This window comes from Dendronephthya gigantea, unplaced genomic scaffold (genome assembly GCF_004324835.1).
Source record: "Dendronephthya gigantea isolate DGI-Jeju-01 unplaced genomic scaffold, DenGig_1.0 000022F, whole genome shotgun sequence".
Taxonomy (NCBI): domain Eukaryota; kingdom Metazoa; phylum Cnidaria; class Anthozoa; order Malacalcyonacea; family Nephtheidae; genus Dendronephthya; species Dendronephthya gigantea.
The window spans coordinates 2,508,631-2,580,719 of record NW_021163032.1 but is presented as its reverse complement, the minus strand read 5'-3'; the positions used below and the strand labels follow the sequence as shown (position 1 = coordinate 2,580,719).

Below are 72,089 nucleotides of genomic sequence, written 5' to 3'. Positions count from 1 at the left end.
CGTTTTTCATCTTAGAGGGTTTTCTGCTTCTAAATTAGGAACCCTTAAACATTGATTTTGTAAATAGAAATATTTTATAATTTTTCACATTAACACGTTGTCAATATTAGTGCTATAGATATTTGAATGAAAGTTGCGCAGTTGAAGAATATATATACTGTAGAAGCAGTGGCGTATCCAGCCTGACAAGTTAGTTATGCTATGTTAAAATTTTGATGTGTAAAATTGACTGTGAAAACAATGAATTTCTAAAGAAATGAATAATGATAACAACATAAATTTGCATAGCATGACTAAATCGTCAGGCTGTCTAGAAGAAGGCTCTAGCGTTGGTGTATGTGTGTAGTTTAAATTCTAATTTATCTCAATTATAAAGCGTATGCATGTTGAATATCAAAAGCTTCTAAGTATATTTAGATGCATTTAAGCGGCAAAAATTGTCAAACCGATCATATTTTAAATTGAAATAGAGTAATTCGTTGTTGGGTAAATGTAAGAATAACTATATATATACTTGACGGCAGAATCTTTAAATACAACATGCAGGGTGGATTGGCCTTCCCTTTTTAAAATACGTATAGCGAGTTGTTTGAGTTCAGATAAAAATTTTCTTTGTCTTCACCCGGGCCGAGAATCCATGCTAATACGATAAGAGCATAGAGAACATTGATTCAATTGTATAATCTTTCAAGGCTAAACGAGTTTTTTAAAGCTACAGATTCAACCTTATTTTAAAGTACATGCTAATGACACACAGTGTACTTATGGAATACAGTAAATATGTGCCCACCTATTTTTCATGAACAGTGCATAAGTTGCTATGTACGGATTTGCCGGCAGGAAGGATGTGTAGGAATGAAATATACACCCACCGTTTTAATTTTCAAAACCACAGGGGTTACGTGTAAGCGTAAACGCAGCAGACCGATCTCGTAATTAAGGCTATGTGCACACGAGCGTCGTTTTCGAGCGTTTTCAAAATAGTTTTTGTCCATTTTATTGTTTTGACGCCCTGTCCACACGTTCCAAGGAAAAATATGCTTTATCTTATAAGTTAGCTTCAACTTCTATTGTAAATTGACGGTGTTTCAAACCGTTTTGGCATGAAAACGAAAATGAAAACGCTCGAAAACGTTACCGTGTGCACATAGTCTAAGATAAATTTATAAAGGCACTTATTCTTCGCAAAAATGTTGTATCCTTTTGAAGGTATTATATTTATCATTTATAGACCTTCTGCTCGGGGAATTCGATGAAATATTACCCCCAAGCCTGGGGGTAAAATAGATATATCCCGAGGGCTTCTAAATTATATATTTAAATCAAAACAACTGTATATTATATCTTTCCCTCCATTTTCAAATTGTTGACAGCCTCGATCTAGTCGTGTGCGAGGCATCCACGCGTGGTGGAAAATTCGATGTAAAGGCCTTGATAAATTGACTGATCACGTGGTACAAATCAAGTTTTCTTATTGAATAATTTATAGTTGAGATATAATATTCTGACTTATTATTCAGTCTATTATAACTCCAGCGTGAGCAACGTGAAAATTTGCCTTGGTTTTCTTTTGTTTTTTTATTTTTTTTTGTCGTCGCAATTGTGTTTTGGCGCGAAATATACTAGTATTTGAAAGGTGTATGTGACCGTATTTATTACGTCACAGTTTTGTCTCCCAAGAGTTGTGGTGCACAGCTTTGGCTAATTTTCCAATGCGCGATTTGATTTCGCTCGTATTATATACGGCAATTCCTCCAATAGGAACAAATAAACCGTTCTTTTGATGCTGTTCGATTAAGTTTACATATGATTGGGTCATAATATATTTATTACATGTAGATTCTGGTCTTATTTAAATAATTTCGCTGCTATTTCGCCATTTAACAAGATGTGGTCGTGTATGGGCGCCTTGACACGCCGCAATATGCACATGCAGGATTGAAGATTTAATAACTATATAAGCGCGAATTTAAAAGGCAAAGTGTAAGACAAGTTCGTTAAGTTCGTTAACATTAAAGTTTTTATTACTTTAATACTATGATTTACATTCGCTTTTTTCGCTATTGAAAATAAGCAAATTTAGTCTTTGACTCTCCAAGTAAGCCGGTCATGAATTAATCATCCGTGTTAATAATGCATATGTGATCTAGATTATTTGGTTATGTACGTCGTCATAATATTTTTTACACTCATCAGTTCACCACAAAGTAACTACTTACTGGAGCAGTTTGATATAACACTATCAATCAAGAGTGAGCCCTTCAAAAGTGAGCTAGCCATCTTTGTGGTTTTCCTGCGTTATATAAACAAAAAAAGATAAATATATTACATCGATATATCAACATCCTATATAGCTGGCAAAATATAGGCCGTTTTCAAACACTTGAGACGCTAATGCATTTTCAATATTTTTTGTCTGGTTTTCGTCTTCAGTATAAAGACAGATAACCGACGGGATTATCCGACTGGACGAACTACCGTTGGTTATGCGTCTCTAAGTCGAAAAAACTGAACATTGATCGTCTGGACGTATTATGCGCCTGTTGACCGTTTTTAAACTGAAGACGATCATTGAAGACGCATTATGCGTCTCTAGTGTGAAAATGGCCTATATATATGTTATTTACCGGTTGCGAGGTCCGCGGTAAAAAAGTTTTTGAGACCAAAGAGAAATATTTTTTAATCCGAACTGACCAAAACGGTAAATGATGCATTTATTTTTTAACAGAAAGCGGCGTTCGGTCGCATTATCATTGTACTAAAATTCATTTCAATTTATGACTGAAAATGTTTATGTCAAACATTTATACACTTGCGGGTCATATCAGGGTGTTTACGCATTCGAACTTTATTACGTTGGTTATGGGTGTTTTCAATAGTTTTGGGGATTTTGATACACCCTATATTTACGCCATGCGTTCCCGATATATATATAGCCCTTCATTTATGCCATACTATTAAATCAGTTCAATGTGACATAAAATTGAATTTACCTGTTGTTAAATTACTAAAATTAGACTATATAGACTATCAGCTTTGACTCGCGCTGTTTTTATATCCTAAACAATTAACTACCAACCGTACGTTAACTAAAGTTAACCTTTTCAGTTAATCTTTTCAGTAAAGTTGGAGAACATTTTTGTTCGCAAATCAAATCATTACAGGCATGCTGCTAGAAATACTAAACTATATGCATGGAAATCTGGCATTGTGTGTCAATACATGCCATAAAATACCAACCTTGAGATGAACTACAGCAATATTCCTGAATCTGAAAAAAGTAATTCCGAAGAAGTTGAACCAAAGCAGTCGCTGACTGACAAACGCAATATTGAAAAAAGAGTTATATAAGGAGAGAAATCCGCTGCATTTTATTTGCGTAATAATATGTAAAATACTTGGGAAAACACTTCTAGCACTTTTTGGTTGGTTTATTATGTGGGTGTCAGAAGACACCAAAAATTAGTGGAACACGTTATCTCCGTTTAGTGGAGGCGGTTGAGTCTTCTCGCAGTTTTATAGAATTGTTTCAAAATTTTATCATGTTATAAGGAAATGCTACCCCTGATAAAACCAAAGTTTTGAAAAGTTTGAATTAATGAGTTTTTGAAAGGAAACACATTTGTTTTGACACAAAAACGTTTTCTGGGAGAGGCCAAAACAATTATTTTTAGCTTTGCTATAGAGTTTAAGATCAACAGACGTCTACCTCCTCCGCAGGCGCAAGGAATCTCATTGCCCGGAAAAGGGCCTGCGGAGGAGGTTAGAACAGACATGGTAGATATAGACATCTTATTGCTCAAGAATGGATTTACCATTGAATTCCCCTAGAATTCGCTATATAGAATATGAAAATTACGAAAATATCGAAAATATCGAAAATATCAGTGATTTCACAAGTGCAATTATATATATTATTTTCTTTGCCAATCAACTGATCTATTTTAGGGGAATTCAATTGTAAATCCATTCTTGAGCAATAAGATGTCTATATCTACCATGTCTATTCATGTTAACAAAGCTACAAATTTTGGTTGTAATTATAGGCAAAAGTGTAATGCTTTGATCGCGAAACAAATTGTTTTGGCCTCTCTTGAAACGGTTTGAGTGTCAAAACACATGTGTTTCCGTTGAAAAACTCATTAATACAAACTTTTCAAAACCTGTTTTTAAGTGCGTGGTTAATTGGAAGCTTGCAAATGGTTGTAACATATACTTATACGTTGGCGCCTGGCGGTAAAACACACGAGCAGATTTTTAGGGCATCAAATTCTATAAGACTATTTATTCGGTTGCTGTACATCGAGGCATTATATCTCTTTTGAATGCGACTTAAGGCGGATTTCCACTAACAGCGAAATCTTTCGCTAGCGAAATATTTGCATATTTTCTTTTGAATTGAGAACAGTCAAGTCGCCCTAATCTATATATGCTGTTAAATTCAAAAGAAAATATGTAAGTATTTCGCTAGCAAACGATTTCGCTGTAAGTGGAAATCCGCCTTTACTGGTGCGAGTGCCGCAGAAAAAACGCAAGTCATTGTAAAAGTCAGTCCTATATGCCTTTATCAAATTTTGTGATCTACATTACCAAGCTGTTTGTGATAAAAGATAAATGTAAAGACTGAGCGGATTTCAAAAGATTGAACGACGCGAGCTAAAACGAATCTAAAAGAAATGCTTGTTGTTACCCGATATTGAAGATACGTAGGTGCAGTAGCCAAGTTAGCCTTACAATATGGCCTGTTCTTTTGACCTATCAGTTGCATTAACTACGAAGTAAGCGGTTCTTTATAATAAAGCGATATGTAGTCACAGCATGGGGTGTAATCCTTTAGAAAACAATTCTATAGAACTGCGAAGTTATATTTAGCAACTATTGAATGAGGTTGAACATGATATTATTATTATGAAGAATTGAGGATATCATAATGACAAACTAAGGCTTGATAATTCTTCATATCACGCATGTGAAAGCCAAATTCAATAATTGTTTTATTATTTATTTAACAGATCGAACATGTACCAAGAAAAAATCGTATCAAACGTTATGACGTCACATGTTGGATATGACGATTTCACGCATAGCTATTAGCCAATCAGAGACTAGGAATTCTTTAAATAAATAAAAAACGTTGCCAGAGGTTGTAACCAGAGTTATTACACTTACCATAATTTCCATGGATCATTAAGATTGATGATCACCACCAACACAAACCTTGAAGTAATTTGTCCAATTATTTAGATCCTGTTGTTATTGTAACAAGTCTGATCTTTTTGCATGAAATTCAGTGGCAGTTGTGAAGCCCATAGGTATTATTTTGTATGCCCCTTGTCGAATCTTGTCAGCCTTTGCATCACTAATTTATTTTATTCTTGTCAAATTTCTCTTGGATGAGTAAGCAACAGCTTCAATTTTGTACAAACCAGCAGCCTCAATTAAGCTTCTAACTTCTAAAAAGCCAATGAAATAATGTATTCGTGATTCAAACCAAGAGCCAGATCAGACAACTTGCATCCCGCATAGTCACAGCAAAAAATTCAGCAAAGTTGTAAAAAAATGCCGATTTTTCGACACTTTCAGTGTCGTTTACGACAAGAAAAGTGGCTAGTAGTTTAGTAAAGGTATCTTAATTTACCTCTATGTAATTTTTTTGTGTTCTTTGCTGTGTAGTTCTAAAGTTTTTTTACTATTTTTCCCAAGGTACGCCGTCGCGTTGGCTTAGAAATAAAGTTGCCAATCTTATCAATATATAATACAGTAATTAGTACAGACAGTAAAAGCTGACCGGGCGCGTAAACAGTGTAGTCGAAGGCTGAGTACAAACAGATTTCGGGGCTACCTATGGTCACACTGCAGCAAAATCGTTATTTGTTAAGACAGTTGGTTAAGCTAACAGTATTTACCTGAAGTTCTTTCACAAAAAGCGGTGCGCCATAGGCACAATCATACACACCAATCGTATGTATACCAATCATAAATATATACCAATCATATATATATGAGTAGACTGCTCGATATACCGAAGTATAGAGCTTCCTCGACATCCTCTTCAACTTTCTGCTCTTGTCGATGCTCTTGCGCCATCAAATCCAATTCGATGTGTCTTTTATACCCTTTATACCGCATTCAGCTAAATTAACAGACTTTCAGTAATTTCAGTTCGCTTATTTAATAGTAGAAACCGCAACAAAACCTACGTATTTTAAATTTTCTTACACCTCTGTTGTCACACCATCGATATTTGTTGGCAATCAGTTCAAATTTGAGCGCGAAACCAGCCCGCGCCAGCCGTCAGCCTGCATGGCCTGACAATTTTACTGAGCTCTAAGAATGTGAAACTGGATAGCGCACGGTGTAGCTTATAGCAGTGAACTCTACATAATATTGGTGAATATTTTTCGCAAAATTGTTCATTCCACAACGTAGTCAGTTTACCTCATTATAATTTAGGCCTATTTCTTTTCTGTTTTGTATACCGTATATTTGTTAAAATAACTTATTTCTTAGGTCGCCGCTATCTTGAAAAATTTCGCTTAGATGATTATAGCGCAGTAATCCGAGGTAAAAATCCGAGATCGCTCGACTAAACAGAGGCCAGAATTTTCAATAGTCACCTTTGCAATTACACTAAAGAATATTAAACAGTTGCGAGAAGATATATATGTTATTTACCGGCGGCGAGATCCATTTAGAAAAATATTTTCCAGAGGTATCAAGTATTTGTATTATAATTGTAATTAATATTAGGTATTAAGTATTTGTATTATAATTGTAATTAATATTAGGTATTAAGTATTTGTATTATAATTATAATTAATATTAGTATTAAGTATTTGTATTATAATTGTAATTAATAGACTCGATTAACAGTGGCCGTAGCGAGAAAAACATAAACAATCAAACCCCTCATTCATTTAATTTACTAAAATTCATTTCAATTTATCGTGATAATCACTTGGTCCATATATTTAAAGTAAAAAAGTACACTTTCGCTCAAGCATAAAATATAGGATTCCGGACCGTGGTCAACCTCGTACCCAGGGTCTTTACTCTACTTGTGGGGAGAGTAAAGACCCTGGGTACGAGGTTGGACCGTGGTCAGATATCGTAAAATTCCGTCCGCCGCTGCAGCCAACGAGATTGCAGGAAAGGCTAAAACTTTTCCCGCTGCTGATTTCTAAAAAAATGGATTTTATGTTCGAACTTCAAAAACAATCATTTCATGAGTGATTTCAGGGGCGTAGTGTACAGGGGGGTGCTACCGAGGGCACATAAGCGTCGGTAAAAATTATAACTTTGCTCAACTTGCTTATAGCATTGTTTTTGACAAAGAACATAAATCAATATCTTCTTACAAGAGCAACCGTTTATAAATGTTCCGTTTATTATATCTATATGGAATCAAAGGCGAACAGGTAAATATGCCGCGAAAGATCATTGTAAAAGCGAATATTTTAAATTATACGTAAACAATAAAACAAAATGAATAAATTTTAGCGTTTTCGTTGTATTTTCAACGTTAATTTCGTTTTATATATACGAACCAAAGACGATTTAATTTGTATTTTCGAAACAGCGACAATGAAAATGGCGGGAAGTTTTTGAGTCGTTATGTCATTCCTAAGCGTAAATTACGGATAATATCCGCACCGTACCGGACCGGATGTAGATATTAGAAAGAATATACAATAATTTTTAACAAGGCATAATTATTTTTGGAGATATTGCTGCAAACAGATATAGACGATTTAATATTATCGTGGCCCGTTTACTTGGATCACTGGTTTAACTGATATTGTACAACGGAAATCTCCGGCATCTTGTGTTATTTATCTCTATCTTTGACACATATCAATGCCTATACTTTGAAACCGTTTCGAATTTAAGACCGTTTCAATTAAGGTTCCGTTGCATGTATTATTCGGACCGATCTAATCGCTTCACCTATAATGAGATTCAGAGAAACACAAGATCGATATCCTGGCGAACACTCAGAGCAATCCGATAGAAAGAAGTATGTTTAAAATATATCTTGTCCGAGCATACACAGCCCAGAAATTCAGTTCGGTATAATTATACGGTTATATAATTATATACCATTATAATAATACGGTTCTTACTTATAGATTACCATAACAAACGCCATATTGCGGTAAATACGCAGGCAGTTTAAAATTTCTAGCAGTTACAAAAATGCAAATGAGCTTGACGTTTAAGGAATACACTGTTTACACACATAGAAATTGATGGAATCAAAACCTCTTATTGTGGAAGCATGGATAATTAAATGAATTATGCATGGTGGAAGTCGAACGGAGGTTTTTTGCATCACACATGCAATACTCTTACGATGTGCTGTTTCAATACGATGTGCCGTGTCTGAATATGTAACGTTACCTGGGTTCGCTACGTTTCGGAATTAATCAAAACTAGAGTTTATGTTCAGAAATTTAGGCAATTTAGTTTTACATGACCATGTTCAGTAGTGTTATATTCTACATGAACATGTTATTGTTACGCATGAGCCTATGTCACAGATAAGTTCCTACTCTCACAGTCGCAGATTCTATGTTTTTTTTCTGTAAAGCCCATCTCTACTAACTTGTCAGATGCATAATTCAAGCTTGCCATACCATGAGCAAATATTGAAGCAACACTTTAGTAAACGTCACTTAGCTTTGTTCTATCTGTGATCAAAGTTTATCTTGCGTTAATTTTCAAACCATATAGGATGCGCTTTTCTGAAGTGCATGCAAAACTTAATTTCGTATCCTTGGCGATACGATATTGAACAGATGGTTTCCTGTGAGATATGTAGTTAATTGTAAATTCTCAGAGTTATTTCGAAGGAAAAGGTTATCCAAAACTACTCTTGGATTTAGGAATAAAAGCCTCTCGTCGAAGCACACCTATAGAATGGCGAATTCGACCGACTCAATGTTGAATATAACCGTCACTACTTTCTTTACAGTAAACGCAGTGCTATTGTGTGCCGTGAACTTTATCTTTATCGTTTTTGGAATTTTTTTAAACTCTGTTGTCATAATGAGCCTAGTGATGAATTCGCAACTGCAGAAGAAATTGTGTTACTTCATGATCCTCGTGCTCGCTTGTTTTGACCTCGCCGTTGTTATTGTCTTTCATCCATTGATAGCGGTCGAGGTTTTGCTACGATGGTCGGCCAAGACTGGCTATTATTCTGTCGAAGTGATAATGCTGGAACATTTGTTTTCGTTTGCGCTTATCGCGCTTTTAACGATGACTTTAGAACGATATCTCGCTTTGGTATATCCGTTCTTTCATCATAAGTTCGTGACGAAGTCAAAATTGATAGGGCTTCTCGCGGCAATGCAATTGCCGTTTGGATTACCCCATCTTGCTCGTGTAGCCGAAAATCCCGAAATGTACGTAGAATCGTGTATGCTCGGTCTTGCGGTAACTGTAATCCTTGCAATATTTTATCTCAACTACAAGATATTCGTCATAGTAAAAACATTGCGTCGTCGAGCAGCGTGAATTTTTCCTTGAAGAAGATATCTACATGTATACTAGCTGTTCTATGTCTGACCTTGTGCTACTTCCCAACTATTGTTATGTTAGGTTTTAAAATTTCGAATTCCAGTTTGATTGATAGTCATGAGGATAAACGCTTCTCTTGCGATACTTTGTGCGTCATCCGCCTTTGGGAAGACACTCTTCTCACAATAAATTCAACTTTGAATTGCCTGATATTTTTCTACAAACACAAAACATTACGCAGGCATGGAAAGGCCCTAGTGGGAAAACGGTTTTTGGGAGAACGGGTTTTCGCAAATCGGAACTATTCTAGAACTTCGTTTGCACTTGTTCAGTTGTAACCAAATTAAAAGTAAAACAGTCAATTAAGCAAGTTTCGGTGACAATTTGATTCATCATGGGACGAAACCGCGTTGAAACTGGACAGCGATATATTTATGGTAGTCGTTGACATAGAAAGCTTATTGAAATAACGAAAGCACGTACAACTAAAGACGGTTTTCCACTAGGCGTAATTTTCCGATCGAACAAAATTTTCGCTCGATTTTCCTTTCGAGTGTGACCGGTAAAGTAAACCGCTACGGTCGAATTCTGACAATTGAAAAGAATATCAGACGAAAAAGTTTCGTTCTATCGAAAAATTCCGCCTTGTGGAAAACCGCCCTAAAGTCTGGTTTCCATTTTCACCTATGAAAACTGATAATCCGGTTGAACATTTGTATTCATTTCTGTATTCAAAATGTAAACTGCACACACGTTGAAATAATCTATCACATCAGCCATCTTGACATGATCAGACAATCACAAATGGAGACCAGGAATAATAATTAGCAATAGAATATTTAGAGTCCCTAGGAGCGTTTAGACCACAAAAATCACAGTTCTGGCGTGTTATCTAAATACCCTATGAAAGTAAAGGCAGTCCAAAAAGCAGCACATCAAATATTGGGTCAATTATTCCAGTGGTAGTGCTATAACAACATTGCGTGTCCTGAGGCAAAAGGTGGCACTGGGTAATTGTACTTTACAATATGCTATCTTTTACGCATGCATAAATTATGCACTAAGTGTGAACACTTTATATTAATATCACGACTTAGCATCTATTCATCATTTTTGGTTTTCATTCGTTCGTTTCGACATCCGAGCACATTTGTCTTAAGGACTTGCAGCTGGGACTACTTTTGACATTCAATATTACAACGTATTTTATTGAAGAACCATTACAGGTAAAAAGCTTAAAAAATACACGGTTATGCCAATGAAATATAACGCCAATCCGCAAATGACCTCAAAATTTTTTCTATTAGCAGTCTAGCAGATGTTTTCTGAATTCTTGTCGGAATATCGCCAAATTTTCAAGCCTTCGATATGCCTCGAGAGTGTTCGAAGTTTAATAATGTTAGGTACATAAGAAAAAAATAGAGTGCCATCAAAATTTTCCATACATAGCGGCCATACTCTGATAAGTTCATTTTTAGGAAAGCTGCACTGAGCTTTAAGCCCGGTTTACACTTCACTTAATTGGTCGGCACGGCACAGCTAAACTAATTCGTATATACCCGTACCAATTTCATCAAAAATGGAAAGTCATTCATCTACACAATTTCTATTCCTATATTCATAAGTCTTAGCTATATATATAGACATCAAAAACCTTTTAACTAAACAATTAAAATTATACTAAAACTTGCGGTGACTATACTTATTATTACAGTCGTGCTAATAGAAGCGTTCTAAAAATGTTGATCAGTTCATTCCCTAACTTGAAGGAACACATCTGCTCAATTCCTCCACAATTTGAAAAGTTCCCTGAGAAGTTCCTAACTTCCTGCTTCATTGACCAATCAGATTGCTCAAAAATAAAATATAAAATTAGGTTGGTCAATGAAACAGGGAGTTAGGAACTTTTTAAGAACCTTTAAAATTGTTGAGGAATTGTTCAGATGTGTTCCTTGATGTTGGGAAATGAACTGGTCAACATCTTTCGGAACGCTTCTATTGGCACGACTGTAAAAGAACCAATAAATGGCCTGCATGTATTCAGTCTATAATTAAATACTTCGCTATTTGTACAGTAATAATATTTTTTACCTCAGGACAGTGCCGCCGGCCCTGTTGTTATGTTGTGGTTAGAACAATTGTGGTCATGACAACACAAAGTCAAAAATTATTCTTATTACCCAAAAATATCGACACTAAATGTTTGAGCGCCATTACATTGTCACTCTCGGTATACATTGGCTTTTCGCCAGCAAAAAACTTTTCATATTTTGAACAGTATTATAAAATAGTATATACATGTAGCGATAGCGTACATGTGGGTAGCCTTTGAGTCTGAAAGCCTTTGAAACCAATCACTGATCTGAGATGAAGTGGATGGAACGAACCTATTCACAAACTTGAGGACATCAGTTAACAATAAATCTATGCCAAAAGTAGTAATCTATCCTAACTGCATTCCTGCTAACATCAGCTCACGGGAGATAGAGTTACGGGAAATGCGAGCCCGTGAGCCGAGGCGCGCAGGACGAGAGGATCCCACGTTGGGTGGGGAGGTGGGAAGTACCGATTAGTGTGAATAACCGCAAACGAGTTGAACAAAAAAAAAGAAAGAAAAAAAATTTAACATTTCACACCTTTAGTTATCATTATATAAGCATGCATTCTCAACTCCGTTCCTGGATCCGTTTAACAACTGACCCTGATTTACTAAGATCTCTGTCTTATATACCTGATGTTACGCCTGACTGCACTTAGGATAGAATTCTATACTAAAAGTACAATTCACTGTTTTTTATTTAATTGACATGTCAAAGAAAAGCAGAATGCATGAAAGTAAAATAATAGTATTAGATTTGTAAGCTAGTCGTTGAGACTTCACAGCCTGCTTTGACAGTCTGTACAGACACAATAGCTTTCTAATATTCGGCAGGAGGTGTCTGTGAAGAATATATACCCGCAAAACAGCTATGTTGCTGAGAGTAAAATGTTTTAAAACAAGAGTCATAATTATAGCTGGTGAATATTGGTATATTCTGTTTTGTCCGACGGATTTCTTTTACAAACGCACATATATACAAAGAAGGCATCTGGCAGAAAGAAAAATTATAAGAATACCCCCCCCCCAATATATCCTAGTTTCGGCCCTGTATGTACATGCAAGCACCTCTACATTTTACACTATAATTCAGTTCAAGCAACCGTTGCCATGCATGCATGAATATTTATATTTTGACTGATGGCTTTCGACATCAATAAGTTAAATTTGTTTTTCAACCTCAACTTGTTTGAGATTTGTATACAAAAAAAATGTTACACACAGAGATGGCAACATGGTTTTATATATAGACTTGCTGTTCTGTTTTTGAACATGAAATTGACTTTACAACACACGCGTGGCTTTCTGCAGACGCCAAAAACATTATTGTAGCACATTTTTTTCGTCTTCGTGGCCGTATTCTCTGTATTCCTCTTCTAGCAAGCTAGAAAATTTTCTGTAATGAAATGAAGTGCTTAGCGCTCTGCACCAAAAATGAAAATCGCTGCCCGTTGAATGCAAGAAAGCAAGAAAATGAGGCCGTGATTTGCGAGCTGTCGAACAGCACGATGTATCAGTATCCAAATAATTTAACACGAGATGAGAGCATTACACACTGGTTTACTAAGGTAAGATATTTCTGATGATTACAAAGTAGTTTTCACGATATTTCGATGCTTCATGACTATACCTAAATAAATTTTAATAACCTACTATTAGTAGTATCAAATTAATATTTTCTAAAATGAACTAAAAGAGAGTGTTGTCTTATTCGTAAACAATTCAGTTTGAATGCTATATATGACCGTTAATATAGATATAGCATTACCATTTAGTCACGATGATCCCCGCATGCCACGTAAAAAGCAATCATATTTTGAACGTCAGGAAGTTGTCAAGTGTAAATCGAAACTTGTGCTTATTACATTCCAAAGATGTTTTCTCATACATATATTTTGAAAACTCTTCACTATTTTACATCTCAAAAAAGTAAAATTGCATTGAAAGTTGCAGAAAAAATTGAACGGGTGTTGCAGGAATATGAAATAAAAACGAAACATTGTTTTTGAATACCTAAAATTTCAAAGGTCGGATATACGAACACAATATACCCGGGTATATTCAACCCTATTGTTGGGTTTCTCGTATTGTTCTCATAGTGATTTGGGCCGGGATCAACCTCGATTGTCTGGACGATTATGCAGCACAGGAGTGAGCAAACGAGTCGAAATTTTGCACATATTTGGTACTAAGCCCATAGCCAACACAAACAGTGAATAATGAACTTAGTCTGATTTCTGTGTCTCGTTTTCGAGTTGACTCGCTGAGGAATTATGACGTCACGTGAAACCCAAGAATACGAAGGTTGAACATACCGCATTCCGGAATATTGACTTTCACTACTTTTTTGTGTTCGTCTGTGGTACACCTTTCAATAGACTCCTGAATATTCGACCTTATATACCGGAATATGGCATATATATATATATATATATATATATATATATATATATATATATATATATATATATATATATATATAGATATATAATATATATGTATATATAGATATATATATATTATATGTATTATATATATATAATATATATATTATAATTATATATATATATATATATATATATATTATATATATTACCTTTTAACTAAATCAATTAGAATTATACTAAAACCCCTGCCGCAACTTACTTGTTATTGAAAGGACCTATTTATACAAATGACGTGCATGTACTTCTATAATGATATACTTCGCTATATATAAATTATATAATAATAATATTTTTGACCTCAAGACAATGCCACCGACCCTGTTGTTATGTTGTGGTTATATTGTCATGATAATGGAAAATCAAACATATAATGTATATATGCATGTATATTACAAAACATTATACTTATTAGCTATCTAAAAATATCGACACTGTATGTTTGAGCACTGTTAATTGTTACGACAGGAATAGATTGGCCATTCGCATGCAAAAAACGTTTTAAAATGTGAAGAGTATTAAAAGGAGCTCAAGTTCAAATTATCATCAACATCCGTTTTTATAGTACTCATGCGTGTAGGCAACATTCTTATATTCATAAACCTAAACATTTCGTCTATTTATATTAAGCGATATGTTGGGTTTGTATAACTAACTGCTTACAACGACAGGCTTAAAATCTCCTCAACGTTTATGCAATTCCAGACAATACACAGGGAAAGCCAAAACAAGCGTCAAACGTAAATATATACATAGAAGCTATCTGGTAGAAAGAATAATTATAAGAATATACACCCCCCAATATATCCGGCGCATCTAGTTTGGCCTTGTATACAAGCACCTTCACAATTTACACTATGATACCGTCAGTCAAGCAAGTTGCGATCATGAATATTTATTTCGACGCTTTTAAGGCAACATTAATAATTTAAACTTGTTTTCGACTTGTTTGAGATTTGTATATAAAGCCCTCATTTCCATTTTTTTTGCCCGATGCGTTGCATGAAAAAACCCTGTTGCATATAGAGATGGCAACATGGGTTTATAGACTTGCTGTTCTGCTTTTGAACATGAAATTGACTTTACAACATGCGTCGCTTTCTGCAGACGTCAAAAACATTATTGTGGCACATTTTTTTCGCCTGCGTGGCCGGAGTCTCCGTGTTCCTCCTCTAGCAAGTTTGAAAATTTCGGGTAATGAAATGAAATGTTTAACACTCTGTGTCAAAAATGAAAATTGCTACTCGAAAGAACTAAAAAAGTGTTGCCGTAGAAAAAATAATGCTTGAACTGCTGAGGTTGTATGCAGTCGTTCAAGCGTTCAATTTTATACGGCGAACGTAAAACACATACGGCAAAGCTGAATTTGCTTCTTTTCTAAATGCATCAGAAATAGCCTATTGCTTCTTTACATTACTGCTGAACATCACAAGTTTTATGTAGAACAAGTTTTTGTAATTTATTGCCGCACACTTAAAAATAGTGGAGTTAAAACAAACTTTGTTACTTTAGTGGTTTGGCGTTTGCCGTAAACGCCAGACTAATTGGTCTCTGTTATTTGAATATTCATGTTTCTTTTGAAATTGATTGTTTTTCCGGTATTAGGCTGACTTGAACATGCATGTTGCATGTAAGTAACATCTTCCGCAGCATCTTCGTACGCTCTAAAATTCACCTTTTTTCGGTATAAACTAAATTGGAAATCCTAGTAACTTGTAATTTGTTCGTTCCAAACGTTTAATTTCATTGTCTTTCGAGCATGTTTACAACGGTTCAAAGAATCTCTATTCGGTGGATAGCCAGTATTATGAAAACTCACTCACACACACAATGAGTGCCATATGTAGAGTTTGGTTTTAGATCTCGCAGACTCGCAGTAACTTCTTCTAAAGATACATGCTATTTTGGATCAACTCACAGTTGATTTCGGGGGAATTTGTGAATTTCCAAGTGAAGTGGGTGCAATTGGCTGGCATGCCTAAAATTACTAAATTGTCTCGCTGATATTTTCGTCCAGATTCCATGTGTTCCTAGTCCATGTTTTAAGAGCTACGCCACTTGCGTTGCCAAAGATTCATTTCATTTTCATAAGCCGTTCGCATGTGTTTACAGTAAGTACTTATAGCACTTAAAGTAAGTATAGTAACCAAGTAAAGTAAAATAAATTCGCTTGCATGGTGAAAATCGGGCTTAGTTGAGTTTCCCGGAGTGAAAAATTTGACTATTTATATCCCATAATTTAAACTATACCCAGTACTTTTCGCATCCCCACTTAGAAAACATATTCTGGTTCTTGTTGCCTCCTAACCAAAAATAATGACTATACACCTTTGCACAAAATCATGTATTTGCGAATTGCGACGCCATTTGTAACCACGATTGGTGAACAGAGCAGTGTCAACCAATGGTGGAGAGTTGACCTACAGGTAATTCTAGAACTGCCACGAAGCATTTAATGGTCATACTAACGTCTTTGACGTATCCATCCTGAATCGGCAAGGCGGAAAAAGTAGTGTAAGTTATTAGTTGTTTCCGCCTTGAGGTTCAAAATGTTATAAATGTTGTCAACATGGGCGTAACTATAAGATATTGCACTTACAAAAGAAATCCGTAGGGCAGAAGTGGACATCTGAATATTCACCCCTCAATTATCATTCTAGTTACACACCTGGTTGTCAACGATTATTGTTGTGACATTGTAATTACTTTTGCCTGCTGCTGAAACATTTGCTGCTGTGTAAGCTTATCACGAGCATATGGCAATTTTTTTTAACCTTAACCTCCCTTTTTTAGACAGATACTATAACTTCGCCCTGCGTAAGCCAACAAAGCAGTCTAATACCTTTTACATAAATGGTATTCATTTATCATCACATTACGCCGTGGATGGCATCAGAACTGTTTCTTGTATTAATATTCCGGAGGCTATTGGGTGTGCACATCTACATAGCAGTGTCAACCAATGGTGGAGAGTTGACCTACAGGTAATTCTAGAACTGCCGCGAAGCATTTAATGGTCATACTAACGTCTTTGACGTATCCATCCTCAATCTAGATTTTCTTCATATATAGCTCATTTCTGGGCCACTAATGCCTGGCTGTCTCCTGTCCGTTTTGAGCCCATGCAAACCACTTAGGTCCAATAGCTTAGCCAGCGCGACAAACTGTCCCGCTATGCTAATATTTCAATATTTATTGACAGCGAAACAATAAATTTCTAAAGACATGAATAACTATAACTGCAAATTTGCATAACAGGACAAAATCGTAAGGCTGGCTACGTCACTGTTTATACCTCGATTAAAATAACTTATTACTGGCGCACTCTTCTATCCGTATGAATTTTTCGTTACAATATGTCGCAGATTATAATCCCCGTGGGAAGAGTCGGCTTTGCAAACAGACAAGATTATTATAACGGTTTACAGAATTTTGAAATCAAAATTGGTAACAGTTTGGAAAACGAGGGACGAAACAACCCGAAGTGTGGAGATCGACATTCAGTGCCACATAAACAGTATAAGATAATTTCTTGTTCACCTCCCTTGTCTGGTCGATATGTTGTCATTCAAGGTTTCCATTTTCATCCTTTGGTCATGATGGAAGTTGAAGTATTTGCAGCAGAAGTGGAAGTCAATTAAAGAGTTACAAGTTTACAATACATATCAGTGTGCATGGATATCAGCACTGACTGGACACATACAGTGTCAGCACTGCATGGATTAAAGAATTTGTTGCATGGAAAACGTCTCCAAATTAAGTTTTGTTGGGTTTTTAGCATGTTATTGTATAGATCCTGGTTTCTCTAAGATAATTTTGGTGTCTTTCACCCGACGATGCTGCTAGTTGCCGTTGGTGTCACTTCTACGAAGATAAAGAATGTAATCCTTTTTCATGAAAGGACATCTTCCCCCCCCCTGCCCTTGATGATAAAAGGCAAGGGGGCAGCTGCATCTGCTACCTTTTTGTTTTTGTATTGCCATGGCATTATAACCAGAAGATAACAACAAGATGAACAGTCTTCGCAGCGCGGTATTAATTATAATAGCGAGATAATTATTAACACATTAAGAGTTAATGCGATAAATATACTTATTATATTCGACAATTTGAAATAATAGAATAGATAAATATACTTAAGTTAGCGAATCTACAATAAATCAATATTAGCGAGAAAAACTCTAAAACCTAACAGCGTATATGCAATTCTCGATATTACAAACACCTTCACAATATGAGTCCTGTCAAACGGGTTGCTAATATTTATATTTCGATGTTCAACATTAATAATTTATTTTTGGTTACCTGCTGCCGTTTTAAAGGTTTTCAATTCCAGATTTATACATCACTTCAGTGCGTCGCATGTATAATTGTAAAGAAACGTTACCTACAAGGATGGCTGTCTGGGTTTATAGACTCGCTGTTTTACTCTCGAGCGTAACATTGACTTTGCAACACGCGTCGTTTTCTGCAGACGCTAAGAACATTAAAGTAGCACATTTTTTTCGTCTTCGTGACCATAGTCTCCGTGCTCCTCCTCTAGCAAGTTTGAAAATTTCGGGTAATGAAATGAAGTGTCTAACACTCAGTGTTAAAAACGAAAATTGCTACTCGTTGAATGCAAGAAAGCAAGAAAACGAAGACGTGATTTGCGAGCTGTTGAACAATACGATGTATCAGCATCCAAATAATTTAACACGAGATGAAAGCATTACACACTGGTTTACTAAGGTAGGATATTTTTGCCTCTATGTCAAAACAGCTGCAATATTCAGTAATGCGCTCAATACCCCATATAGGACATCTTGAGGGTCAATAAAATCACATTATTCAAACATGACACAGGTTCAGACTATAAAATTTCAACTTTATTTCAAAGTCATCTTGAGTCTAAAATTTACCGTCTCAACCTGTGACTGTATTATTAGTTTTTTCCTTTCCTCCTTAAATGGGCATGGTTTTTAGCAAGGTAAATGAATAATACTTTTTTCGTAAAAAACTTCAAAACTTTGTTGTCGTGTTTGATGATATGAAAATTTGTCCGTTTCTAGGGCAACCGCCAGATTGGCAGGTGGCGATCGATCTAGTTAAACGAGCTTCGTTATGTATAATAAAACACGAATATTTTGAACACAGCCATAGGCATAAGTGGAAAAGGCTAAAATAGCCTTCTAAGACCATGTTTCGAAGGAAAAAAGATGAATTCCGCTCCGTGCCTAAATATCTTCTGTTTATCTCCCGCATCAGGAGTCTCAACAGTGTGTAGAGAGCAGAATATCTTGGACCGGAATTCTTAGCGGCGTTCGCGAGCTGGACCTTTACCCTTTTAGCTTTCAAGGCAAGCGCGTAAAACGTGACGCTAGTTGATTTATGATCGAGTGAAGGAGTTCAGCCTGTCTTTACTTGGGAAAAACATACTCCCTTTCGAAACAGTGAAAGAGTTACTCTCGACACTCATCTTTCTTATGACGAACACTCTTCGTTTATGTCGAATGTTTGGGCTAATACAACCAGCAAAAACATAGACAAATTACAATCTGTTCAGAATTTTGCCTGTCGTATCGTAAGCGGAGCACGAAAGTATGATCATGACGTTACACCACTTTTAAAAGAGTTAAGATGGCTTCTTGTAGCAACCCATGCAATTGTATTATCGCAGCACCACTATGGGTTTCAAGTGCATGACGGGCTGTGTCCGAATTTATATTTCATCTCAATTTATAAAGCGTCAGGATGCATCCAACCGTAATACCAGGGACTCACAACAACTTAATATTCAAAACGGCAACAGGTCAACGGATTAGTTGATTCTTTTAAACGTTCGATGAAAACGAAGTTATTGAGTGAGTTTTTGAGCAATTAGGTTCATGCTTATATAATTAGCTTGTAATTGTATTGTTAATAGTACATATTATAGTTATTATATAATTAGTTATTAGGAACTTGCGTTTGAAAAGCCTCGATGGGGAAAGATAATTAAATGTCATCGTCACAATCATCATCATCATCAAGGTCAATTTGAGTAGGAATTTGTTCATGTTCAGGAGCGATTTAGTTTAACAAAGAAACACAAAGAATCCGCAAGGTTTTCTTACAAACAAAATCGTCTCTAAGCAGAGCGATTTTGGAACTCAAAGTTGCCTGATAATCAACTACCGTCCCGCATTGCGTGCTTGAAAGCCAAAAAGGGAAAGGTCTATTGGCGTTGAGCGATGCCTTTGTCAATTCTATTAGACTTGGAACTCGTGTACACCAATTTATAAATGTTTTGTCCTACAGTCCTGCGCCTGTAAGCTTTTTGAGTATGAGTTAACATTTTTCTGACAAAAAAATGGTGAATTCGCCCAATTTTGCCTCCGAAAATTGCATTAATATTTTGATCATGAGCTGATTTCTTCTCCTAATATTGCCTTCCAGGTTCCATGTGTTCCTAGTCCATGTTTTAAATCATACACCACTTGCATTGCCAAAGATTCAGTTCTTGTGCCATTCGCATGCGTTTACAGTAAGTATACTCCGTGTTTACATATACGGTTTCATTTTTTTAAATTTGCTTCGTTGTGCCTTCTATCAGCCACGTTCTAATTATAGATTACTAATTTTTATTGTAAAAATTTCGGATTATTTCTTGCTATTATGAACCAAATTAAGGTACAGTTGGAAAGCTAAATAACTGCTTTTATATGCTGCGTAAGGATTAATTCATTATATTCAATATATCCTGCGTAAAGAACAGTTAATTTTCATTTCTATTGCAATTGATATACGTAATGTCCTTTTCTAGAATGGGACTACAATTTCGCCTTACGTAAACCAACAGCACAGTCTAATGTCAGGTTTGCAGGTGGCGTACATCTTTCATCACACTACGCCGTTGATGGCATCAAAGCTGCTTCTTGTTTGGGTGATCCCGAGACTACTGGGTGTGCTCATTTGGACACTAGTCACAATCAATGGTGGCGAGTTGACCTGCAGGTAATAATGTTGTCTTATGAGCACGTTTTTCTCCACAATACCGTTCAAATCTCCACATCACCCTCTTTATGATTACGTCAAGGCCCCAGAGGCGTAGCTAGAACGATAATTGGGGGTATTTATTCATGTATTCAGTTCTGTCCGAGGGAGTGTTGTAAACTATTGAACTTATAAAAGAAATCCGTCGTGCAGATAACTGAATAAATGAATAAACAACCTCTCCAAGTTATCGTTCTAGCGACGCCACTGCATGTCCTAGACCATAAATATTGCACCGGTTTCGAAAAATGTCCATCTGCACCCCCTCCCAAATTAATTGAGCTGTAGTGATTATTCCTCATGTTTGACAAGCACATCTACTGATCTGCGTGATTCCTTATTCGACCGTTAGTTTGCCCACTAAATACATTAAAAATTGTTTTGACAGATTTTTTATACAAAACGTCCTTTGGCAATCGGTTAAACGTCCTCATGGAGGTGTTACAGTACTTTTAAAAACGATACGATACGATACGAGCGTTATTCATAGGCGTACCTCTTCGTTTGGGGGGACAAAAAATATCGCCCGAATTTTTGTCTTATACAATGTGCCCGGATTATAACTTTCACCAGATTTGTAACAATGGACTTGGCAAAGCGGTGGATGTGCTTTCAAGAAAGTGTAACAAAAATGGCGAAATAGGATACAAATAATTATGTGATATATATAAATAAAAATATATATAGATAAAAATTTTAGTTAGGTAACTCTTTTTCAGTTTGCTCGAATTTTTTGCTGAACATTGCTCGAATTTCTTGATTGTCGAAATTCTTTGGGCGGCAAGTGCCCCCCCCCCCTGCCCCTTGTCTTGTTGCATGTATATTATTTAAAGGATGCGCTCTTTAGGAACTATTTTGTCCATTTTCAGATGAAAATTCCCGTAGGTAGAGTTGGCATTGCAAACAGAAAAGATTGGACAAACGGTTTAAAGAATTTTGAAATCAAAATTGGTGACAGTTTGGAAAACGAAGGTCGAAACAACCCGAAGTGTGGAGATCGACATACAGTGCCACACAAAGAGTATAAGATCATTTCTTGTTCACCTCCCCTCTCTGGTCGATATGTTGTCATTCAAGGTTTCGATTCTTCAAATTTGGTCATAATAGAAGTTGAAGTATTTGCAGCGGAAGTTGAAGTCAATTAAAGGGCTACAATTTTACAATACATATAGTCAGTGTGCATGGATATCAGCACTGACTGGACACATACAGTGTCAGCACTGAATGGATTAAAGTATTTCGTGCATGGAAAACGTCTCTAAATTAACTTTTCTAAACTTAGAACCTTTAACGCACTTTCGTCTTCACTTTGGTTGGGTTTTAGCACGTTGTTGTATAGACTCTTTTTTCTCTAAGATAATTTTGGTGTCTTTGACATCTTTGCAAGGGGACAGCTGCATCTGCTACCTTTTTGTTTTGGTATTGCCATGGCAATGACGGCATTATAACCAGAAGATAACAACAAGCTTGCACGGTCTTTGCAATGCTGTATTAATTTTAATAGCGAAATAATTATTAACACATTAAGAGTTAATGCAATATATACTTATTTATTTCGACAATTTAAAATAATAAAATACATAAATATACTTAAGATAGCGAATCTACAATAAATCAATATTAGGCAGAAAAAAATTTTCAAAATGTTTAAAAGAACAGACCTTATAGCAATAGACAATAAAACCTTATAGCATATATATGCAATTCTCGATAAATTACAAACACCTTCACACTATGAGTCCTGTCAAACGGGTTGCTAATATTAATATTTCGATGATTCAACATTAATGTAGTACCTGTCAGTGTTTGAAAGGCTTTCAATTCCAGTTTTATCCATCACTTCAGTGCGTCGCATGTATGATTGTAAAAAGAAACGTTACCTATACAAGGATGGTTGTCTCGGTTTATAAACTCGCTGTTTTACTTTTGAGCGTAAAATTCACTTTACAACACGCGTCGCTTTCTGCAGACGCTAAGAGCATTATAGTAGCAAATTTTTACCGTCTTCGTGACCATAGTCTCCGTGTTCCTCCTCTAGCAAGTTTGAAAATTTCGGGTAATGAAATGAAGTGTTTAACACTCTGTGTTAAAAATGAAAATTGCTACTCGTTGAATGCAAGAAAGCAAGAAAACGAAGACGTGATTTGCGAGCTGTTGAACAATACGATGTATCAGTATCCAAATAATTTAACACAAGATGAAAACATTACACACTGGTTTACTAAGGTAGGATATTTTTGTCTTTATCAAAAAAGCTACGATATTCAGTAATGCGTTCAATACCTCAAGCAGGACAGAGAGTCAATAAAATTATGTAATTCAAGCAAGACACAGGTTGAGACTATAAACTTTCAACTTTATTTCAAAGTTACCTTCAGTCCGTCCCAACCTGTTACTGTATTATTAGAAGGAAAAAAGATGAATTGTGCTTAAACAACTTCTGTTTGCCTCGTATCCACAATGAGAAGGAAGCAGAATATCCTTCTCCGGAATGTTTAGTGGCGTTCGCATGCAAGTGTTTGTAAGCAATGGACCTTTACCCTTTTAGCTCTCAAGCGTGCAACGCGTGACGCTCGTTGATTGTCAAGGTCAATTTTAGTTGTAATTTCGCCATATTTAGGAGCGATTTAGTTTTACAAAGAAGCAAAAAGAATCGGCAAGGTTTTCTTACAAACAAAACCGCTTCAAAGCAGAGCGATATTGCAACTGAAAGTTGCTTGATAATCAACTACCGTAACGCTTTGGGCGCTTGAAAGCTAAAAGGGAAAGGTCTATTGGTGTCGAGCGATGCCTTTTTCGAATCTTTTCGACCTGGAACCCATGTACACCAATTTATAAATGTTTTGTCCTACAGTCCTGTGCCTATCAGCTTTTTGAGTATGAACATTTCTCTGACAAAAATCGGTAAATTCGCCCAATTTTGCCTCTCAAAAATTGCATTAATCCCCGAGCCGGTGCGAAGCACCGGGCAAGGGTACTAATTCCGCCCGGAGATTTTAATTACGCCCGGGAATGCAAATGCGAAATGAAAGTTGTCCGCCATTATGTCATGGACGTTGGGCGTTTTTGTAAGTTATGGGCATGCGTGAGTATAAGACGAGTTAAAACTGGTAACTAGCAAACGTTTACAAACGTGCGATTGGCTAAATTAAAATTTGGGTTCACGTCAGCATAACTGATATTTTGAATTTGAATTATAAAACTTTTTTAAATAATATTATTTCATTTGGATGATCTTAAAAATATACGAAAAATTGACTCGTAAAATTAATTAAAATATAATGTAAAAGATACCTTTGGATAGAAAAATTTTCATTCAAAGGGATGGTAAAAAATCTACGATTTTGAAGCATTTTTAAAGTGTTTTTGAACAGGTAAATGGGTAGATTTTGTATTTTAAAGCATACAAGTATTTTGTATGTTTAATATGTGGATTTATCAACAAATGTATGACACCTCTTTGAATTTATTCGTCAATTTCATTGAAATGATTTTGATTTGGAAAGTATTTATTTTTAAAGGTGAATTTGTTTAAAAAGTAATTGAAATTTCGCTAAAAATTGTAGTATTTAAAACTATTCGCAGCACAATTATGATTATAGTCGAATTTGATAGCTCGAGAGTCGACTTTATAATTGAACTTGATGGAAATATAAGTTTATTGCTTCAGGCGAGGGGATTTTGCATGCAATGTATTTCTAGTATTTTGATCATGTTCTGATCTCTTCTTCTAATATTGCCTTCCAGGTTCCATGTGTTCCTAGTCCATGTTTTAAATCATACACCATTTGCATTGCCAAATATTCAGTTCATGTGCCATTCGCATGTGTTTACAGTAAGTATTCCGTGTTTACATACGGTGTCATTTTTTAAAATTTGCTTCGTTTTGCTTCTATCCGGCAAGTTTGATTTATAGATAACTAATTTTCATTTTAAAAATATTCGATTATTTCTTGCTGTTCTGAAGTAAATTAAGGTACCATTTGAAAGCTAATGATGAATTCATTATATTTAATAATTATATCATGCGTAAAGAGGAGTTAATTTTAATTTCTATTGCAACTGATATACGTAATGTTCGTTTCTAGAACGGGACTACAATTTCGCCTTACGTAAACCAACAGCACAGTCTAATGTCAGGTTTGCAGGTGGCGTATCTCTTTCATCACACTACGCTGTTGATGGCATCAAAGCTGCTTCTTGTTTGGGTGACCCCGAGACTACTGGGTGTGTTCATCTGGACACTAATCACAATCAATGGTGGCGAGTTGACCTGCAGGTAATAATGTTGTCTTATGAGCACGCTCTTCTCCACAATACCGTTCAAATCTCCACATCACTCTTTTTATGATTACGTCATGGCCCCAGAGGCGTAGCTAGAACGATAATTGGGGGTATTTAATCATGTATTCAGTTCTGTCCGAGGGAGTGTTGTAAACTATTGAACTTATAAAAAAAAACCGTCGTGCATAACTGAATATATGAATAAACAACCTCTCTAAGTTATCGTTCTATCCACGCCACTGCATGTCTTAGACCATAAATGTCGCACCGGTTTCGAAAATGTCCCTCTACACCTCCTCCCAAATTAATTGAGCTATAATGATTATTCCTCGTATTTAACAAGCACATCTACTGATCTGCGCGATTCTTCTTTTTACCGTTAGTTTGTCCACTGTTCATGACATTGAAAATTTTTTTGAGAGAGGATTTATACAAAACGTCCTTTGGCAGTTGGTTAAACGTCCTCATGGAGATGTTTCAGTACTTTCAAAAAATTATACGATAAGATATGATACGAACTTTATTTCAAATCACAGATTTTTACTGAGGCAATTATCACCCAATTTTATCAAAATGAATACCCTATCGGCGATATAACTAAGTCATATATATGGAGACTTGCACATGACGATCGAGAATAATTACGTAGAAAGAATTATGTAGAATATATATATATGTTATTTACCAGCTGCGCAGTCTGGATAGAAAAATATTTTCCGGAGGTAGCTATCAAAAGGGGGTGGGTCTATGACTTTACAAACTTGGATTTTATAATATTAATTTTGTAAAACTTAGACAGGACCAAAAATAATTCGCATCTATATTTGTTAAAGGATGCGCCCTTTAGGAACTATTTTGTCCATTTTCAGATGAAAATTCCCGTAGGTAGAGTTGGCATTACAAACAGGAAAGATTGGAAAAACGGTTTAAAGAATTTTGAAATCAAAATTGGTGACAGTCTGGAAAATGAGGGTCGAAACAACCCAAAGTGTGGAGATCGACATTCAGTGCCACACAAAGAGTATAAGATAATTTCTTGTTCACCTCCCTTGTCTGGTCGATATGTTGTCATGCAAGGTTTCGATTCTCATCCTTTGGTCATGACGGAAGTTGAAGTATTTGCAGCAGAAGTGGAAGTCAATTAAAGTGTTACAATTTTACAATACATATAGTCAGTCTGCATGGATATCATCACTGACTGGACACATATAGTGTCAGCACTGAATGGATTAAACTGAGTATTTAGAGCATGGAAAACGTCTCTGAATTAACTTTCCTAAACTTAGAATTTTTAACGCACTTTCGTCATCTCTTTGGTTGGGTTTTTAGCACGTTATTGTATACACCTTTGTTTCTCTAAGGTAATTTTGGTGTCTTCCACCCGACGATGCTGCTAGTTGCCGTTGGTGGCACTTCTACGAAGATAAAGAATGTAATCCTTTTTCATGAAAGGACATCTCCCCCCCCCCTTCGAACATCTCCCCCCCCGAAATAATTATTAACACATTAAGAGTTAATGCGATAATTATACTTATTATGTTCGATAATTTGAAATAATAGAATAGATAAATATACTTAAGATAGCGAATCTACTACAATAAATCAATATTAGCGAGAAAAACTCTAAAACCTAACAGCGTATATGCAATTCTCGATATTACAAACACCTTCACAATATGAGTCCTGTCAAACGGGTTGCTAATATTTATATTTCGATGCTTCAACATTAATAATTTATTTTTGGTTACCTGTTGGCGTTTTAAAATTCCAGATTTATACATCACTTCAGTGCTTAGCATGTATAATTGTAAAGAAACGTTACCTACAAGGATGGCTGTCTGGGTTTATAGACTCGCTGTTTTACTCTCGAGCGTAACATTGACTTTGCAATACGCGTCGTTTTCTGCAGACGCCAAGAACATTATAGTAGCACATTATTTTCGTCTTCGTGACCATAGTCTCCGTGTTCCTCCTCTAGCAAGTTTGAAAATTTCGGGTAATGAAATGAAGTGTTTAACACTCTGTGTCAAAAATGAAAATTGCTACTCGTTGAATGCAAGAAAGCAAGAAAACGAAGACGTGATTTGCGAGCTGTTGAACAATACGATGTATCAGCATCCAAATAATTTAACGCGAGATGAAAGCATTACACACTGGTTTACTAAGGTAGGATATTTTTTTCCTCTATATCAAAACAGCTGCAATATTCAGTAATGCGTTCAATACCCCAGATAGGACATCTTGAGAGTCGATAAAATCACATTATTCAAACATGACACAGGTTCAGACAGACTATAAAATTTCAACTTTGTTTCAAAGTCATCTTGAGTCTAAAATTTACCGTCTCAACCTGTGACTGTATTATTAGTTTTTTCCTTTCCTCCTTAAATGGGCATGGTTTTTGGCGAAGGTAAATGAGTAATACTTTTTTTCGTAAAAAACTTCAAAACTTAATTTGTTATCCTGTTTGATGATATGAAAATTTAGGCAACCGCCGGATTGGCTGGTGGTGATCGATTTAGTTAAAAGAGCTTCGTTATATGTATAATAAAATACGCATATTTTGAACACAGCCATAGGCATAAGTGAAAAAGGCTAAAATAGCCTTCTAAAACCATGTTTCGAAGGAAAAAAGATGAATTCTGCTCCGTGCCTAAATATCTTCTGTTTATCTTGCGCATCATGAGGCTCAACAGTGTGTAGAAAGCAGAATATCCTGGACCGGAATTCTTAGCGGCGTTCGCAAGCTGTTGCATGCAATGGACCTTTACCCTCTTAGCTTTCAAGCGCGCAAAACGTGACGCTAGATAATTAAATATCATCGTCACAATCATTGTCATCATCAAGGTCAATTTGAGTAGGAATTTGTCCATGCATGTTCAGGAGCAATTTAGTTTAACAAAGAAACACAAAGAATCCGCAAGGTTTTGTTAGAAACAAAATCTTCTTTAAACAAAGCGATATTGGAACTCAAAGTTGCCTGATAATCAACTACGGTTACGCATTGGGCGCTTGAAAGCCAAAAGGGGAAAGGTCTATTGGCGTCGAGCGATGCCTTTGTCAATTCTATTAGACTTGGAACCCGTGTACACCAATTTATAAATGTTTTGTCCTACAGTCCTGTGCCTATCAGCTTTTTGAGTATGAATATTTCTCTGACAAAAAAATTAGGGAATTCGCCCAATTTTGCCTGCGAAAATCGCATTTATTTTGATCATGTGCTGATTTCTTCTCCTAATATTGCCTTCCAGGTTCCATGTGTTCCTAGTCCATGTTTTAAATCATACACCACTTGCATTGCCAAAGATTCAGTTCTTGTGCCATTCGCATGCGTTTACAGTAAGTATACTCCGTGTTTACATATACGGTGTCATTTTTTTAAATTTGCTTCGTTGTGCCTTCTATCAGCCACGTTTGAATTATAGATAACTAATTTTCATTGTTAAAATATTCGATTATTTCTTGCTATTATGAATCAAATTTAGGTACAGTTGGAAAGCTAAATAACTGCTTTGATATGCTGCGTAAGGATTAATTCATTATAGTCAATATATCCTGCGTAAAGAACAGTTAATTTTCATTTCTATATTGCAATTGATATACGTAATGTTCATTTCTAGAACGGGACTATAATTTCGCGTTGCGTAAACCAACAGCACAGTCTAATGTTAGGGTTGGAGCTGATGGCGTATCTTTTGCATCACACTACGCCGTTGATGGCGTGAAAGCTGCTTCTTGTTCGGGTGACCCTGAGACGTCCGGGTGTGTTCATCTTGACACTAGTCACAATCAATGGTGGCGAGTTGACCTGCAGGTAATAATGTTGTGAGCACGCCCCTCTCCTCAATGCTGTTCAAATCCCCACATCACCGTCCTTATGATTACGTTATGCCCCCAGGGGCGTAGCTAGAACGATAATTGCATAGGGGTATTTATTCATATATTCTGTTCTGTCAAAGGGAGTGTTGCAAACTATTGAATTTACAAAAGAAATAATGATGAATAAACAACCTCTCCAAGTTATCGTTCTAGCCACGCAACTGCATGTCCTAGACCATAAATGTCGCAACGGTTTAAAACAAGTACGATCGTACTACAGGGTGTATAAAAAAAAACGCAACCACCTAATATTCATGAATATCCTCTTTGTTCTACAACACAAAAGACGTTTGGCCCCTGGAATGCGAGAAAGCTTGTAATCATATTCTAGCGGCACAATCGTCGGTAAACAAAGTCGGGTGCGTAAACCAACGAGCTGAATTGAAAGTATTTAACGAGTAAAATTTTATTTACAATTCATTTTACAAGGTCGACAGTTAGCATTCAAGTTATCATGGACGACAATAAAAACTCGTTGTTCGGTTGTTGGCTGCACCATTATTAGTTTAGCTGATTTGACCATTAGCAGTTGAACTGTACGATTAGAAGCCATTTTAAAATCCCAGGGGCATAAAATCTATTGAGCTTATGAACAATATGAATTTTAGAATATTAAGTGGTTGCGTTTTTTTTTGATACACCCGGCCTGTATAGGGACCAGGAACTGCGTAACCGAGTTTAATTTCTGAACTGCATTGTATTTATAACCGGAGAGGACAATGTATTTCTAATCGTTTCCGTTTACTTATATATAGGCTGAATATTAATGATATGTATATATTATTTGCTGCAAATATATCAAGAATTGCTTGTAACTTGCTTCAAAGGTCAAAAGTAAAAATTCGAACTCCGTCAATCGATGCGGAATAATGCTTAGAATAATTGTGCCAAGTTTCATTCCGATCAAACAAGTAAGTGATAGAGCCTTAGGGTTTTTTTAAAGAGCGTCGCCCCCTAACAACAACAAGATTAGCAGCGGTTAGGGACCAGTTCCTGGTCCAAAAATGTCCCTCTACACCTCCTCCCATTGAAAAATTTTTTGGGAGAGGTTTTTATACAAAACGTCCTGTGCATGGCAGTTGGTTAAACGTCCTCATGGAGATGTTTCAGTATTTTCAAAAATGATACGATAAGATATGATACGAAAGTTATTTCGAATCACAAATTTTGACTGAGGCAATTATCCCCAAATTTTGTTCAAAATGAATGTCCTATCGGCGATATAACTAAGTCATATATACATGGAGACTGGCTCATGAGGATCGACAATAATTATGTAGAATATATGGGGCAAACGTTTGAGTCCAGTCGTTGTAGAATTCCAGTATTAAATCCTGGCAGCGTATTCGAGTTAAGACATGCGTGCTAGTGTTTCAGTACTGTAAACCATATTAATTGCACACTATTTCGGTCCTAATTATCTAAATTATAACAAAATAAAATTCTCATTCCTTTACACCGCAACATGGGTGGGAAAAAAGGCAAAGTTATGGTGCACAAAGACAAATAGTTGCATTAAGTAGTGAAGGATTCTTTCCTCGTAAGATCGCAGAAAAAGTGAGAATTTCAAAAGGTGGTATGCAACTAACCTTGGAGAGGTTCGAAGAAACTAAATCCTACTCAAGCCAACTTTTAGCTGCTTCGGTCATGCTGGGTTTGGCAATATTGAAAGATATAATAGGATCCTAATTAAAGAAAAGTATCATCCAATTCTTCAAGGACATGGAATTTCATCTGGCACAAAGATGATCGCGTGTCTAACTACATGATAATCACCCTAAACTTATGCACATCTTCTATGTGCCCGAAATCTTATAGAAGCAAACTCGTTCTGGTGATATCGTTCTCATGTTTTTCCACCTCAAATTCCAGATCTAAAACCTATGAAGCACTTGTAGGACCGTTTTAAAAAGAAAAGGGCGAGGCACAGACCCACCAGCCAGGATAACTTGAGGAAAGTGGTCGACGAATGCTGGCAAAGTATTGAACGTGCGACATTAAAAAACCTATGGAATCTATGCCAGCAAGAATAAAGACCGCTTCGAGAGCAAAAAAGAGGAATACTAAGCATTGACATTTTTTCATTTTTGCACATTAACATACGTTAAATGAATATCATCACATCCCATAGTTGTTGTGCAGCACGTATTTTTCAGTTTACTTATTTACTTTTTTCTAGTTCACTTATCGGTAAGGTTTTCTGTAGAAAATTAATATATGCTGCTAAAACAATGAAATACAGTCACTGGACTCAAACTTTTGCCTCAAACTGTATATATATGTATATATATATGTAAGGTGTGTTTGTTCTTCTACACAAGTATGACCAACCGGGCAAGCAGAAAATTCTACTTGACCGCGGTGGGAATCGAACCCGCGACCTTCGCATTTCTAGAACGATGCTCTACCGTCTGAGCTACAAGGCCAAGTTGGGAACGACTGTGATTTTGCTTGAGTTGTTATTGACAATGCGGAGTTTCGTCCTTTTACATGTCGTTATGCAGTTACTTCTGCAAATGTTGATATATATATTTGTGCTTTTTTTTTTTGCTCTTAATTGAGCCATGTTTCACTTGTGGATATATATATGTAAGGTTGTTTGTTCTTCTACACAAGTATGACCAACCGGGCAAGCAGAAAATTCTACTTGACCGCGGTGGGAATCGAACCCGCGACCTTCGCATTTCTAGAACGATGCTCTACCGTCTGAGCTACAAGGCCAAGTTGGGAACGACTGTGATTTTGCTTGAGTTGTTATTGACAATGCGGAGTTTCGTCCTTTTACATGTCGTTATGCAGTTACTTCTGCAAATGTTATATATATTGTTTTTTTTTTTGCTCTTAATTGAGCCATGTTTCACTTGTGGATATATATATGTAAGGTGTTTGTTCTTCTACACAAGTATGACCAACCGGGCAAGCAGAAAATTCTACTTGACCGCGGTGGGAATCGAACCCGCGACCTTCGCATTTCTAGAACGATGCTCTACCGTCTGAGCTACAAGGCCAAGTTGGGAACGACTGATTTTGCTTGAGTTGTTATTGACAATGCGGAGTTTCGTCCTTTTACATGTCGTTATGCAGTTACTTCTGCAAATGTTGATATATATATTTGCTTTTTTTTTTGCTCTAATTGAGCCATGTTTCACTTGTGGATATATATATGTAAGGTGTTTGTTCTTCTACACAAGTATGACCAACCGGGCAAGCAGAAAATTCTACTTGACCGCGGTGGGAATCGAACCCGCGACCTTCGCATTTCTAGAACGATGCTCTACCGTCTGAGCTACAAGGCCAAGTTGGGAACGACTGTGATTTTGCTTGAGTTGTTATTGACAATGCGGAGTTTCGTCCTTTTACATGTCGTTATGCAGTTACTTCTGCAAATGTTGATATATATATTGTGCTTTTTTTTTTGCTCAATTGAGCCATGTTTCACTTGTGGATATATATATGTAAGGTGTGTTTGTTCTTCTACACAAGTATGACCAACCGGGCAAGCAGAAAATTCTACTTGACCGCGGTGGGAATCGAACCCGCGACCTTCGCATTTCTAGAACGATGCTCTACCGTCTGAGCTACAAGGCCAAGTTGGGAACGACTGTGATTTTGCTTGAGTTGTTATTGACAATGCGGAGTTTCGTACTTTTACATGTCGTTATGCAGTTACTTCTGCAAATGTTGATATATATATTGCTTTTTTTTTTGCTCAATTGAGCCATGTTCACTTGTGGATATATATATGTAAGGTGTTGTTCTTCTACACAAGTATGACCAACCGGGCAAGCAGAAAATTCTACTTGACCGCGGTGGGAATCGAACCCGCGACCTTCGCATTTCTAGAACGATGCTCTACCGTCTGAGCTACAAGGCCAAGTTGGGAACGACTGTGATTTTGCTTGAGTTGTTATTGACAATGCGGAGTTTCGTCCTTTTACATGTCGTTATGCAGTTACTTCTGCAAATGATATATATATTTTGCTTTTTTTTTTGCTCTTAATTGAGCCATGTTTCACTTGTGGATATATATGTAAGGTGTGTTTGTTCTTCTACACAAGTATGACCAACCGGGCAAGCAGAAAATTCTACTTGACCGCGGTGGGAATCGAACCCGCGACCTTCGCATTTCTAGAACGATGCTCTACCGTCTGAGCTACAAGGCCAAGTTGGGAACGACTGTGATTTTGCTTGTTATTGACAATGCGGAGTTTCGTCCTTTTACATGTCGTTATGCAGTTACTTCTGCAAATGTTGATATATATATTTGTGCTTTTTTTTTTTTTTTTTGCTCTTAATTGAGCCATGTTTCACTTGTGGATATATATATGTAAGGTGTGTTTGTTCTTCTACACAAGTATGACCAACCGGGCAAGCAGAAAATTCTACTTGACCGCGGTGGGAATCGAACCCGCGACCTTCGCATTTCTAGAACGATGCTCTACCGTCTGAGCTACAAGGCCAAGTTGGGAACGACTGTGATTTTGCTTGAGTTGTTATTGACAATGCGGAGTTTCGTCCTTTTACATGTCGTTATGCAGTTACTTCTGCAAATGTTGATATATATATTTGTGCTTTTTTTTTTTTTTGCTCTTAATTGAGCCATGTTTCACTTGTGGATATATATATGTAAGGTGTGTTTGTTCTTCTACACAAGTATGACCAACCGGGCAAGCAGAAAATTCTACTTGACCGCGGTGGGAATCGAACCCGCGACCTTCGCATTTCTAGAACGATGCTCTACCGTCTGAGCTACAAGGCCAAGTTGGGAACGACTGTGATTTTGCTTGAGTTGTTATTGACAATGCGGAGTTTCGTCCTTTTACATGTCGTTATGCAGTTACTTCTGCAAATGTTGATATATATTTTGTGCTTTTTTTTTTGCTCTTAATTGAGCCATGTTTCACTTGTGGATATATATATGTAAGGTGTGTTTGTTCTTCTACACAAGTATGACCAACCGGGCAAGCAGAAAATTCTACTTGACCGCGGTGGGAATCGAACCCGCGACCTTCGCATTTCTAGAACGATGCTCTACCGTCTGAGCTACAAGGCCAAGTTGGGAACGACTGTGATTTTGCTTGAGTTGTTATTGACAATGCGGAGTTTCGTCCTTTTACATGTCGTTATGCAGTTACTTCTGCAAATGTTGATATATATATTTGTGCTTTTTTTTTTTGCTCTTAATTGAGCCATGTTTCACTTGTGGATATATATATGTAAGGTGTGTTTGTTCTTCTACACAAGTATGACCAACCGGGCAAGCAGAAAATTCTACTTGACCGCGGTGGGAATCGAACCCGCGACCTTCGCATTTCTAGAACGATGCTCTACCGTCTGAGCTACAAGGCCAAGTTGGGAACGACTGTGATTTTGCTTGAGTTGTTATTGACAATGCGGAGTTTCGTCCTTTTACATGTCGTTATGCAGTTACTTCTGCAAATGTTGATATATATATTTGTGCTTTTTTTTTTGCTCTTAATTGAGCCATGTTTCACTTGTGGATATATATATGTAAGGTGTGTTTGTTCTTCTACACAAGTATGACCAACCGGGCAAGCAGAAAATTCTACTTGACCGCGGTGGGAATCGAACCCGCGACCTTCGCATTTCTAGAACGATGCTCTACCGTCTGAGCTACAAGGCCAAGTTGGGAACGACTGTGATTTTGCTTGAGTTGTTATTGACAATGCGGAGTTTCGTCCTTTTACATGTCGTTATGCAGTTACTTCTGCAAATGTTGATATATATATTTGTGCTTTTTTTTTTGCTCTTAATATATATATATATATATATATATATTTATATAATGACTTCTTCAGGCATAAAATAATATATATTTACTAAACGTTTCGTCGGTTAGGTCTTCTTCAGTGGAGAGTAAAATTTACAATGATTGATGTTGATAGGTCTTATATGTACATGTAGTCTCTGATTAAAATTATGATCTATTATTTTATGATATATTATTTTATGCCTGAAGAAGTCATTCTTTTTAACAGAACATTCACATTAATACCAGGCATGGCAACCAAAACACCTTCGTAAATATATATATATATATATATATATATATTGGCACATTGTTTTACACATGTTGTATTACGCTCACTGCGCATGCGCGGTTAGAGCACTCTAGGAATTGTGTGGAGAGTCTCATCGAGAGACGTTCACCGCAAGCTTTATGCAAAGCTCACTTGTATAAGTTTGAGCACTCTGGTGACTTCACTATACAATTCCAACAATGTGTAACCGTACGTCCTGTGTCCCAAGTGCAGGAGTCACCATTGCGCTCTGGTGATAGCCGGGAGGGCACATTGTTTTACACATGTTGTATTACGCTCACTGCGCATGCGCGGTTAGAGCACTCTAGGAATTGTGTGGAGAGTCTCATCGAGAGACGTTCACCGCAAGCTTTATGCAAAGCTCACTTGTATAAGTTTGAGCACTCTGGTGACTTCACTATACAATTCCAACAATGTGTAACCGTACGTCCTGTGTCCCAAGTGCAGGAGTCACCATTGCGCTCTGGTGATAGCCGGGAGGGCACATTGTTTTACACATGTTATATATATATATATATATATATATATATATATATATATATATATATATATATATATATATATATATATACCCCCTGCGAAGTCTGGATAGAAAAATACTTTCCGGAGGTAGCTATCAAAAGGGGGTGGGTCTATGACTTTACAAACTTGGATTTTATAATATTAAGTTTGTAAAACTTAGATAGAACCAAAAATAATTCGCATCTATATTAGTTAAAGGATGTGCCCTTTAGGAACTATTTTGTCCATTTTCAGATGAAAATTCCCGCAAGTAGAGTTGGCATTACAAACAGGAAAGATTGGAAAAACGGTTTAAAAAATTTTGAAATCAAAATTGGCAACAGTTTGGAAAACGAAGGTCGAAACAACCCAAAATGTGGAGATCGACATTCAGTGCCACATAAAGAGTATAAGATCATTTCTTGTTCACCTCCCTTGTCTGGTAGATATGTTGTCATTCAAGGTTTCGATTCTCATCCTTTGGTCATGACGGAAGTTGAAGTATTTGCAGCAGAAGTGGAAATCAATTAAAGTGCTACAATTTTACAATACATATAGTCTGTGTGCATGGGTATCAGCACTGACTGGACGCATATAGTGTTAGCACTGAATGGATTAAACTGAGTATTTAGTGCATAGAAAACGTCTCTGAGATAACTTTCCTAGAATTTCCTAGATAAACCTAGAATTTTTACCGCACTTTCGTAATCACCTTTGCTTGGTTTTTGCACGTTATTGTATAGACCCTGCTTTTTCTAGATAATTTTGGTGTCTTTCACCCGGCGATGCTGCTAGTTGTCGTTGCATGGTGGACTTCTACTAAGATAAAGAATGTAATCCTTTTACATGAATGGACATCTTTGCCCCCCCCCTGTTGCCCTTGCTGATAAAAGGCAAGGAGACAGCGTCATGGCTACCTTTTTGTTTTGGTATTGGCATTGCATTATAACCAAAAGATATCAACAAGATGGTACAGTCTTCGCAACGCTGTATTAATTACAATAGCGAAATAATTATTAACACATTAAGATTTAATGCAATATACTTATTAACTTCAACAATTTGAAAAAATAGAATAGATAAATAATATACTTAAGATAGCGATTCTACAATAAACCGATATTAACGAGACAAAGTTTTTACAAAAGGCTTAAAACAACAGGCTATAAAAACTCACAGCATATAACAATGTGCAATCCTCGATAAATTTCCGAACACCTTCACACTATATGAGTCCTGTCAAACGGGTTGCTAATATTAAAATATCCCCGTGGTAGGTGTCGGAATCACAAACAGAAAGGAATATCTTAGTGGTTTGGGGAATTTTTAAATAGAATTCGTAACAGTTTGGAAAACGAGGGTCGAAACAAAACAAAGTGTGGAGATCGACATTCAGTGCCCCACAAAGAGTATGATTATATATTATTTCTTGTTCACCTCCCTTGAATGGTAGATATGTTGTCATTCATTCAAGCTATCCGTTCTCATCCTTTGGTTTGCCCCGGAAGTGGAAGTGATATAAGGAGTGACAATTTCGAAATATAGGCACTTTGAGGCACGGCTGAAATTTGTACCCATGCCGTCAATTCCGAGGCCAATTGGCCAATACATGGCTAATTAGTATGTATTATTGTTTATTTGATATATTGCATGTACTCCTCAACGATTATCAACGAAACTATCATCACTTTGAAATATGACAGAAATATCGTTATTTACCTAAATAAAATTAGAATTTTGTTGTAATATATATATATATATATATATATATATATATATATATATATATATATATATATATATATATATCATTTAGGCTGGATAGAAAACGATAATTTGCATTCATATATAGGAGTTTAATCAGCTTTGCTTGTTCGCACTTTAGGCTAAAAATATCAATCCTGGGCAATGTGTATTAAGCAATGTGGGTGCACATTTAATAATTTATCAATATTAAGGTAGCGAAATAAAATGTTTGCTAATATAATGTAGATATAATAGAATATGGTTTTTTCCATAACCATGCATGCAAGAATGCTTATATTTTGCATGTCTTTTAATTTTCATATAAAGGAAAGAACCCTGCAAATATTTAAACAGCTCAAGCCAACAAATGAACCTGATTTACATACGAGGATACTTGAATTGCTTTAAGCCGGTTTCTATCTAGTCGTCAAGAAGTCATTTTCACCGATGAGAAATAAGACGAATATACATTTGTTTTTATTTCTGTACAAAATCGTTCATCGTTGACTGCACACACATAGACATATTCTTTCACATCAGCCACCTTGACATGCCTACGACACCGTCCAATTAGTGGAGAGCAGAATATTTACTATAATATAATCATAAATTTACAGGTACTTTTTTCTCATCAAAACCATTTGCTGAAATCAATCTATATCCAAAGCAATCGCCCTGCAGCGACTTCTGCTGTATTCTCAAAGTTCGATAACTCAACGCTTTCAGCAGGAGTCTACGTCATGTCGTGTATAGTATATAATATTGCTCGTCAAATTGCGTTTATAGACATTTTGCTATTATTATATTTGCATGTCGTCGCAAAGCGCTATTCTTATAGAAGAATATCAAGCAATTCAAACTTGAATTTATAAGGTGACCAATGTTTCAGCCCAAAGGCTAAAAGCACCCAGAGTTATGTTTCCTCTGAGTTCTGGTTTTGCCAGTTTCAACCCAAACGAAACAACACTTGGGAAATAGCATACAAAGTAACATACAACGGCTAACAAACAGGTAGATATCTTTCCCGATGATATTTTAGATTTCTTTGTGTCAACACTTCCTGGTTCGTATCCATTCAAATCTCCCAGAGATATGACCATGCGCTTCTGCAAAGTTTTTCCAATTTGAAATAGTTTAAAATTCATACAGATTATGAGAAGTAAAGCAGCTCGAAGTTGCTATCTTTGGGCTTGGCGAGATTGTATGCGTACATTGCACCAAATGGCGACTGAAATATCATAAAAATAACCATCAATCTTCGTTTTGTTACAAATCTTTCGTGAACAAATGGATACACCAAAGCGAGGTATCTTTCAAGAGTCATTACTAAAAGCGCGGCCAATGAAAATGTATACAGAAGAGAAAAACATTTTTCTGCGATATTTTCAGCAAAGCTCGTGAACATAATTTTAAATGTTATCAACGGATGAAAGATAACAACCACAGCGAGATCACAACAAGCCAAAATGAGAATCATGAAGTAACATAATTTTCGTCGCAGCTGTGAGCTCAGCAAACTCACTATGACCACAGAGTTTAAAATTATTCCCACAAATGTAAAAGAAATGTTCACAGCACACAAAAGTGCAGCGTTCAGTTTGAACGCCAATGTTTCCTTCATTTTAGATAAATTAATCGCATCAATACTGATAATCAATTAGTGATCAAAATAACTACTTTTCCAAACTTGTCCGCTTTGATGAAACCGCCGTAGCAAAATCTTTATTCATATCCCAGGTGCACTGTTGAATTATTTTTAAAATTGATACAAAAACCTTCTGAAACGAAATGACAAAGTAATTCTGAATTATTATACTGTCAATTTTAAATTGAGCAATAATTTTAAAATCTATGAATAAATTTTGACAACTGAACAAACAAAAATATGTTGAGAAGTGATAATTATTATGCGCACCAGATAAATAGCTTATTGAATAGCAATTTAAATTCTGAGATCACAAAATTATTTTCAGGGGTAAAATCATGATCATTTTCTCAGCTAAAGCACGTTTGTACTCTTAGCAATTATTTGAATTATTTAAAATTGATACAAAAACCTTCTGAAACGAAATGACAATATAATTCTGAATTATTATACTGTCAATTTTAAATTGAGCAATAATTTTAAAATCTATGAACAAATTTTGACAAATGAACAAACAAAAAGATGTTGAGAAGTGATAATTATTATGAGCACCATTAATAGCTTATTGCATAGCAATTTAAATTCTGAGATCACAAAATGATTTTCAGGGGTAAAATCATGATCATTTTCTCAGCTAAAGCAAGTTTGTACTCTTAGCAAACGTTTGCTTTTCTATATGAGAAAACTTACAACTATAAGTTTTCAGAGATATTGTGGGCCAGGCAATGTTTAAGAGCAAGGTATATATTTAAAATGATTATACATTTTTATGATAATATGTAACAAAGAAATCACACAGTCTCCGTCTCGCTATAAACCCTTTGCACATGACGTCGCATATATATCTTGCAGAAACGTAATTTTATATTTTGCATTCAGAAATATTACTAGTGCGAGAAACTTTGCTTCGTTAACTGCTTTCGATCGCGATATAAACCTTCACTGCTCGCATAACGATTATTTTTAGTGAAGCAAGGAAACATCTGGAGGACAACTTTTAATGTTTATGACGTCAGTGCAATGGGTCTATACAGTTCTTAAGTAATAGATCCACTTTTGATTTAGGCAACAAAAGGAGAATTTCCGAAAAAGCATATACTAAATTTAGGAGAAATTACCAAGTTTGACTGCGGATAAAGAACCGAAGATATAACCAAGCAAAGTTGTCGAATTTGTATACTTTTGTATTTTATGCCCGGAAGAGTGTAACTAAATTAGTTACACACTCGTAACTAAATTAGTTACACACTACGTACTTCCGTCCGTAATACAAAAGTATACAAAAGTTGCCCCAGTTCGCATCGCCACATTTTCCGTACTAGTTGACATTTTACGACAAGCTGAACAGAGTGAAAACTTGGCAACGCATGATAATTATACAAATTTCAGTATGCTATTTTAGGTGTGGTGATTTATTTCCTGCTTGTTACCAAGATCATAAGTTGGTATGTTATGCAAGCGGTCCATTGATTCCGCTGAATTCTATACAGTAGATTGTATATTAAACCCAAGCTACAAAATCAATAGTTCTTTCCCCCCTCAGAGATCAATAATTTACAGTCTTGCGCAAAGAAATCTCGCCACTAGCCTCCTTCCATGTCGTCGCAAAGCGCTATTCTTGTAGAAAAATATCAAACAATTGAAACTTGAATTCAGGGTCAGAATTGTTTGCGCCCAAAGGATGACAATGCGCCGAGTATGTTCACTCAAGTTCGCGAGTCCAGTGGCTTGTAATCCAAAAAATACAAAGGTTGGAAGATAGCATGCGAGCAAACATACAACGGCTAACAAACAGGTAGATATCTTTCCTAATGACATTTTAGATTTCTTTGCATGAAAATTTCTTCCGTCATTTTCTTTTAATTCCCCCAGAGGTACGATCATCCGCTTTTGTTGTGTTTTCGCAATGTAATATATTTTGAAGTTCAAATAAAATATGACAAAAAAAGCAGCTCCAATCCATACAAGTGTTGCTACCTTTTTAAAGTGAACTTCCCCAGTCACGATTTCATATACATATATTGCACCAAAGGGTGATAAAAATGACATAAAACCAACAGCCATTTTCGATTTTGTTACCAACCTCTCGTGAACAAATGGATACACCAAAGCGAGATATCTCTCGAGGGTCATTGTCAGAAGCGCGCTTAACGAAATCGCAAACAAATGAGAAAAATACCTTACTGAAATATTTTCAGCAAAGCTCGCGAATACCCAGTGGTTTATCACTTCAAATGTTATCAATGGATGAAACACTAAAACCACGACGAGGTCACAGCAAGCCAGAGTGAGAATCATGAAATAGCATAACTTTCTACGCAGTTGTGAACTCAGCAAACTCATTATGACGATAAAGTTTAAAACTATTCCCACAAATGTGAAGGAAACGTTGACAACACACAAAAGAATGGCATTCAGCGTAAATATTGGTGTCATAATAATCAACTCGCATGAGTTTCTGTAGTTTTACTTTATCACCAGATGAATCTCAATGACGAATTATTGCCGTTTTTAGCAGTTTGTTTCAAACTGATCCTCATGAACACAAGAAGCAATCTTATAGCAATATTGCTTCTTCCAGCTGAAATTACTTTCGCATGATTTGGAGTAGAAATAATTAAAGGCATAATATAATTTATATATACATATGTATGCAGACTTTTGCAGACCAGTCTCTTACAAACTGATTTTCCAGACAAAGGGCGTTCATCGAAGAGTTTAGGTAGCGTTCATGTTAGATTTTTCTCAGCTTTATTTGCCAAGTGAAATTTCAGTAGGAAATCCAACATCACTTCCTCTACGACTTAATATGAAATATATCTTGTTGGCAAGATAATTAATATGCTAATAACAATTCTTTTCAATAATTCGTTATATGCGTTGTGTCAATCCATCTATACTTTGTATGCTGAACCGATTAACGTATAATTGGATTGATATTTTCCCGTATTTTTTTCTAATTTTGATGGCTCAACTAGCGAGAGACCAGTTCAAAAGAAGCTCTCGAACTTTTCAGCTGAAAAGGTGCGTGTTTCGGTCGGTAAAATAGTACTCGCTATAAAACATTCCATGCATGGGGGCCATGTTGAATACCCTGCTATACGGAAATCGGTTTCTTGTAATTCTTAGAAAGAAATCTATCAGATCTTTAAAATATTTAGCAACGGCAATGCACTGTGGGTAAATAACAGCTGTCATTATTCTTTACATATTTTGGGTTTTATCGGGATGGGCTAAACTGTGAGTTTCTTCTTTGGGCATCGTTTAGAAAATGAGAGAATAAAAAAAGGAAGCCCGTATTGTCCAATCCTTTTCAACCATTTCTTTTAGGGCATGCTTATGTAATTTGATAAGGCTATACTGGCGGCAACCGAAAATCATAAAAGCGAATTAATTTGCGTTAAATTTTTATGGCTGCACCCCTTGCTTTCAGAATTTTTGTAGCTGCTGTTCAACGTTCACCTTGTCCTAGCGGAACGTTCAAACACTGAACTGAGAACTTTTTGGTACATATAGTGTTGTCGTGGGTATTTATCGAATCAACTCATATAAGCTACTTTTATAAATTGTCTCATGTATTGGGCATTTGGTAAAGTAAGCTTGATGGCCACGTTGCGAAAAACAGCCTGCCTACGGACTAACTAACATTCCATTGAACGCCATGTATTATACGGGAAGCGTGTTGGGCTATCGCGGCTTTTGAATTCTTTCTACGTCTATTCTATCGATCAAGATGAAAACAGAACATCATTGTTTAAGAGCTTAGTCTTTTATTATTTTCAGACTGACTAATATCATGATCGTCGAGCTTACTAAACTCCGCATGTACCATAACAGGTTGGGTTTTCTAATCTCTGGCAGGCGCTGGCATCTGAACCACAATACACGTTTATCCAGCACCACTCAGTACCAGCAACACCGCAGGAACCCCAGCAGTAGTTACGAACCCATCCAGGATGGTAAGAGCAGCCAAACGGAGCAACCGCCGAAACAACTTAAAAACAAATATAGAGGGTACATAATTGCAGACATATAATAATTATTTAGGACGGTGACGCGACCACCACCATTAACGTAAAGTAACGCAAGAACAACTATTAATATTAATTTAATGATAAAAGTTAAAAGCATATAGGATGAGAAAAGTTCTACTAAGCCGACTTTGACGATGTACGTGTTAACAGCTTCAAGTACTAGCAAGTAACGGTCTCGCATAAGACGCGAAAACCTATGATTTGCCCTACAAAACTGCCGTTTTATGTGTCTCACTGATCAGTTCCTGTCTTTATGCGTTCTGTTCAGAAAATATAATGCACTTAAATTTCTCTTAGTACCTCCTCTTTTCTCTGGGTCGTTTTCCTCGTCTAAGCTGGATGTTTCCCCAAAGTACACTGCCGCAAATATCAGAACAAGGACTTGTAAGAGCTTCATATTCTTTGCAGACACTTTTGAAAATTTCCTATAAAAACAGAAGCATATAGACAAGCAGAACTTCCACACCAAATTAATTGATTAGAGATAGGCCAATCGTATAAATCCTTCTGTAAATGTGCGTGGAGCTAAATTTCTAAATACGCCGTAATGAACAACTCCTAAACTTGACGTTGTCGACGGGGCAAGGAACAGAGCGACCAGAGATGTGCCTGCCCCCCTTGATTTTTTCCACAAATGTGCTCTTTTTTCTATATAGAAGGGTATACCCTTTTACCATTTTAAGTATGTGCCAGATTCATTTGCTGTATTGTCTTTGGGTGAGAGGGTTCCTACGCACCACTTTAGCCTATATAATTATATATATGCACGCTCTATCAACTGAATCTCTTATGTTCTCAAAGTGCATTTAAAATTAATCGACAAAGAGTTACCCTTTTTCAGAAAAGCAACCCTAAAAACTTGTGCCCTCTCAACACTAATTTTTTCCGGACCTCTCCCGCTGTGTTAAACCTAAGGATTTTTATATACGTGCACTGCCCCTTTTTGCGATGAGAAATTAAAGATTACTTTAGAAAAATTTTCGATTAAATACATGTCATTTAAGCAGAATTCATATGAAATGGAAGCAGTTAATATATACAATCCTGGAGCCAAGAAGCTTTATCTAGATTATGTGAATTATATACGACAAAACATGGTTGTCGTCTAAATAGCAGTGATCTTAAAACACTAGAATATAAAGTATGTCTTTTTAAGAGTAAAGTTTGGTAGATTCTTGAAATGTTCCATTTGTATTCAAATCCTCGAATGAAAGTATCACAATATCGACAAGACCATTGCAACCTTACCGTTATACAAGCAAATAAGAAATAGAAAGTACTAGGGCCACACGTTGAAACCTTCTCTTGTTGACTAAGGAAGACATATATCTTATTGCAAGATGAACCTCAACTTAGCTACATGCATAGCCAGAAATCCAAGAAAAACCTCACATAAGCACGCGAGTAAAAACAATACGATTGAAACAATTCATGCATGAAAAAGAGATATTTATATGGTTGCAAGTAGACTTACTTTATCGTATCCTCTTTGTAGAATCTCTCTTCTTTTCTGTTCAATTGATGAGCATTCTATCAAAAAGTGCTGTGGTACGTTCTTTTATATAATAACTCCGCGACCACACCTTTAAAATTTACATAAATTTTTAATCGTTTTGCTTGACATGCATCATAATTCATGTGACTGGGGCGACAGCTGACCAATGGCATCTGAATCAACAAGAAAACTAAACTGAGCAGAACCAATGTTCTTAATTAAGCTATAGAAGTAAATTGAGTAGTGTGGAAAGGCGTTGAGCACGTTTTTAAGTGCACGCAAGGCGCAAATCCTCTGATAAAATTGTGAGCAGATCTCTGTCAATTAAGGACTCGTCATTAACCCCAGCAAATTAACCCTACCATTGGTCATATTATATTGCTGTATATTAATTTCTCTCAGATACACCTGCACAAATAATTTTTTTGCTGCATTAATTTGAAATATTCCTGACCGATATTAAAACATATGATGCATATATTTGTTTCTAAAAATAGTTTTGTATCACCAAAAGCTGGGAATCAGCACATCTGCAGAGCAACTTGATTGAACTTTTTTACCATCTCAAGACTAACATTTTGACCTAATGTTGTATACTTTCCAATGAAGTTGTATGCTTGGAAGTTGTATACATACCAATGAAGTTGTAATGTTGTATACTTTCCAATGAAGTCGCTTTCCAATGAAGAATTCGAGTAGTGAAAAATTCAACCTCTCCAATTCAAAAATTAACTTTCTGTGTACCAGAAAGTCATTCTTTTACATTTTAGTTTATTTACACAAATTATTTTAGCATTAAAGAAATGCTTTAGCAAAATAATTTTTTCTCTATTTGAGTCACTTTTTTTTAATTATTTCACAATCAAAAACTTATAATCTTTAGAGCTAATCTAGCTGCACCCACGAGTTAGTTTAATCATTAAAGAATGAGATAATTCTGGCCCAATGATGATTAAATTCGAGGTTGCCACATTTAATTAATTAGACTTTAGCAACACTGAGTTCACCTCGTTCATGCACTTGGAGATGACTCTGGGCGTTGTTGGGTCTCAATCATCCAACAACAAAAGCAAAACGCATTAGGTTTACATGATTTAGGGCCCGCTGTGCCTGTGGATCATGAGCCGAATTGATAGTTAAATAACATTTATAGTCGGTTTATGTGAAGCATGGTGTTTAATTTGCATGCATGGGCCAAGGTCTAAATTTGCTATGTGATTGCTGCACAAACAATTTGTTTGCTTGATAAATATCCAATAAGCGCATGGATGTTAAATAAAGATTTCGATCCAAAATAAGCAACAAAGAAAATATTAAATTTTGTTTAGAGACTCCAAGGATTTCAGGATGGCTGAATTACATTTTGTTTAACGTCTTAAATATTAACTTACAAACGTTTGCTTTCATTAATCCGAACATTTTAGTAGTGTGCTTCAGAGTGTTCTGATCGATCAATAAAGATAATTTTTTTTATTATTAGCAATTACTAGTACGCCAGGGGAAAGAGTTGATATCGGCCGTTTCTGAAACACAAATCACTCTTCCAATACCTGCCCTAAACGAGTCTATATGTAATCTATTTTCCTCGTGCAGTTACTGCAGTAATTAATGGATTACGTCCCCCAATGCCTAGTTCTTAAAAACGAGTTTAATGAAAAAAATTTGTAGTAGGATAGACGACGTGACGCTTTTTGTGCTCGTAGTCGTAATGGTAGTCACTGCCAAAGCTCTCTATTATTTGCCTGTAGAACGACCAATATATCTATAGTATGCATGGTGTTTTTTATAGTAATCTTCAGGGCATTAAGAGTTTTCAGGGGCATTGCCATTTAGGTGATCTTTGCGGGCGACGCAAAGCCAGACTCTCGACGCATTTTACTATAATCAACGTACCTTTCGCAGCTTATTATCGCAAGAGAGTTTTGCTTTTGTATGAAGTTGAAAGGTCCAGTTTATTCATTATGCTCTCGGGGTTAATTTAGTCTGCCAGCGATATACTGGGTATATCAATTTGCTCATAAAAAGCCTGCACAAACAACCTGTTTTGCTTGGCGATTCTAATATATTCCCATGTTATCAATACAATCCTGCATAAACAAGGGGTGCATGGCAATCAATACTTCTAGAAGGCAAAATCAAGCCATCTCAACTCGAAACATCCATCACTGCAACAAACTCATACAAATGCGCCTTCTCATGAAACAAAATCAACTAGTTAGGAACTTAATTTATGTATCGAGTTATAATTATTATGCATGCATGGTTATATTCGAAAGGTAATTGATTTTCGCTACAAACTCGTGCGCAAATAGTCAAATATTGATTTCAGGTGCTTCGAGTTTAATTATAGGTGCATGCTTGATCTTTTCTATAAATTAAATATTCATTCCTAGGATAGATATTTCGCGCAATTGAGTAATTAAAATATTACCTTATCCGAACTTATGCAGTTAAAAATTATTTCCTAATTCGAAAAGTTGAATGGATTTAATCAAAATCGAGAGCAACAGTCGATGATAAACTATGCAAAATTGTTTCTCAAGGTTGCATAAATAAAGTTTTTGCTTTGCAAATAAGTTTCGCTCGCTGTGAATATTAACGGGTTAAATATTCCGCAACGATATACTCCACGAAGCAGAAAGAGCGTTTAAGGTAGTCCGTTCTAGGTTTAGGGATAAATAGCTTGCCATCTGAGTCTCTGGGACTATAGTCATCAATTATATACATCATTACATGGTAAAATATTGAGACATTATTGTTTAGATGATAATTCGATGTTCTATTTTGAAAAAAGCAAGACTTGCGACAGAAACTGGGAGGACCGAAACTGGGTGCGATAAATGAGGGGGGGGGGGTGTGCATATTCATATATTCGTTTTGCCCGATATACGTTTTTAAAAGTAACTGTCCTGTTTTCGGGACATCCGATAGTTGTTTTTATCATAATAATTATTGGCAAATCAAAGGTTATAGGGGTCCCCTCGTTATAAATTTAGAACCAACTTAAGTAAGATGGATTTCATGTTTTACTCTCGCAAGCTTCGTGCAAAGATACGAAACGTTGTTCTTCGACACACGCATGAAAAGGAACTTTTCATTTTGACATAATAAGTGTGGAAATAAGCCATAACTTGAACACAAGGCTTCCAGTCGTGGCCGTGTAGCCTCGTTTTAGTGTTACAGCTTATTTCCACACTTATTTTTCAAAGGTAAAAATTCGTTCTCATTCATGTGTTGAAGAAGGATGTTTTGCGTATTTACAATTAGTGGCTTGTGAGAGTAAAACTTGAAATCCATCTCATTTAAGGTGGTTCTAAAAAACGTTAATGTTGTGACGTGTATCGAAAGGCCCACTTGGGTTCACTGGGAAGTGCCGCTAAAAATTGTGCCGTCAAAATTGTTCGTGGCGAAAAAAATGACGGGGTCAAGGCGGCGTGAAAGCCATTTTCGAGTTTCTCCTTTGAAATTTGAATGTTTTATTGTCAAATTTATAAACCCCGAGTGTTATCAAATCCTTTGCGATGCCTAGAAGATATATAGCAAACTTTACTATATCTGTCTCCTCAAAGCAGGCTTGGTTTGCTGCTTGTATTGTTAGATTTACGGACAAAATACGGAATATCGGTGCAGGTAAACAAATATGTACAGCCGCCGGTGTACGAAAGCTATATTTTTAATTGCTCTAAAATTGCTTGTCAGTGTTCTCTATAACCAAGATTAAATATTAGTATTCCTAAATAAGGAATGATCTTTAATAATTGCTAGCTTTAAATCAGTAGCTTTACTGCTTTTAAAGGATTCTTAGAGCAGTTGAAAAATCACTATCCGGTCGATAGAACTATCGGAGTTGACTTTCGTACAATCGCGCCCAAATTCTTAAATTATTTAATTAGGTTGTTTGCAATTCCGCTGTTCAAAACCATATATATTTATTGAAAAAAGCGTGTTTGTTATAAACTTATGAGGAGAAAAAGTTATATTTTATGCCAAGCAATTGTTGTTTAACTTTTGACCTAGTGTACTTTTGCATGTTATATAACCGGCCTTTCAAACTTTTGAACGATGATCTGTAATCAAATTAATACCGGTGATTAACAAAAACGTTCTCTTACTGCAGAGTGCAAAAGATAGTTCTCGACGTGTCAATTTTAGTCTTACAGATGTGAGGGGGTTTTAAACGTGCAGCGACCTTTTAATACAGCAATTTTAAAATGCTTAAATTTGGCCATATTTTGCATACATGCATGCCATGGTGTCATCATTGAGTATTCAATTGTAAAAATTTGAATGCGGAACTACTCTGTTGCTACCCACGAGTGTAAAATACTTGATTATTGCTTGATATTAGCATTTTTAAGCGTGATATTGTTTTTTTTTAATACCGTCTCTTGCTAATAATGGAAACTTAAAACTATTATTTGTAGTTATGAGGCCACAATGGACCTTTTCGGTAATTACATCACAACATTATTGTTTTAAATTTCGAACTACCTTAAATGAGATGGATTTGCTCAAGTTTTACTCTCACAAGCTTTGTGAAACGATGCAAAACATCCTTCTTCAACACATGCCTAAAAAAGAATCTTTCCTTTTGACGAATAAGTATGGCCATGGAAATACGACATAACGGGAGAACGAGGCTCGCAGTCTTGGCCCCTGAGCCTCGTTCTCGTCTTATGGCTTATTTCCACATTTATTAGTCAAAATAAAAAAAAATATGCATGTGTTGAAGAAGGATGTTTTGCATTATTGCACGTGGCTGGTGAGAGTAAAACTTGAAATCCATTTCATTTAAGGTGGTTCTAAATATAAAGCGTTGTGATGTTAAAATGTAGTGACGCGTAATTACTGAAAAGGTCTATTACAGAATACCAGGAATTATTTGTAAATTTGACGACGAAATATGCCTATAAGTTCTTTTTTTTTTAGATTTCCTTAAGTAATACTCTCCCAATTAATAGCAGAATCTAAAAATAATTCTATAATATGTATGCCTATGTAATAGGGTTCCAAATAGTCTATATTGTTTTTCTAAAGAATTCATAATGAACTGACAAGCAATGTTCTCAGCCTTATAACGGACTAATCTAATCCTAGCCTAGGCAACTTGGCGGTTTGAATACTCGGCCACTCCTTATCACTCCACTGTTGGCTTTCCCAGGGCTAACAACGGGCTGCTGCGGAACATGTTGGACCTGCAACTTTGGCGGCGTTAATGGAGGTGGTGTTGATGAAGGTGACACAGGTGGAGGTGTTTGTCCGGCAGAATGGCTTGATAAAACTGTTCCTTGGAAGCGCGCAAATGTTTACGATTTCTCCTGAACTGCCTGCCATCCTCAGTTATCACATCATAAGATCTGATACCCGCTTCTCTTGTTACCTGACCTTTTATCCATTTCTTCTCTCGATCATTTGGTTGAGGGGTAATTCGCACCACTTGACCTTCTTTCAGCGTTGGAAGCTCCTTTGTCTGTCTGTTGTAATAGAATGCTTGTTTCTCCTTCCTTGTCAGAATTTGTTTTCGTACATCAACTGGCGCTGGTTGTGGCTTTAGTAATGGTTCAGCAGTCGGTAACTGTGTCCGAGTTCTCCGACCAAACATTCTTTGAGCTGAGGACGTATCCATGCCTTCCGTTGGAGTGTTTCTCCAGCTAAGCAACGAGATAAAATACTCCATACCTGCCTATTTGCTTTTCTTCATGAGGTTCTTGGCTGTCTTGACTCCATTTTTGGCTCTTCCATTGCTCTGAGCATGCAATGGTGAACTGGTGATGTGCTTAGTTCCTGCAAATCTCATAAAGTTAGTAAATTCAATCGAATTAAATGGGGGACCATTGTCACTACAAAGTTCATTACTTTGGTTTGAGTGCATGTGTAGACTCTGAAGTGTTGTGTGATTTTTGCTTCTGTTGATTGTTTGCTGCTTCGGCTGCTCTGCATATGTTTAAACATTTTTCTAAAGTTAAACTGGTTTCCTGTAGCAATTTCTTCTGCAAAGTATTGTCTCGAACTAACTCCTCCTTAAGGGCTCCAAATTCGCATGTGTCAGCTAAAGTACGAATGACTGTCGCATATGTGTCTATTGTCTCTCCTTGTTGTTGAAATCTGTTGTGAAATTTGTACCGCTCATAAATAGGATTTGTCTTACCTATGCAGTAATTGTTCCATAATTCTATTATCTTCGTAATGTCTTGTCTTTCCTCGTCATTTCGGAAAGGTAAACCATTATGAATTTCCATAGCTTCAGGACCAATGCACGTGATAAACGTAGCAACTCGATATTTTTGGTCGCGTTCGGCGAGGTTTGTGATTACTTCATATGCTTGCCAAGTCTGACACCAGTTTTTCCAATTTTTCGCTAAATTGCCTGTTAGACTTATTGGCTGTGGGAGCGGTACATTAGATGTAAAAATCTGCTGAGTTGATGGACCTGTTGCCTGTTGGGCTTTCATTTTCTTGTCGTTCTTGCTGTCTTCGTGTCGCCATAATTAGTGCACTTCAGGACTCGATTCCTTCTAGAGATTATTCGCTTTATCAGCGTTTATACTTTAGCTTTTTGATGTCTCTCTTCTTTGAGAAGCTAAAGTTTCTTCACACCTGACACGATGTCATATTATTGTATCCAAAACTCGTGTATCATTGAGCACATTTTAATACAGATTACATTAATACAGATAACAATTTACATTACCCATCATGCACGGGGCACGAGTTACACAGGGCACCTATGTAAATAACGTTACAGAGGCTTCAAAATGTAAGTGTAAGAAATGCCATGGAGTGTAACAAAGACGAAAGTTCGGTAATTGCCAAATTTACATCTCCCAAAAGAAGAATTGCATTGCAAGTTGCAAGAAAGAACAATTGCACCGTGTCACAGGGCCTTAAGGGTCAGTTGATATTTACACGCCATTATAGCAGCCTGTCGTTTGACATTGAATACAGCATAGGTTTATCGCAGTTATGCTTTACAGGTTACCCAAATGTACGTATTGATGTTCGTATTGACGATTAATTCGCAAAAAAATGAACGCTGAGTACGTCAGCAGCTAAATTACGTATTAAATACAGAATATTATACAACATTATTGGATGAGGTTTTTGTGATATGCAGAGTTATCAAGGTCGAGGTAAGTGTTACGCTTACCGATCGAGCCCTTGATAACTCTGCATATCACAAAAACCGAAATCAATAATTGTTTTATTATATATTTGAAGAATAGTAAAGCAATATCCAAAAATACATCAATAATTATTAATACTTAAATACATTCAAATGAATACCGCTTGTTGACCACCGCAGGGTCACTTGCAGATAACTCAGTTATCTGCTAGCAGATAATTATACATATCTCAATATTATACATTGCGTGTGTATTGTCGTCCCTGATTGATGATGAAGTAGTAAAAATAATTTGATTGGCTAATAGTTGGCAGATAAATCGCGCAATCACGCAAAATTCAGTTATCTGCTAGCAGATATATCATGTATATATCATAGTAGTTATTTGAACTTTAAATTTGTCCCCTGATGATCGTGTAAACGTGAAACTTGAGGTTGCGACTGTAATTGTAAGTAATCTATTAATATATAATAATAATACATATATAAAAAGATATAATATGTTGGTTGCGCACGCCGTCGTGAATTTTGCCGCGTTGGAAATTTTCCGCATGACGGCATTTCGCGAAAAGTTCTGATCTGCGATTTAGGCTTTTCCTTGCCATTGAAAGGCGCAGCTTTTCTTCGGTGCGTTGCCTACAGTATTATCCGCGTTACAACACTCAAGAGTCCTCTCTGTTCTGCAGCACATGAACCCGCAATCTTGCGCAAAGACATTTCGCCACTATCTTTTCTCCGAGTCGTCGCAAAGCGCTATTCTTGTAGAAGAATATCAAACAATTCAAACTCGAATTAAAGGTTAAAAATGTCCCTGACCAAAGTTGAATAAAGCAGAGAGTTTCGTCACTACAGTCTTTTGGTTTGTTCATTTCTAATCCAAATGTTATGATGGTGGGAAGATAACACACGAACGTACATATAATTGCCAGCAAACACGCAGAAATCTTTCCGGAAGAGATTTTAGCCATTGCTTGAATATTTTTCCGCCCATCTTCCTCGAAATCTCCTAAAGGTATGACCATGCGCTTCTGCTGAGTTCTCGCAATGTAAAATATTTTAAAGTTCCAATAGAGAAGGAGAAGTACCGCAGCTCCTATTGACGCAACATGTGATGCTGTCACGATGTAATCTTTCGGGTTATGGAGAAATAATACTACATCCATTGCACCAAATGGCAACTGAAATATTACAAATATAAATATCAGTTTTGATCTTGTTATGAACCTCTCATGAAAAAATGGATGCTCCAAGGCCAGATACCTTTCAAAAGTCATCGTCAAAAGCGCAGCCAACGAAAATACGTACAATTGATAAATATATCTGTCAGTTATATTATCAGCAGAACTCATGAATACCCAGTGACTTGTTACTTGAAATGTTATCAATGGATGAAAGACAACAACCACAGCAAGATCACAAAAAACCAAAACGAGAATCGTGAAGTAACATGATTTTCGTCGCAGCGGTGAGCTCAACAAACTCAGTATGACGACCGAGTTTAAAAATATTCCCACGAATGTAAGCAAAACGTTCACAGCACACAAAAGTACAGCGTTCAGTTTGAATGACAATGTTATAGTAGATGTTTCGTTCATTTTAGACAATATAATCTTGCCTCATTCACTATATTCAACGATTAGTATACCTTTATAGAAAATTTATTGTCGTGCACGTTTTGAACCCGTCTTGAAGCCAGAGTGCGGCAAACAGCTGAAAACATTTCGTGCAAAGAATAAATGTTCAGTATTCCTCCTTAGGATCGACGGTGAACATCAGTCACATGCGACACTTGAACCAGAATAAAAAAATAATAAAAGTATAATTGCTGACTCACGCTTCAATTAATAATATAAGCTATAACCAAACTAAAGCTGTTCTCTCGGAAGTAAAAAACTTCAGGCGTTAAACCCAATACCCAACTAATAAGCTGTCTCCTATTGAAGTAATTTAAATGATAATTGATCTTAAGGCCTATCTACACGATGCGATTAGTCGTATGCGATTCTTATCCTGACGTATATGAAAACGATTGCTGACGCCACTCTTTCTGTTCGTCAGTTTATAACAAAAATTCAAAATGTGACATCTTTACACGTATTTACTCGAATACATACGGCAGTATACGAATCGCATACGACTAATCACATCTTGTAGGTAGGCTTTAGAAGGCACGATCTAAAGTTGACGCACATTTCATGTCGAGAGATGTACTTATACTACTTTGCATGAGCCAGACATACAATATAAAATGTGTATTTTATTAAAACACAATTTTATAATTATGTAAACTAGGTTCTATAGGTCTAAACGTTAATGCTTCAGATACGTATAGTAGGCTTTTTCACTCCAGCTTTTCTTTTAAAGTGCCCATGTCATAAAATTGGAATTTATCTCATTAGAATTGCCGTGAAACGTAGATTACGAAAATAGTAACCACATTTGAAATTGAGTTTGTTTTCGCGGAGAAACAAAGCGATAAAGTTTGAAAATTTCAAATTTTAACGGCAAAAGTTTTTGAAATCCGCGACAGTCGGAAACTGGTAACTAATACGTCACAATAGGAACTCGCATATTGCGCCTTTAGATAAATAATAGTATGTAGTACAAGAGAAGCGATTTCATGCCAGCTAAATTCGGTTATTTAACGTGGCAGAAATATGTCTTCATCAAGTTTAGCTATTGAGAAGTTACCAAAGGAATGACACCGATTAGAATTGTTTTCCTGCCAATGCAATACCAAGAAAGAACAAAAGTTAAGACCATGAACGCGGGTCAATGTCAGCCTTGTCAGGCAGTAAGAACACTTCGGACCATAAATTAACAAACCAGATGCCGATGATAAGCTGAAAGGCTATCGCGAAATGGATCGAGCGATCGCATAACGATCATCGCATCGAAACTACAACGAAGACTTGATCGTAGACGTCAGTAAAAAGCAAATGTTTTCTTATGATTTTGATTGCGCGACTTGCTTTCTGTGACCCCAGAACATAATATCATTACGCTAGATATACACTATACAGTATTCAAATTACAAATAGATTCTATGGTAGTAATGTGGCAATTGTACTTTTGCATATAGATATAACTTTTTTTCTTAAGTTTCGTCCTAGTTGATCGTCATTTGTATAATTGTGCACATATAGTTCACCCTAATGCATTTTACTGCCCTTATATATATTTATATATTATATTAATAGCATTATGATTGAGGTTTTCCTGTGGCTCATGAGTACCGGTATTTCTACAATGTGTTTATGTGTAGTTCAAATGTTCAATCACGCATGCCTGTGTGATTCTCTGGTTAATTTTCATTACAAATCAACTGAGCTAGAGTATGAGTGGAGTTCCCATGCGCTTTTAAAAAATAGTTCAATGAGAGACTGAGAAATATTAATATTAACTGAGAAATCTAACACGTCTCGCGCAAAAGAAACATATCAAATCATGTGTATATAAATATAACACAGTACATTTAGCTTTTATTATCGCATCTTTTTTACCAATATTCTTTAGCTGTCCTTACTAAAATGTGCCAACTTGCATCTTTTGAGACGTTATTTTATGATGCCTGCACGCATAAAACCTTTATCTGTTAACTTAAACACTGCCTTCGTGTTTACAACACAGTGACTCAATTGGTCATGACTCATTGCGAATTTGCAATTATTGCGCGACTGTTGCCGGGAACGTACAATTATTAAAGCCATTTCACAACACATTTTGATAATATATGAGTCACTTTATACAGAATTGTCTGTTAAGTAAGAACAAACCACTTTTTTGCGCAGTTAGCTTCTACTTATTACTCCATGCAATAGAGTTACTAAGTTGTCGCGTCGAACGAGTTCTTATTGTGACGTAAAACACCTTGTTTCGCACCAGTCTCATTTGCGCGGTTTTCAGAGTTTTCATTCCACCAAAATCAATGTTTAGACTGCAATAACTCGAAAAATAAAAGTCCAGTTTCAGTTTTGATTCAGAACTTACTAACTCATTTCAAACAAAGATTCTAAAAATCTAAATTTCAATTTTATGACATGGGCACTTTAACGCAGCAATTTAACGCACCAACATACAGATTCCCAAACCGCTTACAATCAGGCGGAAACTTGAAGGATAAAAGGTTGTATTCATGGCCGATATTCGTTCAGTTTTCTTGCCCCCCATTGCACTATATTTAAGGTGGCTCTCTACAATATTGAAAACTTGTGATTTAGATTTGAAATTTTAGCACGAGAATCTTGCTAAAGAAGAGAGAAATTTCCCGGATATATTAATAACCAACCTTCTAACAATAAAAAAATTTCCATAAGTATGACGTCATTGCCGCTGTTATGGTAACAACGGCGTTTCAATATGGCCAACATTTTACATATTGACAAATTTTACTGGAAAACGAGATCGTTTACCGCCAATCTTTATTTTATAAAACGTTTTCGTGCATGAAAATAAAAATTTAAACAAGTTGAAAAAATTCTGTGGAGGCAAAATTATTAATATTAAATGTTACTGTTGGAGTTTTGGTTAATATATCTGGAAAAATTCATTTCCATCAGCAAGAAATCTCCTCCCAAAATTTTAAATCTAAATCATTCCCGCGGAGCGCCGTGCAAGGGTACTAATTTCGCCCGGAGATTAGGAACTACACCCGCGTCAGAACATAGCGAAATCCAAAGTTGTACAAATTCGATGTCATGGACCTTGGACGTTCGACGTTCAATAGTCATAGTACATGTGCGCACGCACAAAATTTAAACGATTAATGACTGCATGAAATCAATAATGGAAAAACAACATTCGACGTTTAGTGCTTGGGGAATAAAACTATTTGTGCTGCTTTGATGTTTTGAAGGTTTAGTTATAGTGAAGTATTAATTCTCCCTTTAACTGTGAAAGTCTATAAACTGCATGCAAGGTGATGCAGCAGGTAAACGGGTGATTTCACTTCACCTTTACGACTGTGTTTGTTTCCGAAAAATTTGAAACACCACTCATCAGCTATAGGCTTTACACTTAAGTCATTTCAAAATAATTTATATACTTAGAAGGTTTGGACTGGCTGGCTCAGGAAATATTTTGCTTCGTTTGAAATGGCCAGGGGTTGCTGCATGCATGTATTTTTAGTAAAATGTAGTAAGATACCTAAAGTTAACGCTAGAATTTTTTTTGGGTGTCTGTGTTGTTCCCTCGTGCACTATATTTTACGATTTGTATAGCTTTACAGAACCTGCATTGTCACTCCCGTTTTGCAGTTTGTTTAAATATAAACGAGGTCGGAGGTCACGAAAACCCGTCTTGAAGATAACAGCTGAAATCAATAAGTGGTCCGTAAATACATCAGTCACATGCAACACTTAAACGAAATTAAACAAAGGCATAATTGCTGACTCACGCATGAATAAAGAGTGTCTCTGCATGGGGGTTCAAAATTTTAAATGCCAAAACCCAATGCTAACACTCAACTAATATGTTGTCGCCTGCTAAAGTAATTTAAATGTTGATTTATCTTAAAAGACACAAGTTAGGCCTGTTTTCCACTAGGCGAGATTTTTCGATCGAAAACAGTATTTATCAAAACCTACAAAAGCTCGTACTTCTACTATGTTTTACACGCTTCAATAGATTACAGGCTGTATATTTCAAGAGAAGTACTCCTTATTTTGCCGAACGACCATGCGCAAAGACATTTCGCCAATATCTTTCTCCCGTGTCGTCACATTGTGCTATTTCTGTAGTAGAATATCATACAATTTAAACTTGAATTTAGGGCGAGAATTGTCGATGCCCAAAGCTCGATAGCTCTGAAAGTTTGGAAGGGAAGCAAACTGAAATGCAAGGGCAGCGTTATATTTACACATTTGAATTTGCATGTATAATTTATTACTTATTTATTACTTATTTATATTATTTATCAGATGTCTTAATTAGGACAAAACGTCACTATCAAATATTTTTTATTACTTTTAAATTGTTAAAATTGTCTTTTATCGCTTTACTAAAAGCACTATGTTAAAACGCAATACTGATCCTATAGATTCAGCGACTTTAGCAGCCTCAAATGTCCAGTAGCTTACGCGCATACAATGTTAACAGACTATGTCTTCTCAGTCTCGCACAACAATTTGCCGCAACCTTGCGCAAAGATATCTCTCTACTACCTTTTTTCCATGTCGTCGCAAAGCGCAATTCTTGTAGAAGAATATTAAACAATTCAAACTTGAATTTAAAGTGGTGAATGTCCATGACCAAAGGTCAAGAATGCGCAGAGCTTCATCGTTCCAGTCATCTTTGGTCAGTATCAACCCAAAAAGTATAAAAGTTGGAAGATAGCACACGAATAAACATAAAATCATTAGCAAACATGAAGAAATCTTCCCTGGTGAGAATTTAGATATCTTTGTTTGGATGCTTCTTTGCTCATAATCATTTAAAACTCCCAGTGGTATGATCATGCCCTTCTGCACAGTTCTCGCTGAACAAATGGATACACCAAGGCGAGATACCATTCAAGAGTCATTGTAAAAAGGGCGCTCAACGAAAAAGCGAACAAATGACAAAAGTAATATAAAAATGTCGTATCTTGACCAAGGTTTGGGAGCACCAAGTCACATATTACTTCAAATGTTATCAATGGATGAAAGACAAGAATCACACCGAGGTCTAAAAATGCTAGGATGAGAATCATGAAGTAACATAATTTTCGTCGCAGCTGTGAGCTCAGCAAACTCATTATAACAACAGAGTTTAAAAATATTCCCACAAATATTCTAATGGGTGCTGACTTTTACTGGAACTTTGTCTCCAATGAATAAGACGAAGTGAACAACCAGGTCCTGTTGCCCTGTTGACGCGCTTAGGATGGGTTTTGTCCGGACCCATGGAAGTGCAATTCGAGGAGAGTTCTATTACAACAAACCTTGTTGATACTCACATTTTACGGATTGATACCCCCTCATTTCAGGAGGAACCAAATCTGAATCTGAATGAGAACCTAAAGAAATTTTGGGACTTAGAGTCGGTAGGTATTCGTTATAATGAGCCATCTATTTACGACAAGTTTGTCGAGGATATTAGATTTAATGGCACGAGATACGAAGCAAAGCTCCCTTTCAAGGAACATCATCCCACGATCCCTGATAACTACATGTATGTCGTCAGCGTGAAGAGACTGAGAAGTCTAGTCCATAGTCTTCAAGACCAACCGACACTTTTAACTGAATATGATAACATAATTCAGGATCAAATTGAGAAGGGGATTGTGGAGCCAGTGGACCGCAAGAGCTTTGCAACACTTGGAAATGTGCATTACTTACCCCACAGAGAAGTTGTACGAAACGATAAGGATACGACAAAGGTTAGAATAGTATACGACGCGTCCGCCAAGAAAAACGGACCAAGTTTTAATGACTGTTTGTATGCAGGGCTTTCATCAACTCCACTCATCTTCGATATCCTTCTGCGTTTCCGTGTCCACCCTAACGCGATGACAGCTGATATAGAGAAGGCATTTTTGAACATAGCGATCGCTCAAGAACATCGTGATTTTCTGCAATTTCTATGGATAACTGATCCACATAGCAACGAACCGAGTATCATCCCACTTCGTTTTACTAGAGTGGTGTTTTGCGTTACGTCGAGCCCGTTTATCCTCAATGCAACCTTTCGCCATCATGTTAGTCAATACTTGCGCGATGATCCTTCTTTTGTTTACGAACTGCTACGATCCTTTTACAGTTTTACGTCGACAACTACGCATCTGGTCACGATTGTGTATCTGAGGCGCTAATGGCAAACTAACTCACCAGAACTTCAGCAAACATTTCAAGTAGACCCTGATTTTGCGGAAAAACCAAGTAGCTCTAATGTAGAACCCGTGCGAACTGTAAATGAAGAATATCGTGGTTATACAAAACTAGCTCAGTCTTGGAAATGAGAACGACATGATGAATAAGGTTCTTGGTTAACCGTGGAATGTCGTTAACGATATTTTGAAATTGACTTAGCAAAGGTTGTTGCTGATCAGTAACCAAACATTTGTACCAAGAGAATTGTGTTGAGCGTTTCGGCAAAGTTTTACGACCCGTTGGGCCTTCTTTCGCCTGTTATCCTCCAACTAAAGCTGTTGTTTCAAGAATTGTGTAAAAGTGACCTAGACTGGGAAGAACAACTAAGTGAACAGTTTTGTCATGGAAAACAATTATTTCTAATCTGAAGAATGCATTACTGTGCCTCGTTGCCACTTTCTAAAGACGCGGACACGGCTGATTGAGATACATGCCTTTTCCGATGCGAGCGAATCATCGTACGGAGCTTGTGTGTATATTCGATATGAGCACGAGACAGAAATCGATTGCAGTTTAGTTGCATCGAGAAGACAAGAGTAGTTGCGGACGCTTGTTATTTCGCAGTCATGCAACCGGAATCCGCTGTATCTTCGATGTTTTGGGTTATAGTTCAAAATATTAATTATAGTTATAGCAACTCTTATGTAAAGCATCTTGGTACGGGGGACAAGCGGAGTTAAATGCTTGTTCATCAGAAGAGATGTTAGATAATCGATTGTTAATAACTTCAGGAATTGCTTTCAAGAAGGCAGGTGGGTGATTACTTAGACGATGGACGTATTGCGAGTTGTCTGGTTTCATGTATGGTTTAAATGAAGAGGTTCTCAGGTCAAACGTGACATCTAGGTAACTGACACATTTTTTGTTGGCTTCGATTGTTATCTTTAGCTTATATGATCATTAAAAACACGGCAGATTTATTTCTTTATATTTTCTATTTCTTTCGGTTTTTTAAAACATCATCTCTGTAGAGAGCAATTTCATTTCGCTGTAGTCTTTGAGCTCACGAAGAATTCATTATGATATACCACTCGAACTTAGTTCCCTGAGTGCAAGAAGGGAACTTTTATCAAAATGCAGACAGAAATAAAGTTCTCCTAAGTAGCGCGACATTTAAATTCACCTGATGAGTGTGGCAAGCACTGCTTGTTGTACGAAACCATAACTATCGCTATGATAGATGTAGATAATGTAATGTGCTCAATGATTCGATTCCATGATTAATGAATTTTATTATACCCATCTATATTTTATGCATGCATGCTTCAGAATACTGCATTGAAAAATCCCAGGTGGTTCGGTGTCAGGATATATACCTTCTAATTTGAAACATATAGTCTCATAGCTACAAACAAGCATCAAGAATAACACAATCGTCTAAACACATGCAGAAATTATCTTGGAAAGAGAAATCACGATACGAAGTTCAACTGACGATGTTTTGCAAACATTCTTTATTAATGCGCCGCTACAGGAGTGCCCTTTCACCAAGATCTGCCCCCTTTGCCCTCGCATCGTTTCGGCGTCCCTGCAGACAACTTAGCAAATACTTATATGTATGTACATGTATATAGTTGAGCGGGGGGTTTATTAATTTAACATTTATTTTACTCGCACAACTTCTACTATATAACTCAGTATACGCTTTCCTTTGAGAACAAAAAAAGCTCGAAACTTGTTTAAATATACAAGAAAGCTTGTCTATATATTATATTGCCTACAGTAGTGAATAAAATCATATGAAATAGCTAAACCAAGTTTATTGTATTTTATCCCGTCTTATTAGCTCTATACTTCGGTATATCAAGCACTCTACTCGTCTACTTTCCATGGATGTATAATAATTTATGCTCTTTAAATCCTCTGAGAATATAGTTGCATTTAATGTTACTTTGTCAAGTAGAAACTCTGTTGTTATGGTCATAGCGTATATTATGCTTCACTTCAGATACAGCTGTGCATCTGCTGCCTCCTACAAATTCCAGTGCAGTCCCCGTTTTACAGTACATGAACCCGCAATCTTGCCCCAAGACATTTCGCCGCTATCTTTTCTCCGTGTCGTCGCAAAGCACTATTCATGTAGAAGAATATCAAACAATTCAAACTCGAATTTAGGGTAAAAAATGTCCACGACCAATGATAAATAAAGAAAAGAGTTTCGTTACCACGGTCTTCTGGTTTGTTCATTTCTAATCCAGATGATATGATGAAGGGAAGGTAGCACACGATCATACATACAACTGCCATCAAGCACGCAGAAATCTTTCCGGAGGAGATTTTAGTCTTTGCTTGAATATTTTTCTGCGCATCTTCCTCGAAATCTCCTAAAGGTATGACCATGCGCTTCTGCTGAGTTCTTGCAATGTAAAATATTTTAAAGTTAAAAAAGAGAATGGCAAGGAGTGCAGCTCCTACTGACGCATTCTCCCCAATCTTTACTGCAATCTTTTCGCTGTCATCTTTGGGGTTAAGGAGAATTAATATTACATACATTGCACAAGATGGTAACTGAAATATTACAAATATAACCATCAGTTTTGATCTTGTTATGAACCTCTCATGAAAGAATGGATGCTCCAAGGCCAGATACCTTTCAAAAGTCATCGTCAAAAGCGCCGCCAACGAAAATACGGACAATTGAGAAAAATATTTGTAAGGGTCCTCAGGGATATTTTCGGCAGAGCCCATGAATACCCAGTGACTTGTTACTTGAAACGTTATCATTGGATGAAAGACAACAACCATAGCAAGATCACAAAAAGCCAAAACGAGAATCGTAAAGTAACATAATTTTCGTCGCAGCGGTGAGCTCAACAAACTCAGTATGACGACCGAGTTTAAAAATATTCCCACAAATGTAAACAAAACGTTCACAGCACACAAAAGTACAACGTTTAGTTTGAATGACAATGTTATAGCGGATGTTTCGTTCATTTTTGAGAATACAATCGTGCCTCATCCACTATATTCAACGATTAGTATACCTTTATAGAAAATTTATTGTCGTGCACGTTTTGAACCCGTCTTGAAGCCAGATTGCATCAAACAGATGAAAACATTTCGTGCAAAGAATAAATATTAGGTATTCCTCCTTATAGGATCGGCATTGAACATCAATCACATGCCGGACACCTGGACCAGAATAAATAAAGGTATACTGCTGACTCACGCTTCAATAAAAAGCTATAACTAAACTAAAGCTGTTCTCTTGGGAGTCAAAACTTCAAGCGTTAAAAACCAACACCAACTAATAAGCTGTCTTCTGTTGAAATAATTTAAATGATGATTGATCTTAAGGTCTATCTACACGATGCGATTAGTCGTATGCGATTCTTATCCTGACGTATGAAAACGATTGCTGACGCCACTTCTTCTGTTCATCAGTTTATAACGAAATTTAAAATTGCAATCGTTACACGTATTTACTCGAATACATACAGCAGTATACGAATCGCATACGACTAATCCCATCGTGTAGGTAGGCTTTAGAAGACACGAGCTAGAGTTGATGCACATTTCATGTCGAGGGATGTACTTATACTACTTTGCATGAGCCAGACATGAGAGTATGAAATGTGTTTTTTATTAAACCCCAATTTTGTAATTATGTAAACTATGTTCAATATATAGATCTAAATGTTAATGCTGCAGATACGTAAAGTAGGCTTTTTCACGCTCCAGCTTTTCTTTTAACGCAGCAATCAGTTAACGCACCAACATACAGATTCCCAAACCGCTTACAATCAGGCGGAAACTTGAAGGATAATAGGCCGTATTCCCGGCATATTATCGGCCGTATTTAAAATTTTAGGCCGTATTTAAAATTTTAGCACGAGAATCTTGCTAAAGAAAAGGGAAATTTCCCAGATATATTAACCAACCTTCTAACAGTAAAAAATTGTCCATAAGTATGAAGTCATTGCCGCTGTTATGGTAACAAAGCGTTTCAATATGGCCAACATTTTACATATTCAAAAATTTTACCGGAAAACGAGATCGGTTACCGCCATTTTCTATTTTATAAAACGTTTTCGTGCATGAAAATGGAAAATTTAAACAAGTTAAAAAAATTCTGTGGAGACAAAATTATTAAATGTTACAGTTGGAGTGTTGGTTAATATATCTGGAAAATTTCATTTCCTTAGCAAGAAATGTCCTGACAAAATGTTAAATCTAAATCATTCCCATGCACGGAGCGCCGTGCAAGTCTACTAATTTCGCCCGGTTTTTGGGAATTACACCCGGGGGTAATGTGACAGAACATAACGGAATCCAAAGTTGCCAAATTTTAAGTCATGGACCGTGGACGTTGGTCGTTCAATTGTCATGGTACTTGTGCGCACGCGCAAAATTTGAATGATTAAAGACTGGTAATTTGCCACTTGCTAATTGGCTGAGACAAAATTTTTGTATTTCAATGAACAACGTCAGCAATTTAACTGTCATTTTGCAAACAATTTTTTTTAATGTTATTAAAATATTTCGTAAACACAATATGAAATGTGGAATCAAATAAAATGATATAAACACTGGGAAAAGATAATATCCCTACGGATCGTCGATATCAAGACTAGCAGCGGTGAAAAGGAATGACAGCTCTAGTTTGAATCCTTGAAGTGGTACGTGTCTACTTTGTTCATTTCGTGTTTGTTGTAAGAATCCAATTTATGAGCTTGGTTTGTCGTTTTTCCAAGACCTAACCGACTATTTAAGGCTTTAAAATTAATCATCGTTTTTACTTTAAAAAGAGTTCTTAAAAGTGTAATTCAGAGTTTTGTCTAATTATGTAACAAATATCATTTTAAGCTTTTATATAGTCGAGTGCAATCACTGAATGAATTCAATAATCGAAAAACAACATTCGACGTTTAATGTATGGGGAATAAAATTATTTGTGCTGCTTTAATGTTTTGAAGGTTTAGTTATAGTGAAGTATTAATTCTCCCTTAAACTGTGAAAGTCTATAAACTGCGGATGAGTGATGAGTGTGCAAGCACTGCTTGTTATACGAGAGAAATTTGTAGTGAATAAAATTATATGAAGTAAACCAAGTTTATTGTATTTTATTCTCGTCTTATTATCTTTATACTTCGGTATATCGAGTACTCTACTCATCTATTTTCCATATAATAATTTATGCTCTTTAAATCCTCTGAAAATATAGTTGCATTTAATGTTACTTTGTCAAGCAGAAACTCTGTACGTGTGGTCATAGCGTATATTGTGCTACACTTCAGATACAGCTGTGGATCTGCTGCCTCCTACAAATTCCAGTGGAGTTAGATTCTTACATCATTTAAGAGTCCTCTCTGTTTTCCAGTACATGAGCCCGCAATCTTGCGCAAAGACATTTCGCCACTATCTTTTCTCCGAGTCGTCGCAAAGCGCTATTCTTGTAGAAGAATACCAAGCAATTCAAACTGGAATTTAAGGTTGAAAATGTCTGTGACCAAAGTTGAATAAAGTACAGAGTTTCGTAACTACAGTCTTCTGGTAGGTTAATTTCTAATCCAAATGATATGATGAAGGGAAGATAACACACGAACATACATACAATTGCCAGCAAACACGCAGAAATCTTTCCGGAGGAGATTTTAGCCTTTGCTTGAATATTTTTTCGCCCATCTTCTTCAAAATCTCCTAAACGTATGACCATGCGCTTTTGCTGAGTTCTCGCAATGTAAAATATTTTAAAGTTCCAATAGAGAAGGAGAAGTAGCGCAGCTCCCTAATGACGCAACACATGATGCTGTCACGATGTAATCTTTGGCTTTAAGGAGAAATAATATTACATCCATTGCACCAAATGGCAGCAGAAATATTGCAAATATAACCATTAGTTTTGATCTTGTTATGAACCTCTCATGAAAAAATGGATGCTCTAAGGCCAGATACCTTTCAAAAGTCATCGTCAAAAGCGCAGCCAAAGAAAATACGTACAATTGAAAAAAATATTCGTCAGGGATATTTTCAGCAAAACTCATGAATACCCAGTGACTTGTTACTGTAAATGTTATCAATGGATGAAAGACAACATCCACAGCAAGATCACAAAAAGGCAAAACGAGAATCGTAAAGAAACATAGTTTTCGTCGCAGCGGTGAGCTCAACAAAAGGGAGCTTTAGCAGCGACTACGAGTACGACTACGAGTACGAGATTCGTCATTCTCGCGCGTTGTTTGCTTACGCCATCAGCCAAAATTCGTAGTCGTTGGGCTTTTTAGTACGAAATTTATCAAAAAACTCGTACTCAAAAGCCCAACGACTACGAGTTTTGACTGATGGCGTAAGCAAACAACGCGCGAGAATGACGAATCTCGTACTCGTAGTCGTACTCGTAGTCACTGCTAAAGCTCCCTAAACTCAGTATGACGACCGAGTTTAACAATATTCCCACAAATGTAAAAAAAAACGTTCACAGCACACAAAAGTACAGCGTTCAGTTTGAATGACAATGTTATAGTGGATGTTTCTTTAATTTTAGAGAATATAATCGTGCCTCGTGCGTTATATTTAACGATTAGTATACCTTTATAGAAAATTTATTGTCGTGCACGTTTTGAACCCGTCTTGAAGCCAGAGTGCGGCAAACAGCTGAAAACATTTCGTGCAACTAATAAATGTTCGGTATTCCTCCTTAGGATTGGCGGTGAACATCAGTCACATGCGACACTTGAACCAGAATAAATAGATAATAAAGGTATAATTGCTGACTCACGCTTCAAAAAAAAGCTATAACTAAACTAAAGCTTTCCACTAGGGACTAGGGAGTCAAAACTTCAAGCGTTAAAACCCAACACCCAACTAATAAACTGTCTTCTGTTGAAGTAATTTAAATGATGACTGATCTTAAGGCCTATATCTACACGATGCGATTAGTCGTATGCGATTCTTATCCTGACGTATATGAAAACGATTGCTGACGCCACTCTTTCTGTTCGTCAGTTTATAACGAAATTCAAAATGTGACATCTTTACACGTATTTACTCGAATACATACGGCAGTATACGAATCGCATACGATTAATCCCATCGTGTAGAAGACACGAGTTAGAGCTGATGCACATTTCATGTCGAGAGATATACTTATACTACTTTGCATAAGCCAGAAATACAATAAATTATGAAGTGTGTATTTTATTAAAACACAATTTTGTAATTATGTAAACTAGGTTCTATAGGTCTAAACGCTAATGCTTCAGATTCGTAAAGTAGGCTTTTTCACTTCAGCTTTTCTTTTAACGCAGCAATTTAACGCACCAACATACAGACTCCCAAACCGCTTACAATCAGGCGGCAACTTGAAGGATAAAAGGCCGTATTCCCTGGCCGATATTCGTTCAGTTTTGTTGCCCCCCATTGCACTATATTTAAGGTGGCTCTCTACAATATTTAAAACTTGTGATTTAGATTTAAAATTTTAGCACGAGAATCTTGCTAAAGAAAAGAGAAATTTCCCAGATATATTAACCAACCTTCTAACAGTAAAAAATTGTCCATAAGTATGACGTCATTGCCGCTGTTCACGCATTTTACTGGAAAACAGGATCGGTTACCGTCATTTTTTATTTTATAAAACGTTTTCGTGCATGAGAATGGAAAATTTGAACAAGTTAAAAAAATTTGGGGGGGGGGGAGGGGGGCGAAATTATGAAACGTTACTGTTAGAATGTTGGTTAATATATCTGGAAAATTTCATTTCGCAAAGTGCTATTTCTCTAGAAGAATATCATACAATTTAAACTTGAATATAGAGTGAGAAATGTCGATGCCCAAAGGTCGATAGCTCTTAGAGTTATGTCACTCGACTCCACTCTTCGGGTTTCGTCATTTTAAAGGGAAAAGCAAAAGGCAGCGTTATATTTACACATTTAAATTTGCATGTACAATTCATTACTTATTACTTATTTATATTATTTATCAGATGTCTTAAGTTAAGACAAAACGTCACCATCAAATATTTTTTATTACTTTTAAATTGTTGAAATTGTCTTTTATCGCTTTACTAAAAGCACTATGTTAAAACGCAATACTGATCCTATAGATTCAGTGACTTTAGCAGCCTCAAATGTTCAGTAGCTTACGCGCATACAATGTCAACAGACTATGTCTTCTCAGCCTCGCACAACAATTTGTCGCAATCTTGCGCAGAGATATCTCTCTACTACATCTTTTCCATGTCGTCGCAAAGCGCTATTCTTGTAGAAGAATATTAAACAATTCAAACTTGAATTTAAAGTAGTGAATGTCCATGACCAAAGGTCAAGAATGCGCAGAACTTCATCGTCCCAGCGTTCTGGTGTCGTCAGTTTTAAACCGAGAAATACAAAGGTTGGAAGGTAGCACACGAATAAACATAAATTCGCTAACAAACATGAAGAAATCTTCCCTGGTGAGAATTTAGATATCTTTGTTTGGATGCTTCTTTGTTCATAATCTAAAACTCCCAGAGTTATGACCATGCGCTTCTGAAGTGTTATCGCAATGCAAAATAGTTTGATGTTTAAACATAATATAACAAGGAGTGCAGCTACTATTAGTGCAAACTCCAGTACGATGTAAGATTTCGAAGTAACAAGTTCGTAGGCATGTATTGCACCGAATGGGAACTGACATATCACACAAATAGCCAGCAATCGTGATTTTGTAATGAATCTTTCGTGAAAAAATGGATGCACCAAAGCCAAATACCTTTCAAGAGCCATTGTGAAAAGCGCTGCCAACGAAGACGCGAGCAAATGACAAAAATAATTTAATATTGTGTTTTTTTTATCAAGGTTCGAGGATACCAAGTCACGTATTACTTCAAATATTATCAATGAATGGAAGACAAGAACCACACCGAGGTCGAACCATGCGAGGATGAGGATCATGAAGTAACATAATTTTCGTCGCAGCTGTGAGCTCAGCAAACTCAGTATGACAACCGAGTTTAGAAATATTCCCACGAATGTGAATGAGATGTTGACAACACACAAAAGTACGGCGTTAGCTTTAAACTCTGGCGTTAAAGTGGGTGTCACTTGCCTATCAGATGTTTGATTTAATCCCATTTAGTGCGAGGAATTAGTGATCAGTGACCTTTGCGTAGAACGGCGGTAAAACTATAGCTGGATCTTGAAGCTGGAAGCATCTGTGAGAAAGCTTATGAGGCTTGTCTTATTAAGTGCTAGATACAATAAATATGGAAATTTGGGTGTCACTTGATACCGTGTTACTTGGGTTGTGAATTTTTTTGGCCACGCAATGAGTGACAATGCAGGCAGCTAAGAACTTTTTTACGCATGCGCATTCTGCAAATGGATGTTCCAAAGCGAGATACCTTTCAAGGGTCATTGTTAAAATAGCAGCCAACGAAAGCGCATAAAAATGAGTTAAATATTTATGAAGTTATTATCAGGCAAGCTTGTTAGCAGCAGTTAGACCTACTTCAAATTTTCATTGCAGCTGTGAGCCTAACAAACCCATTATTATGACAACAGAGTTAAAAAAAATACTCCCACAAAAGTAAACGAGCAGCGTTGAGTGGGAAAGACAGTAACAGCGGTCATTTCTATTACCAGAAATTTGCAACATGCCAATTTGAATGCATACTAATTTACACCACTTTTAAAATAATAACCTTTAACTTTTACTATTAAATACAAATCAGTAGTAAAAGTAAAAAACTTAAAATTGCCGTTGCTCTGGACCTTGCCTACCGTTTGCCGACATCTCGTCAACAGATCAACCATATCGTTGTGACAATTTTACGTTTTATACTCACTCACTGTATTAATTTTTATAATAAAACTCGAAGGCCATTTATGTAATATATTGCTGAAATGCAAATTAGTGTACAAGCGACAGCCATTTTGTCGCTAATTTCTGGTAATGGTATCTATATGATTGTAAATATTACTTCAAATGTTATCAATGGATGAGACCCTAACCTCATCGCGATCACAAAAAGCCAACGAGAATCATAAAAGCACACACGCACTTTGCCAACGCGATGCAAATTTTCAGTTTTTTGAATCAAGTAAATTCAATTCTTGAAGAAATTTTGAGAGCTATATACAGGCTTCGGACATGGCAAAATGTGATATCCTTCAGTGATCATCTAGAATAACATAACATGGTCAAACTTAGTGGCTTTTGAACTAGAAATATCCCAACAAATGTAACGGACATGCAGCACTCAAAAGTACAGCGTCGAGCTAGAAAGATAATGTTAGAACGAATGTTTCAAGCGAATGAAGCTAATTAATACCGAATTAATAGCGAATGAAATATTTTGATCTTTTTTCTAAAACCTTCATCTTCGTTCATCATTACAATTTTTAATTTTGGGATTCAACAAAAGGTTACATTTCATTTATATTTTGCAACGCTTTGGACAGTTTTACAGACTTTATGTTACATATACGCGTTTCATCGCTATCAACGTATGTAACAAAAAGCCTGAAGAAGGAGAGAAAAATTTTCTGAACCCTCAGTTGTAAGAATTGTCATTTAACCCTAAGTTGAATCCCGAAATTATCAATTGCAATTTGATCATGAAATATTTTTATCGCAAAGATTTTTTCTCGTGGAAATAACCTTAATGAATTCGCTATATCTTAGGGACAGAAGCGGATAATCAGTTACTATTTAACTGGTTTATATGCATTGAATTGGCGTGTAATTATTTACGGCATAATGCTGAATCGATATAGACTAACTTTATTTAATTTTTAGCACTAGAAAAAGAACACCTTGGCATACATTATAAGTTATCTTAATCAATAAATTGGGCAGCGATCAACGATCAGTGGCGTAGCCAGCCCGACAATTTAGTCATGCTATGCTAATATTTTGGTGTTTATTGACAGTTAAAACAATGAATTTCTAAAGATATGAATAATGATAATAACATAAAATTTGCATAGCATGACTAAATCGTCAGGCTGGCTACGCCACTGTCAACGATATAAACATTATAGCCAAATACAGTTATCAGTGGCGTAGCCTGCCTTTCATTTCCCTGCAATAAATTAAAACACAGATACATATAGAATATTGTTTTATGTTATCTTTAAATAAAGATAGAAACAATACGGCATACATGAGCTCACAGAATAAAGCGCAAACCTCTACGGTTCGCTTGCTAATATTATATTATATACATGAGATGCTGAAATAATTTTCAGTCACCTATTCACCGCATTCTATGATTTCACATCCAGACTTGGTGAATACCTTGTGAAAACCTTAGACCTTACAGGCTTATTTTTTTTAAAAAAAACAATCCATATGACATGACCTCATAAATTCAACGTCTTCTGCCGCCCCAAATGTTCATTAGATTGCATGCTGTACGGAACGTTAAAGGTCGACACAGACCGGACGCGATGCGGCAACACGACGCGAATTTTCAGTTTTCAGCAGCAAAATTTGGAATCTATGGACGCCAGAGCAGTCAAAATGTATTATTGTTAAGTAGTCTACAAGAATATTATGATAGTTTAAAATTTATTAGCTTTTGGAAAATCGAAAACTTTGAAAAATCGCGCCGCGTTGCCAAATCGCGTCCGGTCTGCGTTGGCCTTTACACTTGCAATTTTGCTGCGATTTTATGTACGATTTTCACCTTTTAATAGCCGCGACTGAGTGAATGAGTTACGGATGTCTAAATAAGGATACTTGATAAGAGCATGCATAACTTTTTGCTCGTTTTCATCTGTCAAAAGATCGCAAGTGTAAACGTGTGTGTACCGGCAGATGTGAACGAGTGAGTTAGTTACGCATGTCCAAATAATAGTTCTTATCCATCAAAACATTCGTAACTAATCATTCGTTCACATCCTATAGAGGAATATGGCGAAGAAAATACCAAAAGAAGAAAATCGCGAATAAAATTGCACCTAAAATTGCAAGTGTAAACGAGCCTTACAATGTCAACAGTCAATGTCAACAATCCTGTCCGTCTCGAAGAACAATGACCCGCAATCTTGCGCAAAGACATTTCGCCACCACCTTCTCTCCATGCCGTCGCAAAGCGCTATTCTTGTAGAAAAATATTAAACAATTCAAACTTGAATTTAAGGTGAAAAATGTCCATGACCAAAGGTCAAGAATACGCAGAGCTTCTTCGCTCCAGTCATCTTTGGTCAGTAGTAACCCAAAAAGTACAAAAGCTGGAAGATAGCACACGAATAAACATAAAATCGCTAACAAACATGTAGAACTCTTTCCAGTGGAAAATTTGGAATTCTTTGCTTGAATGTTTCTTTGCGCATAATCATTTAAAACTCCCAGTGGTATGACCATGCCCTTCTGCACAGTTCTTGCGATGTAAAATATTTTGATGTTTAAACAGAATATGACAAGGAGCGCAGCTCCAATTAGTGCAAACTCCAATGCTATCAAATGTT

The 72,089-nt window shown here is 36.4% G+C and overlaps 4 protein-coding genes across 4 annotated transcripts; 3 read left to right on the top strand and 1 right to left on the bottom strand.

Annotated features, from left to right (window-relative positions):
- Window positions 1–18,413: 18,413 nt before the first annotated feature.
- Window positions 18,414–22,729, top strand: LOC114522210. The gene is made up of 4 exons (XM_028542843.1): window positions 18,414–18,795; window positions 20,482–20,569; window positions 20,849–21,039; window positions 21,948–22,729. Exons 1-4 carry the CDS (start codon window positions 18,427–18,429, stop codon window positions 22,221–22,223), a joined length of 924 nt encoding a protein of 307 aa, XP_028398644.1. The 5' UTR covers window positions 18,414–18,426; the 3' UTR covers window positions 22,224–22,729.
- A 190-nt stretch (window positions 22,730–22,919) lies between these two features.
- Window positions 22,920–26,507, top strand: LOC114522412. The gene is made up of 4 exons (XM_028543084.1): window positions 22,920–23,304; window positions 24,826–24,913; window positions 25,167–25,357; window positions 26,232–26,507. Exons 1-4 carry the CDS (start codon window positions 22,936–22,938, stop codon window positions 26,505–26,507), a joined length of 924 nt encoding a protein of 307 aa, XP_028398885.1. The 5' UTR covers window positions 22,920–22,935.
- Window positions 26,508–58,727: 32,220 nt separating this feature from the next.
- On the top strand, window positions 58,728–59,636 carry LOC114522411. Its single transcript, XM_028543083.1, has one exon. It carries the CDS (start codon window positions 58,728–58,730, stop codon window positions 59,634–59,636), a length of 909 nt encoding a protein of 302 aa, XP_028398884.1.
- A 2,056-nt stretch (window positions 59,637–61,692) lies between these two features.
- Window positions 61,693–62,628, bottom strand: LOC114522410. The gene has a single exon (XM_028543082.1). It carries the CDS (start codon window positions 62,626–62,628, stop codon window positions 61,693–61,695), a length of 936 nt encoding a protein of 311 aa, XP_028398883.1.
- Window positions 62,629–72,089: the final 9,461 nt, after the last annotated feature.

What these genes read in the sequence shown, in the direction of transcription:
- LOC114522210 (XM_028542843.1), top strand. Translation starts at nt 18,427, where the DNA reads ATGTATAATTGTAAAGAAACGTTACCTACAAGGATGGCTGTCTGGGTT. An exon ending in GCCATTCGCATGCGTTTACA is followed by an intron (nt 20,570 to 20,848) that starts GTAAGTATACTC and finishes GTCCTTTTCTAG; the next exon opens with AATGGGACTACAATTTCGCC. An exon ending in GGTGGCGAGTTGACCTGCAG is followed by an intron (nt 21,040 to 21,947) that starts GTAATAATGTTG and finishes GTCCATTTTCAG; the next exon opens with ATGAAAATTCCCGTAGGTAG.
- LOC114522412 (XM_028543084.1), top strand. Translation starts at nt 22,936, where the DNA reads ATGATTGTAAAAAGAAACGTTACCTATACAAGGATGGTTGTCTCGGTT. An exon ending in GCCATTCGCATGTGTTTACA is followed by an intron (nt 24,914 to 25,166) that starts GTAAGTATTCCG and finishes GTTCGTTTCTAG; the next exon opens with AACGGGACTACAATTTCGCC. An exon ending in GGTGGCGAGTTGACCTGCAG is followed by an intron (nt 25,358 to 26,231) that starts GTAATAATGTTG and finishes GTCCATTTTCAG; the next exon opens with ATGAAAATTCCCGTAGGTAG.
- LOC114522411 (XM_028543083.1), top strand. Translation starts at nt 58,728, where the DNA reads ATGGAAGTGCAATTCGAGGAGAGTTCTATTACAACAAACCTTGTTGAT.
- LOC114522410 (XM_028543082.1), bottom strand. Translation starts at nt 62,628, where the DNA reads ATGAACGAAACATCCGCTATAACATTGTCATTCAAACTAAACGTTGTA.